Genomic DNA, 72,089 nt, shown 5'->3' on the forward strand with positions numbered 1-72,089 from the left:
TATATTCTCGTAGCCATTGATTATGTATCTAAATGGGCGGAAGCACAAGCTCTCCCAACTAACGATGCACGAGTTGTAGTCAACTTTTTAAAACGTCTTTTTGCAAGGTTTGGAACGCCGAAAGCTTTAATAACTGATCGGAGTACTCATTTCTGTAATAATCAACTTGAGAAAGTTCTTAAAAGATATGGAGTAACTCATAAAATCTCCACCGCATATCATCCACAAATAAGTGGACAAGTTGAAAATACCAACCGAGCTTTAAAACGTATTCTAGAGAAAACCGTAGGATCAAATCCAAAGGAATGGTCCATTAAATTGGAGGATGCACTCTGGGCTTTTAGAACAGCCTACAAAACTCCAATTGGAACCACACCTTTTAAACTCGTCTACGAAAAAGCATGTCATCTTCCCGTAGAAATTGAACACAAAGCATTTTGGGCTTTGAAGACATGTAATCTTGATTTACATGAAGCTGGACGTCTACGATTAAGTCAACTAAACGAATTAGAAGAATTAAGACATGAAGCATACGAAAATTCGTTAATCTATAAAGAAAGAACGAAGAAATGGCATGATAAAAGAATCAGAAGTTCAAAAGAATTTAAAGAAGGAGACAGAGTTCTTCTTTTCAATTCACGATTCAAGCTATTTCCTGGAAAATTGAAATCAAGATGGTCTGGACCATTCATAGTCAAAAGAGTTTTCCCATACGGAACGATAGAATTAATAAATTCAAATGGGATTGAATTTAAGGTTAATGGTCACAGAGTTAAACAGTACATAGATAGTCCAATGGAAGTTGAAAATGAAGTTAATCACAATTTCGATACCACAGCTAACTAAGTGTGAGGAGAATCAAGTCTTTAAAGGATAATATGTATTTCTGTTAGAGTTAGATTGTCTGTTTTTATGTAGTTCTCAAAAATGGAACCCGAATGGTCTTTCCCTAGCAGACCCTAAAGAACTAGTCTTCTCCCCCCATTCTGAATTTTTATTTTTTTTAGGAAATGAAGACTGCCTGTGAACTAAACCATGGTCTAATGCTACACGCTTTGATCACTAAACGTAATAATGACACACTTCCGAGTGAAATAGTAGCAGTAATCAGAGAAAGATTGGACGGAGTAAGAAAAGAATCCAAATGCGAAGATAATAAGTTATAATTTGGTAAAGGAAAATCAAAATCCGCAGCTAAAAGAAGAGCACGACACCTTGAAAGATGTCACAAATGTGGAAAATGGTCACATAGAGGTAAATGTTCAAATAATCAAACCTATTCAAATACCGAATTTGTTACTTTATGCAGAGACGGACCGTTCATATGTTTAGAAGAAAAAACACTGAATGCTCGAGGTTACGCCTATGTAGCTATGGAAAACCAATTAAACTGACTATCTTATGAATGGGATAGATCATATAACTAAGAATACGATCTCACAGGTAAGTTTGTACAGTTTTTATTTTTTATTTTTATTTTTAACCTTTTGATAATAAACGCTAATTTGTTCGCTATAAAGTATTAAATTGGTATTGAATAAAATTAGGTTTGGCGACCGAAATTATTGATATCATACAAAAATTTATTACATCACTGCGAAATTTAACGTTTATTCTTAAGGTATAAATATCTTTAATCAATCAACCCAAAATATTTCAAAAAATCGTCATGAGTTAAATTAGGTCATGGAACCGAAATTACTTTACCGAAAAGAGGGGCGCATATTTTTGATAATATTTGATTGATTAAAGTGGGATAAAAGACCAAAAAGATTTTTAATTTTATTTTTACCATGTTTTTAAAATTAATATATAAATCTTAAATTAATATTGTAAACTTTTTAAATTAATATATTAAAAATTATAAATATTTGAAAAATTAATCTTTTTAATATAATTTTGTATGTATAAAAACAAAAATATAATATAAGTTTGGTGTGAATTTATAATATGAATTTTTATTTAAGTTTGGTGTGAATTTTTAATTTTATGCATATTTTAAATTTAAGTTTGGTGTGAATTTAAAAACAAAAATTTACTTTATTTCGCTAAGTTAAAAATATGATTTTTAAAATTCGTCGTGAGTTGAAGACTAGGTCGTTGAACCGAAATTGCTTTACCCGAGGGAGGGACGAGAACTTTTATTATCATTATTTTTAATCTTATTGAATTAAAGTATGCCAAAAACATTAAAAAATCCAAAAATCTTTACTTTTAAAACCGCGCTTTGATTTGACAAATTTTAAAAATTTTGTCGAGGGACAGACTAGGACATCGATCCGAAAAGCCCTCATCCTAAAAAGAAACAAATTTTTAAAATTTTATTAATTATATGTTTTATTTAGTTTAAGGTTTTATATATAAAAAAAATAGCTGAAACACTGTTCCCGGATACCCATGCGATCGCATGGGTATTGCACTCCAACTCCATGCGATCGCATGGAGCTGGAAAACAGACCTGATACAAAACTCTCAGCAGTTCTGTCTCAACACAAACACACACATACATTCACGAAACTCTCTCAAATCTTCACCAAATTTCGCCAATTTTCCACCGTAATTCGTCATTTTTCTTGCTCTAATCATGCCTAGATTCTCATTCTTCAGCAAAATGGTAAAAAATTACACCCCTAAACTCTATAAATTCCTAGTTTTTGTGATTATTACCAATTTTTTACCTAATGCAATTTTGTTAATTTCTAGTGTAATTAGTGTTAAATTGTTAGTATTTTATGTATGTATAACCTAGATTGATGCTATTTAACATGATTTGAAGCCAAAAACTTCAAAAATTTTAGAAATCTAGGGTTTGTGTTCTTGAGCAATTTGGGGCTTTTTGATATAAATAGGTTATGGCCAATTTTTGTCATGAATTATTGCTAAATTGAGTAGTGTAACATGTTTAGATAGTTAAATGATCCAAACATTGATCCTAAACATGATTTTTATAGATTAAAGTGGACTTTTTAAGTCCAAAATTCATGAACTTGATTAATTTGATATATTTGCCATTTGAGACTTGTTTAATTATTAGTAATGACTATTTTGACATGTTATTTGAGTTAAATGCTTATGAATTTTGTATACATTTTCATATGTGCTTATTTGAAAAGTGTAGAATTGTGAAAAATTGTGAAAATGTGTATAAGTTTAATTTTAATTTAACATGTTATAGTGATTGTTTTAAGTTGTTATTTTACTAACACTAATGCATATTTGGATGCACAAATTTTGTGTTTAATGTGTTTTGCAGAAAGCCGATACTGGGGGTTCAGGAGCATCATCATCTAGACGACCAGCACCAGAACCAGAACCAGAAATGCAACACGAACAAGAACCACAACAGGAACAACAACAACAGCCTGATCAGCACGTACCTTATTATGATCCGATACAGTTTGTTGATGAATTCATAGTATTCCCAATGAGGCCGCCAGTAGAATTCCCAACGATTCCTGAGCACACACTGCATCCTAATCTGAGATTTGATAGGAGATGGAGAGATTACGAGACATATCAAAGGAACAAATTGAAATTGGTAACAAAAAATGTAGAGGTGCCAAGGGTAATCGATTGGGCCCCTTTGGAAACGGTCCATCTAGCTGACCGTGTTAGACAGCTTTTAGTTCAAAGGTATGGCAGTTCTTCTTTTACAGATTGGGAATGTCTTTTCACCATTCGTAGACCTGTATATAAGGAATGGTGTGTTGAGTTGATGAGTACTGTATCACTTGATACAAATATAGTTAGAATAGATGATAGAAGATTTCTTAGGTTTATCCTTGGCGGTAGGATGTACAGAATGTCCATGCTGGACATGGCCAGGGCCTTACAGATATATACTCCTGGTGAGTTGCTATTACCCGATGGTACAAATTTGATTCATTATGGTGAAAGGGTAGATAGTAACTTTGACGCTGACGCCATTTGGAGGCGTATGTCACATTTTGATGTTTTTACACGAGCAGGAGGACACTCCTATACACATATTGACAGAGCCGAGCTTCGTATTATTCATAGATTTTTGGCTAACTCGATTACACAGAGAGGTCATAATAAAGAAAAAATTACCTTACATGATTTATTCTACCTAAAGTGTATTCGGGATCCTAGAAGCTTTGTCAATATCCCTTACTGTGTTGCTTTTTATTTATCTAAAATGGTAGAGGGAATGCAGGACGGGAGTATAATAGGAGGAGGTATTTTTGTTACTCTCATTGGAGAGTATTTAGGTGTTGATAGGAACCAAGGGGGTCCATTACAGCTTTGTAGAGAACAGGTTGAGCCCTTAGGATTGAAAGTTTATGTGGGTGCTAAGGTATTGAAAAGTAGACGTAACCAGGCAGTACCCTATGAGGGATCTCATCCTCAGGTAGAGAGAGGCTCAGACGAGGAAATAGAGGAGGCGGAAGACATTAGGGATGTCTTTCGAGATGCTATTCTTGACGTCCACGTTCGTATAGATGAGGAAGCAATGACGAACGCGGCCAGACATAGTATGTATGAGCAGTGGAACTCCGAGCGAGTATACGAGGATTATAGGCGACGCCAACACGATAGCTGGTTAGTTCATCAGCACCAAATCATGAGCCAACTATCATATCAGGTACCAAATAACTATGTACCTACTCGACCTGCTCATTTTCCGCCACACAACCCCGATATCCGACCACCCTTTAACCGGTATGACTATAACCAAGCCTATCAGAACACCTATAACCAACAATGGAACCCACCTGATGAGATGAACTGGAATCCCTATCCAGACTGATTTGGTTCCATTTAGTTATTTATATGATTTTTATGTTTTTATCTTTTTACTTATTCATGTTTAAACTTATGTTATTGAATATACTTATGTAATCTTTATCATTTTTATTATTATTGTGTACTAATATTTCACATTTAGGATTTGAAAGTGGGATATTAAGTCCCATTTCAAATTGCCATGCATGTTTATATTTGTATGTATGTATATTGTAAATTGTACAAAACAGGGTAAAACAGCGCATTTTCAAAGATTGGCATTAAGTTCAGCAAAAGCTACTAATTTTGACGACAAGATGACAAATAAATGTGATGTAACAACAGACGAAATGAACAAATGATATGCACCATTTATCATTCAGCAACCAAACGCCAATATGTTTGGAAACTTTGGTAAAATTTAATCATTTTTACGCTAATCACCCTCAATAATTTAAATTGTTACTGATTTCTTGCAAATGAGGGCATTGCAAGATCTTAAGTGTGGGAGGGGTTAAATTCTTTCGGATTTTTAAAATTTTTATCTTAAACACTTGGTTACCATTAAAAATACTAGTAACGTAGTAGTTGTATTAGAATCTAGTGCTCTCTGATGATAAAGAACAGCCCTAGTCTTATATACTGACTACCCAATTCTAGTAAAATTTTTCAAAATTTTCAATTAAATGAACTCAAAATCATGTTTATACATATTTATGAACGATAAAACTAGGTGTTAACACCGAAATTATTGTTACCTCAGAAAGGACATAAATTGAGAAACAAACCAAAATGTTAAAATTCATTTAAAATGGAATAGATGACAATAAAAAGGAAAATAAAAGCCAAGTGTGGGAAAAATTACCAAGTTATCTTAAACATATGTCACATATTTCTGTAACAAATAATTGAAGATACTTTTGCTTTGGACTAAACTAAACTGTTTTACCCGATGAAAGAAAATAAGAGATGGATCTACACGATGAATCAATTCCATCGTTAAATGGAAGTAAAGTCTTTCGAAAAAGACACGCGCTTCTTGATTTAGGTCATGAAGTTGTCGTCCAGACCAGCTGTAGGTTGACGAAAAATCTAGAAAAGTCATCACTAAAATCAGCAGGAAATCCACGGACCTCAGCATCAAACAGGGTCGCCAAGTGGTCAGACTTATCCTAACCATGAGAGGATCTGTCTCGTAAAATGGGGAGGGCGCCGTGCAAATTAGCTTGATAAGACTAATAAATCAGATCCCCAGAAAGGATAATCTCCTTAAAAGATTAAAAATCAGCTTTTAAGCCTGATATTACTCAATCCTTGAGATTGACCTTAAAGATTGAGAATTCAAACTCATGAAATTCAATGATATCTAAACTCGAGCTTGAACGAGAAAATATTTTGATCAAATTACAAACCGATTTGTTTTCTGAAAACCCATTTTCAATGCGTTCATTACCATTGAACGTAAAATCCTAGGAATTCACCTGGAATTCATTAGGTCACCTGAACCAAATCGGGTGTCAACCGTAAGAACGGTGGTTGCATAGTATGGTCGAAGACAGGACCTTGTGCCAGACCGAAAAATCATAAGGGTAAGCTTTACTATTGCTCCTACAAAGGATAGTAATTGCGTCCGACACGTTATAGACCATAATTAAAAGCATGTCAGGGGACATTGCCTTAACAGTTGCTTGTTCAACGCTTTCCTTTATAACCGGACGGTAGTTTACCGAAAGGTAATATACGGAGCAAGTATACTGGATGTGTTGCTTTCCTAATACAAGATTAGCAAGTGGGTGACACAAAACCACAAGTTTTGAGCTAAAATTTTCAAATCTGAAACCCACCAAGCCCACAAAAATATTTTGCAAACACCGGTGAAGGGTTATTTCGGAAAACTTATCTAGGGTAAAAACTAGATTTAATTTTCAAAAGATCAAATGTTTTCATAAAGATCCAATTTCCTTAATGGATCTAAATTTTATAGTCATGTGGGACTGTAAACCACATCGTTACTACCATTGTTTATACCGCCGTAAAGAAATCACTGATGTACAAAGTGTGAAGAATAAAGAAGTGATTCTAGTATTTCAAGACTATATTGCTTGAGGACAAGCAACGCTCAAGTGTGAGAATATTTGATAATGCTAAAAACGAACATATATTTCATAGCATTATTCCTCAAGAAAGATAAGCTTTTAGTTGCAATTGTTCTATTTACAAGTGATATTCGTTTAAATAATAAAAGGTGAAGACAAAAGACAGATTCGACGAATTGAAGACGCAAACGACCAAAAAGCTCAAAAGAACAAAATACAATCAAAGAGGTTCCAATTATTGATAAGAAACGTCTCGAAATTACAAGAGTACAAGATTCAAAACGCAAAGTACAAGATATTAAATTGTACGCAAGGACGTTCGAAAATCTGGAACCGGGACCAGAGTCAACTCTCAACGCTCGACGCAACGGACTAAAAATTACAAGTCAACTATGCACATGAATATAATATAATATATAATTAATTCTTAAAATTAATATATATATTATATTATATTATAAAACCGTCGGCAGAAGAAAACAACCAAATGTGAGCCTCCCCAGCTGGCCATGCGATCGCATGGCCTTGAAGAGCAAAGCTCATGCGATCGCATGAGCCCCTTTTCCAGATCACAGGCCTATAAAAATCTAGCTTTGGTGCACCATTTTTCAAAATATATCAATCTCTCTATCTATATACGTAGTATATATTTATATTTATATTTTAATTTTAATTTTAATTCTAATAATAAGGGTATGTTAGCGAATGTTGTAAGGGTGTAAGTCGAAATTCTGTCCGTGTAACACTACGCTATTTTTAATCATTGTAAGTTATGTTCAACCTTTTTAATTTAATGTCTCGTAGCTAAGTTATTATTATGCTTATTTAATCCGAAGTAATCATGATGTTGGGCTAAAAATATTAAAATTAGGTAATTGGGCTTTGTACCATAATTGGGGTTTGGACAAAAGAACGACACTTGTGGAAATTAGACTATGGGCTATTAATGGGCTTTATATTTGTTTAACTAAATGATAGTTTGTTAATGTTAATATAAAGATTTACAATTGGGCGTCCCTATAAATAACCATTTACACTCGATCAGACACGATGGGCGGGGTATTTATATGTACGAATAATCGTTCATTTAACCAGACACGGGAATGGATTAATAGCCACTAGAATTATTAAAACAGGGGTGAAATTATGTACAAGGACACTTGGCATAATTGTTAACAAAGTATTAAAACCTTGGGTTACACTCAGTCGACATCCTGGTGTAATTATTAAACAAAGTATTAAAATCTTGTTACAGTTTAAGTCCCCAATTAGTTGGAATATTTAACTTCGGGTATAAGGATAATTTGACGAGGACACTCGCACTTTATATTTATGACTGATGGACTGTTATGGACAAAAACCAGACGGACATATTAAATAATCCAGGACAAAGGACAATTAACCCATGGGCATAAAACTAAAATCAACACGTCAAACATCATGATTACGGAAGTTTAAATAAGCATAATTCTTTTATTTCATATTTAATTTCCTTTATTTTATATTTAATTGCACTTCTAATTATCGCACTTTTATTTATTGTTATTATATTTAATTACAATTTTAATTATCGTACTTTTTAATTATCAAGTTTATTTTATCGCACTTTTATTTATCGCAATTTCATTATCGTTATTTACTTTACGCTTTAAATTAAGTCTTTTATTTATTTAATATTTTACATTTTGTTTTAACTGCGACTAAAATTTTAAAATCGACAAACCGGTCATTAAACGGTAAAAACCCCCCTTTAAAATAATAATATTACTTATATATAGTTGTATTTTTATAAATTTAAACTAATATAGCGTTAAGCTTTGTGAAAAAGATTCCCTGTGGAACGAATCGGACTTACTAAAAACTACACTACTGTACGATTAGGTACACTGCCTATAAGTGTTGTAGCAAGGTTTAAGTATATCCATTCTATAAATAAATAAATATCTTGTGTAAAATTGTATCGTATTTAATAGTATTTCCTGCTAAAATTTAATAGTATTTTATACCCCTTAGCTCTCACACATCAAACCCTATCCAAAGTTCCGGATGCTTTAGTACTTCGAAATTTATATCATATCCGAAGGGTGTCCCGGAATGATGGGGATATTCTTATATATGCATCTTGTTAATGTCGGTTACCAGGTGTTCACCATATGAATGATTTTTATCTCTATGTATGGGATGTATATTGAAATATGAAATCTTGTGGTCTATTGTTACGATTTGATATATATATGTTAAACCTATAACTCACCAACATTTTTGTTGATGTTTTAAGCATGTTTATTCTCAGGTGATTATTAAGAGCTTCCGCTGTTGCATACTTAAATAAGGATAAGATTTGGAGTCCATGCTTGTATGATATTGTGTAAAAACTGTATTCAAGAAACTTATTTCGTTGTAACATATTTGTATTGTAAACATTTATGTAATAGTCATGTGTAAACAGGATATTTTAGATTATCATTATTTGATAATCTACGTAAAGCTTTTTAAACCTTTATTGATGAAATAAAGGTTATGGTTTGTTTTAAAATGAATGCAGTCTTTGAAAAACGTCTCATATAGAGGTCAAAACCTCGCAACGAAATTAATTAATATGGAACGTTTTTAATCAATAAGAACGGGACATTTCACATAACAGCTAGAAAAAGGCACTTTGGTAAATATTCTGCCTTGGACACTCAGTCGGTCGACTGACACTGACAGTAGGTCGACTGTCGACACAACCGGTCGACTGACCTTTCCATTCGGTCAATTCATTTGGTATTACATCAATCGGCTGAAGGTAAATCTTAGTCAGTCGGCTCACTAAACAATCGGTCGGTTGAACCCTCAGTCGGTCGATTGTCGACCGACAGTCGGCCGACTGTGTTCATCTTCCTCAGAAACTGAACAAAGGCTACAGACTTCATGATGAAATCCTCAAATCTCGATCTAGAGCTCGTTTTAAACACCAAAATCGACCACAACTTGTTCACTACTTGTTATATACTTAAAACCCACAACAATCTGACCATAACAACACTTAAATCACTTGTTTTGACACAAATTCAAACTTTTTACAAAACCCACACAAAACCATGAATTTAACAACGAATTGAACACAAAAACACATGTTACTTACCTTGATAGACTCAGTAAACGATAACAAGCACGATTCTAACACCAATTTGAGCTCAAGATCAATGTTTAAGGATTAGGGTTTGGTAAATGGGAGGGATGAAGGTACGGTGTTTTGGTGAAGATTCTAGAGAGATGGAGAAATTTGTAACAAAATGCAACTCACTACACTTATTTGAGGTTAAAATCCCATACCCCATCACACACGGGTATTTACCAGTTATCTGATATCTTTCGTACCTCGCTAGGAGGCCCTAACGGAGTCCAAATTAAACAAACGAACCAGTTCTGTGACCCTTATCACAAACTGGTCTCAACTAAACAACCAAATAATTATAAACAAATAATTATTATAATAACATACAAACACGCCCAAGGTAAAAAGGGTCATTTCAGCTAGACCCAAAACGCAGGTGTTACAGTATTGAATGCCTTTGTTCCCGGTACAGCGATTACTTAGTTATCAAGTAAATATCTTTTCCATAATTACATCCGTGATTTGGGGGAGTTTGTTATGGAAAGGATTACCATTATCTCAGATGGTTCTAGAATTAGGGTTCGCCTATATATACAAACCCTAATTATCATTCAAGACACATCACGTTACGTAACCATTACCTACAACACGTCTTACGTAACCAGCATCATCTAGCATCTTCTTAAGGTTAACAGGTTAGTTTCTCGTTAACTGGCACCTACGACCTTACTTGGGGCCTTCTAATCGACGACCGTCATCGAAGGTGGACTTAAACACTTGGCCACCCCGCCGACATCATCATGTCGGCCAGGGTTATTCACGGTAGCCGGACCAGAGAGCCTTGTTCTAAGATCCTTAAACCCCCCTTTTACGCATTGAACAGGCATATTAACCCTATGGTAAAAATATGCATGATCACCCACATACCCACAAGCACACCTACCCACAAACACACCTACAACCAAAACCTACTCATCTATTATAGTTCTTGCCCTCCACGCATTCCTATCAGAAGTCATGTCCTCGGTCAATAAAAGCTCCTTCAAGTCGAGCTTTATTCTATCCTCCCACCTACGTGTAGGTCTACCCCTTCTCCATACACAGTCAAATGTAAGTGCCTCGACTCTCCTAACAGGTGCAGTAAGAGGTCGCCTCCTCACATGCCCAAACCATCGAAGCCGTTCTTCTCTTAACTTGTTGATGATGTTATTAACTTTCAGGTCCTCCCTAAAAACACTATTTGTAATCATATCCAGCATCGTTTTACCGCATGTCCACCTTAGCATTCTCATCTCTGCCGCCTCCATTCTTCTCTCTTGCGCCTTCGTCATTGGCCAACACTCCGATCCGTATAGTATGACAGGTCTAATTTCTACCTTGAAGAATTTCTCTTTCAGCTTTAGGGGGATCTTCCTGTCGCATAAGACTCCAGTCGCTGCTCTCCACTTCATCCACCCTACTTTAATACGGTGTGACACATCTTCATCTATCCTCCCAGATTTGGGGATCTTCCTGTCGCATACGGTGTGACAGGTCAAACTTTTATATATGTTGATAATAACACATAAACAATATAGTTATTCCTGTATTATAACAACCCTCATTTTTCCACTCTGTAATGACTATAATGCCCCTAGAGTTTCATTGTTGATTCGTACATTACATTAGGGTTGTTATCCGGACATAATAAATGAAGTAATTAATATTCATAAACCAAACCCTAACCCTAATACTCGTCATTAATGAACTAAACCTAATCAATTAGTGTAAACCCTAATTATTTAATGTAACCCTAACCCTAATAATAATAATAATAATAATAATAATAATAATAATAATAATAATAATAATAATAATAATAATAATATTATTATTATTATTATTATTATTATCATTATTATTAAGTGTATATTACGTATTAAAAAGTATATACTAAATATTAGTGTAAATAAAATGTAAATAAAATATAAATATGAGTTTATATAAAATGATTAAGTAATGGGTGACAAATGTAAATTTATAAATTTAAAATAAAAATATATGTATATATATACCAAAAATCAATAAATATATAATAAATATGTTAATTAAATAAAAGAAGATAAAATAAAAATAATTCTAGAATTTTCAAATTAATAAAAAAATTAAAAAAAGGAAAAAGGCCTAAAAGTTGGCCAAGTTAAAAAAGAAAAAAAAAATTATTTAATTTAATTAAATTGATTTTCGTGCTCTCCAAGTAATTAAAAACTTTAAATAGGGCCCTAACCCCTCATAATTTTTTATCAAATTTTTAGGAGCTTCTTCAAAACCCTAAAATATATGTAAGATTTTTCTTTTCTTTTCTTTCTTTTTTTCTTTTTCATTTTTTTTTCTTTTTCTTGTTCTTTTTTTTCGGCCGAAACCCCAAACAAAGAAAACAAATACTTTTGCACTTTGTAAAATTTTTCTAAACTCATGATAATTAGCTACATGATTAATAAGTTTTATAAAAATTAATTTCTTAGTTTTATGAGTTAATTTAACAATTGTTATTAATTTGATAATTTCTTTGTGTTTGCATTCGGCCGAAAATACATATATATATAATAATTATGTGTTGAATTAATTAAATTATAAATTATGTATGTTAATTATTAATAAGTAATAAGAGATCTAGGAAAAATAATTTTTCTAATTTTTCATACGTTTTTATATTTTATTTAATTAAAACAGTTTATTAATATATATATATATATATATATATATATATATATATATATATATATATATATATATATATATATATATATATATATATATATATATATATGCGGTATACATATATATTTATAAAAAATAGGAAAATGACTAACTAAGCTATATAAATATTTTTCCAGTAAAGTATGATATTTAATTTAAGTAATTAGGTTAGTGGATATTTTATAAAAATTAAATTCGAATTTTGTATTATTTAATGATAAAAACAAGGTGAAATTACTAATAATTATATATACAGTAAATAAACAATAATAAATAATTTTTTCGAGTTCATAAACTTTGTCTAGATCTGAGAAAAATATAAAAATTAATTTATGGGTCGAATTAATAATTATTACATAATTAAACATTATTATTATGTAAATAGGAGGTAAATAAGGAAATAATTATAAAAATAAAGAAAACTTTTATTTAATATTTTTATACAGATTAATTAACAGTAATAAACATATTAAATTTTTAAAAATAATTATTTATGTTTATTTAGTATTTTATGTAGAATTAAACTTGTTTTATGGTTAAATTAAGAATGGAAAAAAATATAAATACAAAATTTTAATAAAAATACTTTCTTAAATTTTTCTACTGATTTTTATAATTAACTAAGACTATAAAATTTATGTATATGATTATTAGGTATTTAATTAATTATTTAGGTATTTAAGGATAATATTGGATTAATAAAGTACTATATTAATAAGTATCTTGTAAATTAAGTAATAAATAATATAACACATTTATGTTATATATTGTATGGGATAATGGTTAGTATATTATAAATATTAATTAATCTATGTCATAAGATAGTAATATTAGTCTGAATAATAATTATTAAACTATTAATAGTTATATAATACAAATAGTAATTATATATATATATATATATATATATATATATATATATATATATATATATATATATATATATATATATATATATATATATATATATATATATATATATATATATATATATATATATATATATATAATTAACTTAGCTATATAATAAAAGTCTATACATAATATGTGAAGGTTATAATTAAGATAACGTGCACTATATACAAACCTCACCGCTACATATGGCCTAGGGTGGTCCTTGTTGCCTTATGGGAACCGCTTGTGGATTTCGAATGCCATAACATAGATTGTGGTCAAGAATCCTGGGCGCTCGGTAACAACTGATCATTCAAGTGACTTGTATGATAGCAACAAGATTTGGGTGAAGGTGTACAAAGTCTTGTTATAGATTATAACCCGAACTTTCTATAATTAGAAAGTTACTATAAGTGAAAACTTTCCATAAATGGTAACTTTTCGAAAATGGAAATTATTTTAGAGAACCATCATTATTAGTGTAATTATTATACTTAAGTGATTTACATGATTTACAATTTAGACACAAGTGCCTAAACTTTAAATGATTTACAATTTAGACACAAGTGCCTAAACTTTTTGATATGCAACTTCGTGAGACTTTTGTTAACTTGTATTCTTACATGCAAAATACCCGCCATAATATCGTTAATTGCTGGAATTAAAATGTTGCAAGTTTAATTATTGTGAGTAGGCCTATTGAGAGCGACGTCTCTACCCATTGACCGATCGTCAAGGGAGTACATAATAATGATTACCGACACCCGTATAGTGTCAGGGGTTAATGTTTAGCTCGATATTATAACTCATGGCATTTTGAATATTTTGATATTTTTATATTTTGAAATAAATCTTGTGGTCTAAAACTTATTAATTATTAAACCTATGATGTTCACTCAACCATTGTGTTGGCATTTTAAGCATGTTTGTCTCAGGTGAAGAATAGCCTATGTGCTGCCCTATGTTGCTTGCTTGCTATTGCATTGGAGTCCACATTATTTACATTTTATCATTTGTTAAACATTGATTACATTTTGGTTTACCATGTAAAACAATTCGTATTCCGCTGCAATTGAATTATTGAATTTATTAAACGTCTTATTTAGAGTCGTTCTCGTTTATATAACTGTGTAATGATATTGAAAAAGTCATATTTACCCCCGACCCTATTTGGGGGTATGACAGAGTGGTATCAGAGCATAGGTTGTTATAGAGAACTAGGATTGCATTCTATGTGTGCCTTATGTGCTAGTTAGGGTGCCTTAGCAATCTTTAGGACTATAACCTTTCCTGGCTTAGTTTAAGTGCCTTTCTTACTTGTTTATATTCTTTCCTTAGTTTTAAGTGACTTTGCCTATTCATATTCTTGCCTTAGTTCAAGTGCTATCCTCATTTGTATACTTGCCTTACTATACTCTCCTTATATCTTGCCGTCACACCGTACCTTAGAATCTACTTAGTACTCCTTCTCATTTTTCTGGGATGTATAGTCATCACCCAGACATTGTTTCGTACATCGAAGAATCTGACACTGAAGGATCTGTCCGCACACCCAATTACTCACTTGCTTCACCATCATTTCTAACCCATACTACCTTTTCTTATCCATTGGTGTTGTTACTATGTGCACCATAACTCTTCAGCTAATACTTTATTTATGCAATGAAGGAAATGGCTCGTGGTGCACAACCAAACAACGACAACATTACTTCTAACATCACTCTCTCTATCGAGCAATTTCAGATGCTCTTAATGGTCGCTTAAAGCAACTATGGCCATGGTAATCAAAACAACAACGGTCAACAGAATCTCCCCAACCCTTATTCATACAGGGATTTCTCAAACTGCAAGCCTCCAAGCTACAAGGGTACTGAAAGACCTGAGTTTGAGAACATGGAGATGATGGATGCAGATCTCATAAGCTACACCAACCGATTCCAAGTGTTTGCTTCCATAAATCCTCACATGATTACTCCCGAGTACCTAGGGATCTAATGCTACATCAATTGGTTGCCTGATGGCCTTCGAAGGGGCGTCGCTTTTTTAAACCCAAGGACCATGCTAGAATCCATTTGCATGGCAAACCAACTTTCTGCCAAAAATGAGAAGAAAGGAGATACCAAAAGAAAGTGGGAGGAAGAAGAGCAAGAGCCTTTAAGGGGAGAATCCAGCAAACGCTATAAGGGAACACATCCTTATTGCCAAAGGTGTGAGAAACATCATAATGGATGGTGTAAGGCTAAGTGCACCAAGTGTAAGAAAGTGAGTCACTTAGCCAAAAATTGCAGAGTTACAATTCTCCCAGTTCTTACTTCTGTAACCAAAGCTAATGCAACCATTCCTACTTACCCTATATGTGGAGGAGTAGGCCACCACAAGCACTAATACCCGAATGGGAAAATGATGAAGAGAGACGAGGAAGAGCTTTTGGCAACTAAAGAGCCATTTAAAACTTTCATTCTCATAGTGTTCTTTATGCTACCGTTGAGTACTTATATACTTTGGGGATTTCGTTAAGTTCTTGTAATACTCTGGTTATTTTTCTTTAAATTAATGAATGCTGTTATTTTCTTTCATTTTCCATTGAACCACCTGTCTCGAAGAAGATAAATATTGACTAGATGACATTAGAAATAACTATATGGAGTGATAGAAGTATGATTTAATATGATATAATGACGCCTGATCAAAGTGATTATATTATAATAAGTCATGCAAAAATCCTAATGGATCATGATGGAAATAAGGTCTGATTAACCCTATGACCATCGTGTACCGTTACCTGACTCCTTATCCTTATATTGTCAACTAAAAAAAATCAACTTTGGATGTCATATTATCTGAGGTCTCAAAATTTCTTTCGTTTCCAAAATCCACTCCTGCATTGAAGATGTACCAGTGGTTAGAGACTTTTCCGAAGTATTTTATGAAGAACTCCCTGGTCTTCCTCCCCAACGAAGGGTTGAGTTTTAGATTGATTTGACCCCCGGTGCTGCACCTATTGCAAAAGCACCATACCGCTTAGCTTCACCAGAGATGAAGGAATTATCTAACCAACTCCAAGAACTTTTCGAGAAAGGTTTCATTCGTCCTAGCTGGTCTCCGTGGGGAGCACCCGTTCTATTTATTAAGAAGAAAGATGGCACGTTGAGAATGTGTATTGATTACCGTGAGCTCAACAAGTTAACCATCAAGAATCGTTACCCACTCCCGCATATTGATGACCTGTTTGACCAACTGCAAGGATCAAGCATCTATTCGAAGATTGATCTTAGGTCTGGTTACCATCAGCTGAGAGTCAAGGAAACCGATATTTCTAAGACTGCTTTCCGAACACGATACAGACATTATGAGTTTCTTGTCATGCCTTTTGTTTTAACCAATGCTCATGTCGTATTCATGGATCTTATGAACCGTGTATGCAAGCCTTATCTTGACAAGTTCGTGATCGTCTTTATCGATGACATTCTAATCTACTCCAAGAGGGAGGAAGAGCATGAGCAACATTTACGATTGATTATAGAGCTCTTAAAGAAGGAACAACTGTATGATAACTTCTTCAAGTGTGAATTTTGGCTGCGAACAGTACAATTCCTCAGACATGTAGTTGATAGTGAAGGAATACATGTTGATCCAGCGAAGATCACAGCTATTCAAAATTGGGAAGTGCCTAAGAATGCGAAGCATATTCGCCAATTTTTGGGACTTGCTGGTTATTACCGAAGATTTATCAAGGATTTTTCTATTCTAGCCAAACCTCTTACCAAGTTAACTCATAAGGGGAAGAAGTTTGAGTGGTCCGAAGAACAGGAATTTGCTTTCAAGATTCTGAAGGATAAATTGACCACAGCCCCGATTCTGTCATTACCTGAAGGTACCGATGATTTTGTAGTCTATTGCGATGCCTTGAATCAAGGTTTCGGATGTGTTTTGATGCAACGTGAAAAGGTTATTGCCTATGCATCTAGACAATTGAAGAAACATGAGAAGAACTATACTACACATGACCTGGAATTAGGATCCATGGTATTTGCACTAAAGATGTGGAGACATTACCTCTATGGGGTTAGAATCACGGTGTATACCGATCATAAAAGTCTTCAGCATATCCTTGACCAGAAGCAATTAAACATGACGCAAAGGCGTTGGATCGAGTTATTAAATGACTACGATTGTGAACTTCGATATCATCCCGGAAAGGCGAATTTAGTAGCTGATGCCTTTAGTAGAAAGGTTCGTGTCAAACCAATTCGAGTCCGAGCTTTAAATACATGTATTCGTACGAATCTTACATCTCAAATTCGTGAAGCACAACTTGAGGCGTTAAAGGAAGAGAATGCCCAGCTTGAGGGACTGAAGAGTCTCGAAAAGCAACTTGAACTCAAGGGAAACGGAACAAGGTATTTCAATAACCGAATCTGGGTCCCAATTTTCAGAAATCTTCGAGAACTAGTCTTGGATGAAGCGCATAAGACTAGATATTCTATTCACCCAGGCTCCAGTAAAATGTATCATGATGTGAAAGAATTCTATTGGTGGCCTAATCTAAATTCTGAAATTGCTGATTATGTGAGCAAGTGCCTTACTTGCCTGAAGGTTAAGGTCGAGCATCAAAAGTCGTCTGGTTTACTTCAACAGCCGGATATTCCGCAGTGAAAGTGGAAATGTATCACTATGGATTTCGTCACTAAGTTGCCTAAGACTTCAAACGGCAACGATACCATTTGGGTCATAGTGGATCGTCTCATTAAATCTGCACATTTCTTACCGATCAAGGAAACCGATAAGATGGAGAAATTATCACAACTCTATATCAAAGAGATTGTCTCACGTCATGGAGTTCCAATCTCAATCATTTCTGATCGCGACAGTCGATTTGTCTCTAGATTCTGGAAAACTTTACAATCTGCTCTTGGAACTCAACTCGACATGAGTACAGCTTATCATCCGCAAACTGATGGTCAAAGTGAGAGAACTATTTAGACGTTGGAAGATATGCTACGTGCTTGTGCTATCGATTTCGGCAAAGGTTGGGATAGACACTTGCCTTTAGCTGAATTTTCATATAACAACAGCTATCACTCGAGTATTAAGGCTGCACCTTTTAAAACCTTATACGGATGAAAATTTAGATCCCCATTGTGTTGGGATGAATTAGAGGACATACAGTTAACTGGTCCTGAAATCATTCATGAAACTACCGAAAAGATCGTTCAGATTAAGAAACGATTAGAAACTGCCCGTAGCCGACAAAAGAACTATGCAGATAAACGTCGGAAAGATTTAGAATTCCAAGTTGGTGATAAAGTCATGTTGAAAGTATCCCATTGGAAGGGCGTCGTTCTTTTTGGTAAGCGAAGCAAATTAAGTCCACGTTATGTAGGACCTTTCAAGATTATTGAAAGATTTGGTCCTGTGGCATATCAATTAGAATTACCCGCTGAGCTTAGTAATGTGCATGATGTATTTCATGTCTCGAATAAAAAGTGTCTTGCTGATGACACGCTCATTATTCCATTGGATGATATTAGCATTGATGATAAAAATGCATTTTGATGAAGAACCGATAGAGGTTATGGATCGTGAGGTTAAAAGCTTGAAACATAGCTCTATTCCTATTGTTAAGGTCTGTTGGAATTCACGAAGAGGCCCCGAGTATACCTGAGAACCTGAAGACCAGATGAAGCGAAAATATCCTCATCTTTTTCCAATTGCTGATACATCAGAGAAGTCTTCCTGAAACTTCGGGACGAAGTTTAAATTAACGGGGAGGTACTATAACAACCCTCATTTTTCCACTCTATAATGACTATAATGCCCCTAGGGTTTCATTGTTGATTCGTACATTACATTAGGGTTGTTATCCGGACATAATAAATGAAGTAATTAATATTCATAAACCAAACCCTAACCCGTCATTAATGAACTAAACCTAATCATTTAGTGTAAACCCTAATTATTTAATGTAACCCTAACCCTAATATTATTATTATTATTATTATTATTATTATTATTATTATTATTATTATTATTATTATTATTATTATTATTATTATTATTATCATTATTATTAAGTGTATATTACGTATTAAAAAGTATATACTAAATATTAGTGTAAATAAAATGTAAATAAAATATAAATATGGGTATATATAAAATGATTAAGAAATGGGTGACAAATGTAAATTTTTAAATTTAAAATAAAAATATATGTATATGTATATGTATATGTATGTATATATATATATATATATACATCGAAAATATTTAAATATATAATAAATATGTTAATTAAATAAAAGAAGATAAAATACAAATAATTCTAAAGTGTTCCAAATAATAAAAAAAATAAAAAAAGGAAAAAGGCCTAAAAGTCGGCCAAGTTAAAAAAGGGAAAAAAATAATTTAATTAAATTAAATTGATTTTCTTGCTCTCCAAGTAATTAAAAACTATAAATAGGGCCCTAACCCCTCATAATTTTTGTATCAAATTTTTGGAAGTTTCTTCAAAACCCTAAAATATTTGTAAGATTTTTCTTTTCTTTTCTTTCTTTTTTCTTTTTCATTTTTTTTTTCTTGTTCTTTTTTTCGGCCGAAACCCCCAATAAAGAAAAAAACAAATACTTTTGCACTTTGTAAAATTTTTCTAAATCATGATAATTAGCTACATGATTAATAATTTTTATAAAAATTAATTTCTCAGATTTATGAGTTGATTTAACAATTTTTATTAATTTCTTTGTGTTTGCATTCGATCGAAAATACATATATATATATATATATATATATAATAATTATGTATTGAATTAATTAAATTATAATATATGCATGTTAATTATTAATAAGTAATAAGAGATCTAGGAAAAATAATTTTTCTGATTTTTCATACGTTTTTATATTTTATTTAATTAAAATAATTTATTAATATATAAATATGCGATATACATATATATTTATAAAAAAATAGGAAAAAGGCTAATTAAGATATACAAATATTTTCCAAGTATATTATGATATTTAATCTAAATAATTAGGTCAGTGGATATTTTATAAAAAATTAAATTCTAATTTTGTATTATTTAATGATAAAAACAAGGTGAAATTCGTAATAAAATTATATACAGTAAATAAAAAATAATAAATAATTTTTCTGAGTTCATAACTTTGTCTAGATCTGATAAAAATATAAAAATTAATTTATGGGTTGAATTCATAATTATTACATAATTAAACATTATTATTATGTAAATAGGAGGTAAATAAGGAAATAATTATAAAAATAAAGAAAACTTTTATTTAATATTTTTATACAGGTTAATTAACCGTAAGAAACTTATAAAAATTTTAAAAATAATTATTTATGTTTATTTAGTATTTTATGTAGAATTAAACTTGTTTTATGGTTAAATTAAGAATGGAAACAAATATAAATACAAAATTTTAATAAAAATACTTTATTAAATTTTTCTACTGATTTTTATAATTAACTAAGACTATAAAAATTATGTATATGATTATTAGGTATTTAATTAATTATTTAGGTATTTAAGGATAATATTGGGTTAATAAAGTACTATATTAATAAGTATCTTGTAAATTAAGTAATAAATAATATAACACATTTATATTATATATTGTATGGGATAATGGTTAGTATATTATAAATATTAATTAATCTATGTCATAAGATAGTAATATTAGCTTGAATAATAATTATTAAACTATTAATAGTTATATAATACAAATAGTAATTATATATATATATATATATATATATATATAATTAACTTAGCTATATAATAAAAGTCTATACATAATAATATGTGAAGGTTATAATTAAGATAACGTACACTATATACAAACCTCACCGCTACATATGGCCTAGGGTGGTCCTTGTTGCCTTATGGGAACCGCTTGTGGATTTCGAATGCCATGACACAAATTCTGGTCAAGAATCCTGGGCGCCCGGTAACAACTGATCATTCAAGTGACTTGTATGATAGCAACGAGATTTGGGTAAAGGTGTACAAAGTCTTGTTATAGATTATAACCCGAACTTTCTATAATTAGAAAGTTACTATAAGTGGAAACTTCCCATAAATGGTAACTTTCCGAAAATGGAAATTATTTTAGAGAACCATCATCATTAGTATAATTATTATACTTAAGTCTTTTAGGCAATATCTGATCGTACATTCTATCTCTAGGTTGAGATCTCGATCACATTCTTCCGTTCAATTCATTTCTCTTGTGGAATAACTCTTCAGTGCTACTAAGGTGAACTCATAGCCCCGCTTTAACATGTTTTAATGTATTTTATAATTCTTGAGGTGAGACACATGCTTTCTTTAAATGATTTACAATTTAGACACAAGTGCCTAAAATTTTTGATATGCAACTTCGTGAGACTTTTGTTAACTTGTATTCTTACATGCAAAATCCCCGCCATAATATCGTTAATTGCAGGAATTAAAATGTTGCAAGCTTAATTATTGTGAGTACGCCTATTGAGAGCGACGTCTCTACCCATTGACCGATCGTCAAGGGGGTACATAATAATGATTACCGACACCCGTACAGTGTCAGAGGTTAATGTTTAGCTCGATATTATAACTCATGGCATATTTAATATTTTGATATTTTGAAATAAATCTTGTGGTCTAAAACTTATTAATTATTAAACCTATTATGTTCACTCAACCATTGTGTTGACATTTTAAGCAAGTTTGTCTCAGGTGAAGAATATAGCTTATGTGCTGCCATATGTTGCTTGCTTGATGTTGCATTGGAGTCCACATTATTTACATTTTATCATTTGTTAAACATTGATTACATTTGGGTTTACCATGTAAAACAATTCGTATTCCGCTGCAATTGAATTATTAAATTTATTAAACGTCTCATTTAGAGTCGGTCTCTTTTATATAACTGTGTGATGATATTGGAAAAGTCATATTTACCCCCGACCCTATTTGGGGGGTATGACATGTATGCTAGTATTTTTGAGACTATCAAAATAAAAATAAAAGTCAATTTATGTAAGATCCTGTTTCCAGTGGTATGGGACGCCGTCCAAAAATGGTGGGACGCCGTCCAATTGTAAAGGACTGGACGCCGTCCAGATGAACTGATGGGCCAGCTGTCTCCTTTAAGATATTTTAAGGGGCAAATTGGTAATTCCACATGGAGGACGACTTTAAGGCCCAAGATAAGTTTTGGTGGGTGACTTTACTCCATTTTCACCAACCTTATCTCATCCACTTAAATTCTAGTGAGAGAAGCACTTTTAGAGTGAGAGAGCTCAACAAGGAAGGAAGAAGCTCGTTTCGGGTTAAGGTGCAAGTGTTAAAGTCGTACATCTCGTTACTAGCTACGTTTTGATTGTAGTGGTATGTCTTAACCTTGATTTCCTTAATTTAACTTGTTTAAGGGTTAGGGTTTGGGTTAGTCTTAAACATAAAACCCATATTTGGTGATTTTGGGTGTTCTTAGGTAAGATTGAGTCATGAGGACTCAAAAATGACTAACCTAGGGTTTTAAAGTGTTAATTGGTGTTTATGAGTCTTAAATGGTAGTTAATCACTAGCACACTTTGAGGTTATAGTAAGTGGGTGTTATTTGGGCATGTTGGCGACCCAAATGGGTGTGTTAACCTTGAAATGGGTCAAACGAGTCTTGGGTGACCTATGTTGTTATATATGTATGAAAATGCGATAACCTTGTGTTAAAAAGTGTGTTAAGATCATATTTGGCTAGTGTTAAGGTTTTGGGCGAAGTTGACCTAATAATATGATCAAGAGTGTAAATGGGGCGAAATTTGCACTATGGGCCAAAATGATACTAGGATGGTGAGTGAGTTGGTTGACCAACTTGATTGTGTGATTGATTATATGCGTAATGTAATAGGTATGTTACATTGAAGGTTGCAAGCTTGATTTCTCATTCACCAAAGGCGTTATGGTGAGTGAAATAATTATATATATATATATATATATATATATATATATATATATATATATATATATATATATATATATATATGCGTATATAGTGTATTTGCTTGTGGTTAGTGTTATCCGGGCATGTGGATTCACTATAGTGTTATCCGGGTGTGTGGATTCACTACTCTTTTGTGCGATGGAGACCACATGTACGTGAAGGGTGGTTCGGTAAGTGCGGACGTCCACCTAGGGGGTTAGTATACACTAACGGTCACTGTGCGAGTACCAACGGTCATTGTGTGAGTGTCGTTCCCTTATGTGTGTTATGGTTAACCATGGTTATGTGTGATAGTTTTAGCATATCGAATTGTAAACTATATACTATTGGTAATGCTAGCTTATTGAGATTGCGGATATCTAGTTTTGCATTGTGATTACATAGTTGCTAAATTGCTAGCTCGTATACGGTATTGTGTAAGTGTTTGAAAGTAAGTAGATTATATATGTATATGTATAATTATTGCATTCACTAAGGGTTAGCTTACCCTCTCGTTGTTTACCTATTTAGGCTCCGGCGTGGACAAGGGCAAAGGTATCCGTTTGGATTAGTAGTGGCTCTCGGGGGTTTAGCTTTTGGAAGTTCGACCAAGATGTGGGTGGTTTAACCCCAAACACCATGCTCTAGGTGTCGTTTGGAAATTAAAATCTTATGGTCGAAACTTGTATTTTTGAACGAAATTCGTGAAATGGGTCGTTGTGGGCTCGGTGATGTAAAACTCGATTTTATTATGGAAAATTCTTAGTTTTACTTATTATAAGGTATTATGATAATTCATTTCGTATAAAACTGTCGGGAAGCGAGTTTTCCATTCGCGTAAGTTGGACTCTGGGGACAGCCCCTGGTAGTTCATTTGGACGCCGTCTAGATTGCTTGGACGCCGTCCAGCTCTTCACAACTGGACGTCGTCCCAGATGTTGGACGCCTTCCAGATACACTGTCCCATAATTTTTTTTTGGGGTCGTGTTTTCAGTTGGATAATGGGTTGGGTCGTTACAAGTGGTATCAGAGCATGGTCTAAGGGATTTAGGCGACTTGAGATAGGTGCCTAGACTTAGACTTTATTGTGTATGCGTTTTATGCCAGACTTGTAGGAGACGGGTCGGACCGGGATTGGTTAGTGCTTAGGTTTATGTGAACTAACCTTGCGCTAATTGTGTTATGTTGTGTTTGCAATCATCAAGCGAGATAGACGTTGTACTAGCAAGTTAACGCGACGTGCTCGCGTAACAATGACTAGCTACCTTTGTTACGGGTTCAAATCGTGTCAAGCGAGCGATGTACGACGATTGTTGAACAAGATGGGACAGTGAGGTGTATGTATATATATGTCATGTCTTTTCGTTCATAGTTTAACCTATTTCGTTTTGTAGAATGAAGATGAGAAACGGACATGATACCGAAAATGAAGGCCCGAGCGAGGACTCCGAATTCACGGCCAAGGTTGAGGCCATCTTTAAAAAGCAAAAAGATGAATTTCTCGACGATGTCCGAAAGGTTTTCCAAGAATCGGTTGATGGGCAAGTAACCGAGTTAATCAATGAGCGAATGAATGCCGCGATCGAAGAGGCATTAGAAGCTAGAAACATTTATCCTCGGGGCAAAGGGGGTGATGGTAATGGTGGATATGGAAGGCGAGACTTCCATTACAAAAATTTCAAGGATGCTCAACCTCCTATGTTTAATGGGGTAAGGGATCCGTTGAAGAGTACATGTTGGATTTCCGACATCGAGGGGGCTTTCCGTACCACGAAGTGTCCTCCCGAGAAGAAGACGAGCTACGGTTTTAGCATGTTACATGAAGAGGCTAAGTTGTGGTGAGATGATACAATTCAATTGTATGGGGAAGAACAATGCATGAGCTTATCGTGGGAAGAGTTTAAAAAGGAATTCTTTGTTAAATATCGAACTCAAGCCGACCTAAACATAATCCGGGATGAGTTGCACGATTTGCGACAAGGTTCGATGGACTTGGTTACTCTCAAGTCTACTTTCTTGTCAAAGACTCATTTTTGTCCGGAGTACGTTGGTGATGACCGAATGTTGATGTTAGATTTCTATCGTACTTTAAACGATGAGTTGAAACGTAAGATTAGTCGGGGAATGGCTAAGTCTTTTGAAGAGTTGTATGAGTTAGCTCGGGGTTTCGAACCGGAAGTCCCAAAAAGAAGTGATTTCTCTTTCTCTAAGAGAAAATTCGAAGGTTCGAGTCCTTCGAGTTTTTCAAGCAAGAAGAACAAGAAGGGTTCCGAGAGTGTTAATAGTGTGAAGAAGGGTGGTTTTAAAGAATTCAACCCTCGAAGTTATAATTGCGGGCAATACGGGCATCTATCCCGTGATTACACGAACCCGGCGACAACCAAATTCACTTGTTTTAATTGTAATAAAAAAGGACACCGGAAGTCGGAGTGTCCCGATTTGCGCACCGATCAGGTTAAAAGGCTAGAGAAGGTGGCGGGAACGGCGAGGGGACGAAACTATTTGATGACCAATGATGAAGCCAAGAAATCCAATGAAGTTGTCTCAGGTACTTTCATGGTGAACTCTAATCCGGCAAGGATACTATTTGATAGCGGTACTAATTTGTCGTTTGTGTCTCCAAGATTTGTGCCTAAACTTAATAAACTGCTAGCTAAGTTAAGTCATCCTGTAGAAGTCGAAATAGCGGATGGTAAGACGGTGCTAGGGGTTGATGTGTGCAATGATTGTAATGTTGTGTTTGGTTCAGAAACTTTTAAAATCGATCTCATCCCGATGACTTTGGGTGAATTTGATATTGTTGTTGGTATGGATTTGCTCGATCGTTATAGAGCTGATATCACATGTCATGAAAAGTCTATTCGTGTGAAGACCCCAAGTGGGGGAGAGTTAATTATTCATGGCGAGAAATGAAGAAGACTTGTGCCATTATGCACTTATGCACGGGCACGTCGTTTTCTTAGTAGCAGTGGCATGGCTTTTCTTGCCTATGTAGTCGATACTCGTGAAGAACCACCATCCATTCGTGAAATTCCGGTGGTTAATGAATTTGAAAACGTTTTTCCGGACGAATTACCGGGTGTTCCGGCGGAAAGACAAGTTGAATTTCGCATTGAGTTGGTTCCGGGTGCTACTCCCATTGCTAAAACTCCTTATCGTTTAGCACCAACGGAGATGCAAGAGTTATTGAACCAAACCCAAGAGTTGCTTGAAAAGGGTTTCATTCAACCGAGTGCCTCGCCATGAGGTGCTCCGGTTTTATTCGTGAAGAAGAATGATGGTAGTATGTGGATGTGCATTGATTATCGGGAGTTGAACAAAGTGACGATCAAGAATCGTTATCCATTGCCTCGGATTGACGATTTGTTTGACCAACTCCAAGGTGCGACGTATTCTTCTAAAATTGACTTACGGTCCGGCTATCACCAAACGCGGGTCCGTGAGGAAGATATTGAGAAAACGGTTTTTTGAACGCGCTACGAGCATTTTGAGTTTGTAGTTATGCATTTTGGTCTTACGAATGCACCGGCGGCATTCATGGATCTTATGAACCGAGTGTGCCAACCTATGTTGGACAAGTCGGTGATAGTGTTCATTGACGACATACTTGTCTATTCGAAGAGTATGAAAGAACATGAACACCATTTGCGTGGGATGTTGAAGACGTTGCGGAAGGAAAAGTTGTATGCTAAATTCTCCAAATGTGAATTTTGGCTAAGGGAAGTTCAATTCCTTGGCCATATTGTGACAAAGATGGTATCCATGTAGATCCGGGGAAGATAGAGACGGTAAAGAGTTGGGGACAACCGACTACACCTACAGAAATTCAAATTTTTCTCTGATTGGCCAGTTATTATCGTCGGTTTATTCAAGACTTTTCTAAGATCGCTTCTCCATTGACGAAGTTGACGAGAAAGAACGCGAGATTTAATTGGGAAAATGAGCAAGAAATCACCTTCCAATTATTGAAAGAGAAATTGTGTCAAGCTCCGGTGTTAGTGTTGTCGTAAGGGGTAGATGTAAGGACCCTGGATTTTCCAACGTTTAATTATTAACAATTTATTATTAATGCTTGTGTTTTAATAAACGTGTTCCTATAAGTGTTACTTGTTACCGTATTTAACTTTTCATGGCCCGAATTGTCTTTGTGACACACGTACTTTTCACGAATAATATTTTCGAATATTATTTACATTCATGATTAATTATTATTAGTCATTTTAATTAACTAAGGTTACTAGTTAATTACTTGGGCTTTATTTGATTAATTGCATACTTACTTGGACTTGGGCTTTTATTATTAGAAATGGACTTGGAAGCCCACCCTACTCTCTTAATGGACTTGTAAGCCCATGTTTTATGCAAGTATTACATTAAGATACAACTAGATTAATTAGCTTAGTTAGAAAGACTTGTTACTTGCATACTTACACCATATTCCCATACCATTTAACATTATTACCATTCCAAGCTAACACCTTCTCCCACATTTGAAAGTTTCTTTTGACCTTGCCCCATTTGGCCACCAAAACCGTCCACCATTTAGTGTGTGGGGGAGTTCCATTTTCAAAATTTTGTTACTTATTTACTAGCCTTTCACTTCACTTTTCACACACACACACAAAATACTTACACTTTTTTCTCATTTTTCTCTCTAACTTGTAAGTAACAAAGCTTTAATTTCTCTTCTTTTTCCTTTAACAAAACCGCCACCATCATCATTAATTTACTTGTTCTTGTTTGTTGTTTACTTACTTATAGTTGTTTGTTGTTGTTAAGGATCAAGTTCTCTAACTTGTATCTTCATGTAATCTTGGTTACTTCCATCTTTTCTTTGATGAAGAACCAAGAACAAGAATCTAAACTTTCTAGTTTATGGTTCTACTTTTAAATGTTTTCAAGATTTAAAGTTCATAAGTTTCATTATAATACTTGTGTTCATGTTTTGTAGACTTAAATCCTAAGATCCAAACTTTGATTTGAATCTTCCTAAGTATGAAACAAACATGAACATAATACTTGTACTTTAGTTTATTTCTTTCTTTTATAAGTACTTTAAAGTTGTGATGTTGTTAATTTGGTCAAGTATTACTAGTTAATCTTGATCTCATATTTCTTGAAACTAAAAGTTAACTTTATAAGTTCAAGAACATGGAAGTATAACTTTCTAGTTATAACTTCATATACTTATGTTGGATCTAAGTTTATATAACTTATGGTCTTCTAATTTTGTTGTAAATTAGAGCTTACAAGCTTACATACATTTTACAAGTTGAAAATCTAAGTTTCATAACTTATGGTTTCATTAAAGTGTAGATCCAAGTTTTGTAACATAGGATCTAACTTAAGAACACTAGATCTAGACTTTCTAGTCTAGGATCTTTAAGATCTAGATAAGATCTAAGTTCTACAACTTATGATCTTGATTATTTAGTTTACTTTCAAGTTTGTAGCCTAATATTACTAGTAGAACTCATGTAAGTGTCGGATCTAAGATCTTGATGTAACTTCGGTTCATCAAACTACATACGACTCTTAAGTGAGTTGTGCTACATATCTTAGACTTACACTAATGTTATGATGGTCAAACCTTAGTTAAGATGATGCAAACCCATCAACGAGTTGTACACTTGAAGCTGTACGCATCAAGGATGAGAACCGTGATGAGCATCAAGCACCAAGAACCCACCAGAACACCTTTACTTACTGTTTCTGGAACTGATCAGACTACCTGGGCTACTGGAAAGTTAATTTTCAGTTAGTTCGGTTCGATTAGATTATTTTCCATTTAGACCTCGTCTTAATCCGAGTTACGATTTAGGATCTATGGCCTCCCGAAAGTCACTACACCCTATTAACGTTGTGCTGAAATTTCTGACCTACTCGCACTTAAACCGTCACCACGGTCAAACGAAGAAGAGTTCGGTTCTGGAAATTGGTTAGCCTCTAGGGGAATCATATAGAGAGCCATGGACACTGGTCTCACCTCATTTCAGTTTGTATAGAGGTCGTGACGACTGAACGAAGTCAGCCTTTGTTTCAAACCCTAGTTACTTTACACTTTTTGTTTAATGATGAATGATGATGATACTTAAGACCTAAATTACATACATTTAAACCTTTGGGAACGATTTACCGACTTAGTAACTTTTGACTTAGGTTGAGGACCTTCCGGACCAAACTACTTGCTTACTATTCCCGCGTATTGACTTTTACTACTTTCCACTGTGAGTTATAGCATCCCTTTTTACTTTAACTATTTTGGAAACTGAGAATACATGCGCATTTTACATTTTACATACTAGGCATGAGTACTTAAACTTTATATATGTGTGGGTTATACAACGGCATAAAATTTCCCCTTAGCTAGGTAACGTTTAGTCATTGGTCTTTGAACCGGTGAACGCGAATCTTAGATATGGATCCATAGGGTTTGACATCCCCACTCGGGCTAGTAGCGCTAGCATTTAATGGGTGTTTAATACTTCGTAAACTTACGCACTCGCCAAGTGTACTTTTAGGGGGTGATATTACGTTAAGTTAGTTACCAAGTGCCCACGGTTATACATATACTTTTCATACTGTTTTGAAACGCTGTTGAAGCACTGAAATCTCGTGGCCTACCTTACATTACTGTTATACTTAAATTATAGCTCACCTGATGTTTTTAAGCATGTTTTTCTCAGGTGCTTTAGGTTTGCTTGCTTCCGCTGTACTAGTCATGCTTTGTAGACACCCGCTGCGCTTATTAGATATGTCACCGCATGAAACGTTTATTTTTTCATTCAAACTATATTACTTTTGGAACGATGTATTTGTAACGACCTATGGGTCACGTACTATTATTGCTTGCTATTCGTAGAAGCATACTTTTGGTTGTTAAACAATTGACGTTGGTTAAGACATCACCTTTATTCATGAATGCAAACTTATTTTGAAATAGCATATAGTATTTGACCTTGTAATGAACCTGTTGTTGATGATTCGTACATGATGGTTTTGTACGGGGCATCACAGTAGAAGACATGACGGTTTATTGTGATGCCTCTTTAAATGGGCTCGGGTGTGTTCTAATGCAAAGGAATAAAGTCATCTCTTACACCTCTCGACAATTAAAGGAACACGAAAGGAGATATCCGACTCATGATCTTGAATTGGCGGCGGTGGTGCGTGCGTTGAAAATTTGGCGTCACTACTTGTATGGTGTCAAGTGTACTATTTATTCGGATCATAAAAGTTTGAAACATCTCTTTAACCAACGAGATTTGAATTATCGTCAACGTAGGTGGATATATGTGGTAAAGGATTACGATTGTGAAATACTTTATCATCCGGGTAAGGCGAATGTTGTTGCGGATGCGTTAAGTCGAAAGAGCCAACATCCAACGATACGAGTAGGATCGTTACGCATGACTATTACTAATGATTTTCTTGTAAAGTTTGGTGAGATACCAATTGAAGCTTTCGTTAACAACAAACATGAAGAACGAATCATGGGGTAAACGGAGTTTATTACCTTAGGCCCGCATGGTTTGTTGTCCTTTCAAGGAAGAGTGTGGGTGCCTAGAATGGGAGATTACCTACAAGTGCTACTTGATGAAGCGCATAAGTCAAAGTATTCCATTCATCCGGGCGCGACGAAGATGTATCTTGATTTGAAGAAAGAGTATTGGTGGCCGGGCATGAAACGTGATGTTGTTAAGTATGTTGAACAATGCGTCACGTGTTTGCAAGTTAAAGCCGAACACCAAAAGCCGTATGGTAAGTTACAACCGTTAGAGATTCCAAAATGGAAATGGGAGCACATTACCATGGATTTCATTACAAAGTTACCAAATACGGCGAGAACCCAATTTGATACGATTTGGGTGATAGTTGATCGATTGACGAAAAGTGCTTTGTTTCTTTCCATTCGGGAAACGATATCGTCGGAGGCTTTGTCAAAGTTGTTTATCAAAGAGGTGATATCGAGACATGGGGTTCCTATATCCATTGTTTCTGATCAAGACACTCGTTTCAAGTCTCGGTTTTGAAACAAATTTCAAGAAGATATGGGTACACAATTGAGAATGAGCACGGCGTACCATCCTCAAACAGATGGTCAAACCGAACGTACGAATCAAACATTGGAGGATATGTTACGGGCGTGTATTATTGATTTCGGTGGTAGTTGGGATGAGCACTTTCCTTTGGTGAAATTCTCATACAATAATAGTTATCATACTAGTATCGGGATGCCACCTTATGAGATGCTTTACGGGCGAAGGTGTCGAACCCCGATTTGTTGGGGTGAAGTGGGACAAAAGGAAATTTGGAGTACCGATTTGGTTTTAGAAATGAATATCAAGATTGAGACGATTTGGGCTCATTTGAAAGCAGCTCAAGATAGACAAAAGTCGTATGCCGATAAACGTAGGCGACCGATCGAGTTCCAAGAAGGTGACAGGGTGATGCTTAAGGTTTCGCCATGGAAGGGTATTATTCGATTTCAAAAATGGGGAAAGCTAGCTCCTTGGTTTATTGGACCATTTAAAATTTTAGCTCGGGTCGGTGAAGTTGCGTATCATTTGGAATTACCCGAAGAGCTTGCGGGGATCCATAATACATTTCATGTTTCCCATCTCCGTAAGTGTCTTGCGGATGATTCATCATGGTGTCATTAGAAGAGATTGAGCTAAACAACAAGTTATAGTATGTCGAGGAACCGATTGCCATACTTGATGAGAAAGTGAAAAGGTTGAGAAATAAGGAGGTGAGAACTTTTAATGTTCAATGGCGTCGTAGTATAGGTTCCGAGTTTACGTGGGAATCCGAAGAGTTTGTTTTAGTATATCTACCAGTTTGTCATGCGGCTTGGATTGCGAGGGCGCAATCCGATTCAAGTGGGGGAGAGTTGTAAGATCCTGTTTCCAGTAGTATGGGACGCCGTCCAAAATGGTGGGACGCCGTCCAATTGTAAAGGACTGGACGCCGTCCAGATGGCTGGACGCCGTCCAGATGAACTGACGGGCCAGCTGTCTCCTATAAGATATTTTAAGAAGCAAATTAGTGTTTCCACATGGAGGACGACTTTAGATGGCTGGACGCCGTCCAGATGAACTGACGGGCCAGCTGTCTCCTATAAGATATTTTAAGAAGCAAATTAGTGTTTCCACATGGAGGACGACTTTAAGGCCCAAGATCAGTTTTGGTGGGTGACTTTACTCCATTTTCACCAACCTTATCTCATCCACTTAAATTCTAGTGAGAAAAGCACTTTTAGAGTGAGAGAGCTCAACAAGGAAGGAAGAAGCTCGTTTCGGGTTAAGGTGCAAGTGTTAAAGTCGTGCATCTCGTTACTAGCTACGTTTTGATTGTAGTGGTATGTCTTAACCTTGATTTCCTTAATTTAACTTGTTTAAGGGTTAGGGTTTGGGTTAGTGTTAAACATAAAACCCATATTTGGTGATTTTGGGTGTTCTTGGGTAAGATTGAGTCATGAGGACTCAAAAATGACTAACCTAGGGTTTTAAAGTGTTAATTGGTGTTTATGAGTCTTAAATGGTAGTTAATCACTAGCACACTTTAGGTTTAAAGTAAGTGGGTGTTATTTGGGCATGTTGGCGACCCAAATGGGTGTGTTAACCTTGAAATGGGTCAAACGAGTCTTGGGTGACCTAGGTTGTTAAATATGTATGAAAATGCGATAACCTTGTGTTAAAAAGTGTGTTAAGATCATATTTGACTAGTGTTAAGGTTTTGGGTGAAGTTGACCTAATATTATGATCAAGAGTGAAAATGGGTCAAAATTTGCACTATGGGTCAAAATGATACTAGGATGGTGAGTGAGTTGGTTGACCAACTTGATTGTGTGATTGATTATATGCGTAATGTAATAGGTACGTTACATTGAAGGTTGTAAGCTTGATCTCTCATTCACCGAAGGCGTTAAGGTGAGTGGAATAATTATATATATATATATATGCGTATATAGTGTATTTGCATGCGGGCTTGTGGTTAGTGTTATCCGGGCGTGTGGATTCACTACTCTTTTGTGCGATGGAGACCACATGTACATGAAGGGTGGTTCGGTAAGTACGGACGTCCACCTAGGGGGTTAGTATACACTAACGGTCACTGTGCGAGTACCAATGGTCATTGTGCGAGTGTCGTTCCCTTATGAGTGTTATGGTTAACCATGGTTATGTGTGATAGTTTTAGCATATCGAATTGTGAACTATATGCTATTGGTAATGCTAGCTTATTGAGATTGCGGATATCATGTTTTGCATTGTGATTGCATAGTTGCTAAATTGCTAGCTCGTATACGGTATTGTGTAAGTGTTTGCAAGTAAGTAGATTATATATGTATATGTATAATTATTGCATTCACTAAGCGTTAGCTTACCCTCTCGTTGTTTACCTTTTTAGACACTGGCGTGGACAAGGGCAAAGGTATCCGTTTAGATTAGTAGTGGCTCTCGGGGGTTTAGCTTTTAGAAGTTCGACCAAGATGTGGGTAGTTTAACCCCAAACACCATGCTCTAGGTGTCGTTTGGAAATTAAACTCTTATGGTCGAAACTTGTATTTTTGAACGAAATTCGTGAAATGGGTCGTTGTGGGCCCGGTGATGTAAAACTCGATTTTATTATGGAAAATTCTTAGTTTTACTTATTATAAGGTATTGTGATAATTCGTTTCGTTTAAAAGTGTCGGGAAGCGAGTTTTCCGTTCGCGTAAGTTGGACTCCGGGGACAGCCCCTGGTAGTTCATTTGGACGCCGTCCAGATTGCTTGGACGCCGTCCAGCCCTTCACAATTGGACGCCGTCCCTGATGTTGGACGCCGTCCAGATACACTATCCCATAAAAAAAAAAAAAAAAATGAGTCGTGTTTTCGGTTGGATAATGGGTTGGGTCGTTACAATTTATAACTTTTAACCTTATATTTTATAACCGGGATTTGCTACTTTAAACTCCTCATCACTACAAGTCTACAATCGTTTCTTCGCATAAGATGTGCTTAATTGCTTCTTTTAACTCCTCATCACTTATTTTAATGTATATTTTTCCCTTCCATTTTCTGGTCAGATAGGCACCATTCATTTTGTACGCTACTAAAAGTATTTTGTATAATGGGCAAATTCTATGAACCAGTTCACGTGGACTTTTTTAATGACACGGCAAGTCAACTTGTCACTTAACGACGTCTTAACTGAAAAGTTAACGAAAGTTTTCTTTTTACTTAAGGCAAAATTACGTGGTTGATCCCTGTATTTTGTTTCAAATTGCAAATCAAGGACTTAAGTTCTCTTTTAGCTTGGATGACCTTAAACTTTTCACATATTACGCGGTTGATTCCTGAATTTAATGGACGTTAATTAGACCATCATTAAGTACTCACATGCGCCCCTTACATGAGGGTATTTTTGTCATATTATTAGGTTATTTCTTCCTACCAAGTTCATTTCCACATCAATTTCACTTACTAACCTCTTCTCCATCTCAAGATTTTTAACAAGCATCATAAATTCATCATAATATTTCGAATAATAGATCCAACTAACTAAACCACAAATGTAATTGAGTAAATTAAATTTAATTATATGTCACAAATCAAAACACAAACAATTGCAAGTAAAACAAGTTTAGTCCACCTACCCTAATCATAAATCTGAGAAAAACCGGAGTGAATTCCGGTCACCAACTCTTCGATGCCGGCGCAGATTTCGATTTTGATGTCGGACATCCCCTGCTCAATAAAAATGGTGGGTTTGAATAGCTTAAGGATGATATATAAAATAAAACTCTAGAAACCATTGATTAAGTGCGGCTACGATTTATTCACGTCTTTAGATCTTCGTTGAACTCCGATTAACTTTTATTTCTGTTTGTGCTTCGGTCAGGGTCGTACGATGAGCTCCAACCTAAAAGGAAGGAGTCGATTTGAGATTTGTAAAAGAAAATGGGTTGGTAACGGTGTTTATTTTGACCGGATCTATTCATTCTGGCAGTGGTGGTAGTAGACTTTGTAATACTAGATTTTCAAAAGAAAGAAAACAAAAGCGAGGGTAAATCTTCATATATTGAATTATGTTCTTAAATATGTTTAAATATATAGAAAAGGAATCAAGAATGTTATGTTAAGATATTGACTTTTATGTAGTTAATTATGCTTGCGTATATGCGAGGATCACGGAGAGAAGGTGATTCACGGTGAAGTATTAATGGGAGACCAATTCAGGGTCCTTTTGCTGAGATGACTCTCTTTTTGGTTTTGTTTGTTCACCGCAACACGAAATCACGAAAAAGAAATATATATACCCTGCAAATTTAAAACGTAAGAGTAGACATTGCTTTTAGCAGTTTTGAAATATTAAGTACGAGACCATTAGCGAAATTTAAAATAATGGTAGTTTTGAATAATTAAATGTGTGAGAGATGATAAAAGGGGATGTGATTTACCTTGGGACGAAGGTAGGTGAAGCATGGTGAATGTGATTATTAAAAGAACGAACATACCCTCATGTGAGGAGCACATGTGATCATTTAACAGTATCTGACTAACATCCGTCAGACTCATGGACCAACCACGTAATAAGTGCAAAGTTCAGGGTCATAAAGTCAAAATAGAACTTAAGTCCATGATGTGCTATTTTCAACTTAAGTTTAGGGACCAATCACGTAATTTTGTCTTTAATTAATATTTGGTAAAGGAAAATTTTAATGTAATTTAGAAGATCGTGGTGTTAAAGTTGGGGACGGTTCTTCAAGTGTTTTGACTTATAAGATTGTCAATCGGAACGGAGAAAGTATTGATCGGGAAACCTGAAGGTAAGATGATGAAAGTGGTAATATAGTGTGTTTGGTTGTTTATTTTGTTGTACTTTCCTACTTTTGGTTCCTAGGCTTTGTTTGGATGTTTTGATAGCTTATCCGCGGTTTATTTCGTTTTGTTCATTGTTAGAGGGTCGGTGATAGATAGTATAAGTTTTTGTCGTTTTTATTTTCTAGGTTCGAGCCTCTAAGCTATCGTTTTGTATCTTTCGGTTAAGAGTGTTTTCTGTTGTAAAATGTTTTCGTTTCTATACGAGTTAATGTTATTTTTGCCAAAAAAAATAATAGTTTGTCCTTTATAATCATAAACATGTATAAATCGGTAACATAAATCTGACGTGTCCCTCACTTAATCCTCCTTAAGCTTCAGATTTATCTAATTAAAAGTAGATTAAAAATATATAATTACTTAAAAATGACATGTGTCTAACAACCTAAACACCCGTTTAACATCATTCAATTGGGGTTGTTCTAAAATAGGGCTCATAAAATTAGTTTTTCACTTTTTTCATTATCTCATTTCATCACCGATTTTCAATCATGTTTTCATCTCCTCTCATCTATTCATTCTATCACTGATTATCAATCATCTTTTCATCACCTCACAATTACTTCAATTGCTTGATAATAATAAAAATCTAAACACACACCATCTTCAACTATGCCGACTTGTGAAAATTGCGCAGATAATTCATCCACGTCAAACAATCCGATCAATCAAAGCAGAGAAGGTACTGCTGTGAACTTTAGTTTAGGGTTCGAATTAATCACCGATATGGATTGCAGGTAGTTTCAGTTTTTTTATTGTTTCAATTGCTTAACATTGATCCGTAAGCGTTAATTCATGAACCAAATTACAGTGTTGTCTGTATATGTTTGTGTCTTGTTTGCTATCATCTGTGTTGTTGCTTTGCGATTGTGGTAGGTTTGTGGAAATCGATGTTTGTTTTTTGTATTGTTTGGTCGTGGTTGAGTTTTAATTTCGAATAATCATGTGCTAATTATGGTATTGTAGGTTTTTGGTGGTTGCCAGGTTCGTTATCTACCTACTTGGTGCTTTTTGAATTTGTGAAAGTATTGGATTGTTTTTGTCCATGTAATTTTTTTTTTTTTTTTTTTTTTGCATTTTGTTATATTTTTTTCTAATATGTTATGCATTTTTGTTTTCTTCTGTTGCTGCTGCTAAATGGTTGTTTGCTTATAACATGTGCTTGATTTTTGTAACATCCCGCCTTTTTCCGTTTACTTTCCGTTTAATTATTTAAAGTCCGTTATATGATTATAACATCTTCCGTTAAAACGCGTTTTAAATTATCTCATTTAGGTAATTCACGCACCCGCTTTGAAACTTGAGGGACTAAACTTGCCAAAGGACAAAAGGTTTGACTAGGTCAACTAGTCAAACCCTTCTCCTCCACTCATCCATTCACCTCCCTTTTCTAACTTTTGATACTTCTATTTTCTCTCAACTCACTCAACAAGATTCATCATCTATTCAAGATCTAGCAAGCATCAATTCAAAGAAATTACATATTTGGAATCCTTGCATCTTCCTCTTCAAATCCATACCAACTTTATTGCATTTGGGTAATTTTCTAAAAACACTAGATTTTGTGTTCTTGATGTTTTTAACTTATAAAAGTGTTAATTAGTGTCTATGGCTCAAGTCTAACACGAATATGTGAATTATATGCTCGATCTTGTTATTTAAGTAACTAGCATGAACTTGAAACTTGGTGTGTTTGATCTTGATATTTGGTTGCTTAAATGTTGTTAAATGTTAAAAGTTCATGTATTAAATGTGTTACTAGCATCACTAGCTTCAATTTGATGTGTAGGTTGACTTAGAAAGACTCCATAAACATAATTGCTAAATTTATGATTTTGAGTTAGGGTTTTGATAGAAGTAAAATGAACTTTGGATGCATTAAATGACTTGCAATGTTGTTTGTAAGTATTTAGTTGTATTGTATGCGTAATTACCTACGAAACGGCGTATTATATGTGTACATTTAATTCCCGAATCACCAAATGTATTTATGAACTTGAAAGCATTTATGATGAGCATTAATTGAACATTCAATTTGGTTTTGATTATTGTAAATGACGTTTTTGGTCAATGAAATATGTTTAGTTGTGTTCTTCGTTAAATTACCTTTCAAACGATATAGGATGTGTGTTTTAAATGTTTATGGGTCATTAATTATGTTTGTTTGAAGTTTGGCTCGTTATGACACTTGAAAAATTGCCAGAATTTCGATCAGGTGCTAACCGCGGCGCGGGCCTCCAAGCCGCGGCGCGGCTTAACACTAACCCAGATGGTCTGGGACCATCAAAAGCCTCGACCCCCAAAACAAGTTTTAACCCGCGGCGCGGCTTAAAGCTTTGAAAAATGGTTGTCCAAATTTGCAACTTACATTTAATTCCAACTATGCTACGCACCTCCGATTAACATGTAACTTGTTCTAACATGCTCATATATGATTTTAAAACTCAGAAAAATTGTCTGAGACCCGACCCGAACGTGTTGATTTTTTCGTTGACTTTGACTTGACCAAAGTTGACTTTTATCCAAACTTAACCGAATACTTTTGCAATCATTCTAACATGCTTTTATACTTGTACCTTGCATGAGACTTGACAATTTGATTCACATGCTATAATAATCGAGTCGTAACGAGCCATATGACTAATTGAACACTTTGACCAATCGTGTTTACCGTTATTGATACGACTTACTTGTTTAGGTCAAGACTAGCATTCATTCTTGCACACGTTTACTTGCGAAGTACTTTTATACGCTTGCACTCAAGGTGAGATCATAGTCCCACCTTTTTCAACAACTTTTACTTTTAAACTATGGGATGAGAAACATATACGTACCATACTTTTATGCTTTGAACACAAGTACGAAAACAAACATTCCACAGCGAGTTAGAACAGAAAGCCTCAATTCAATTATCATTAGTTACATTTGCAGGGTGTAAACGTGAACTTGTGTTATGTGATCACATTGGGCTTGACGAGCCCTCATTCGGACGGTTCGCTACCGTTAGCGGATGAAATATATTTTCGAGTATAGTGTATGTTCTAACACTACGTAACGGGGTACAAAACAGTTAAGTCTTGATAATTGGGTGATCGCGAACATACTTTTGGAATACAAACGATTTGGATAATCAACTATATTAAATCTTGTGGTTCAAAAACAACTTTACTATTACACCTATGATTTCTCCAACGTTTTTCGTTGACAGTTTTCTATATGTTTTCTCAGGTCCTTGAACGCTAGGTGATACATGCTTCCGCACATTATTTTTGATACTTGCTTGGATGTCGAGTATACATGCATACGTGGAGCGTCTTTTGACTTAACTTAATTTGTGTCGCATGTGTTTCAATTGTACTTAAAACGTTGTAACATGTTTAGACTTGAACTACTTTGTAAACTTTGAAACATCTTTATAATTGAAATGAATGCGACATATTTTGGTCAAACGTTGTTTTAAAGACTCATGACCACGTAACGGGACCTAAGTAGACGGCGCCGTCAATGATGATTTTGTCGGGTCGCTACAATTTTGTTATTAAATTATGTAATGGGGTTGATTTTGATGTTAAATGTGCTTCGTTATCATTTCAGATATTTCATATTTTAGTAGGGATGTAATGGTCATGTATGAATGTATGTGTTTCTGATTTCCTTATTATTGTTTAGGGTTTGTTAAAATTAAGTTGTTACATTAGGGTCTTGCAAAAATAAACATGAACCTCTGTTATTTATGATTGACAAATACTTTTTGAGAGTACCGTTCCCTGCATCAAATATCAAACAAATCATATGCTATCACAGTTCATTGTGTAATGTTTATTAGTTTCATGTATAATTTTTTGTTATTGTGTAATGTTTATTAGTTTTGAAATCATTTGACTAAAGACTTTGGTTTTATTACTTATATGATATAGTTCGGCGACTTGAAGAAATAATCAGAAGATGCAAGCCATACATTGGTCTTGACCATGGTGGAAGATACATTTCTTAACCTAAAAATATATTGGCAATAAACTGAATTTGTCTTTCTCATTGATCATGTTATTAACATTTTAGTACTTGGTTTGGATGCTGATAGTTTGGCTATGTTTCTTATTGTAATAAAGATGTATTTGATTTTGCAGCCTTATGAATATGATGGAGGGCTAATCAAAATGTTTACTTGGGTCATGGTTTATGGACAAATTAGACGATATACTATACATCACCTATCAAATTGATAGGTGACAGGCTTATAAGACAGTATGCATACCAAATAAAAATAGTTTTAGGGGCTTCCATACATTCTTGATTAAGGTTTCACAAATCAGAGATCAAATCCATAAAAAGATATATTCTGCATATACTTTCAAGGGGCTATCTACATCTTCAACTGGTATTATTCTGCTGTAGCTTTAGTTGATATTCCAATGCTTAAGTTTTGTATGTTTTCAACATTACTACTTTTGGGGCATGTATTGTAATAGTCATAGAGTAAGAGCTTATGTTATTTTTTTAACAATGCGACAATCATTTTAAATTAGGGAGCCATGTGGTATTACTGGCCATGGTGCGAATCCAATTATAATAACTTCACGCGACAGCTTCAGGTCATTTTTTTCGGGTTCTATGGCAGTTGATACCGAAGGTGCATATTTCTTATTATGTTTTGGTTGTTGGTGATGTTTTATGTTCTTTTTTGCTATGCTATTTGTACAAACTATAGATGTTTATTATTTTCATTATGCATTATATGTTTTTACATTGGTTTGATTGTTTAGTTTTTTCATTCGCTAATTCTAGATGTAGTCGGTTTGGCTCATGTATAAAGTGAGTCATTAGAGTGATTGTTAGTACTATTGTAGCAATTAGCATAAATATTACCTCTGCACATATTCTTAAGTATGTTATATCTATTGTTGTTGTATACATTTGTAAATTCCTTTTTATAATTTTGTTTCTAAGTTGCATTTGCTATTGTTATATTACATACTATTTGATCATTTTTCTACGTTGAACAATTAAGCACATGGGTAATTTCAATTATCTGTTGAGTATCCTATTATCTTATTATGTCTGATGCTTTGTAAAGTTGTGCAATTTTTGTATACAACGAAAGACCTAGAGCTTTAAAGGTGGTTCAATACTTTAAGTTTAAACTATATTCATTTTTTTAATGACATGAAGCAAGTACATGGTGACCTTTTACCTATAAATAATTGATTGTTGAATTGTATTTGTATTCATTAATAGCATTTACTGTTGGATTAATGTGCACGTCATAACACAAATCTATACTACCGCTTATATACAAACCTATGGGGTCACACACTTTAGCATTTAGACACCAATTATTATATGTTGATATATAATTATAACCTATAGTTCGAAAAGTATAATTTAATTAAATACGATTTAATTAAATATATAAGTCTCAATGAGTAATGACTCTTAAACCACTAAATATTATATGGGCTATTCTTACGGAGGTAATAAAATAAAATAAAAGAGGTCACAGACACAATATAAAAAATGGGTCACGAACATAGATTATAAATAAAGGGTTGTTCTCCTTTTGACTTTCTCATAAGAAAACAAAACAATTTTTTGGTGCCCGTGTTTTGGTTTTCAAGAATGACAGCTGAAAAACAAATATATATATATATATATATATATATATATATATATATATATATATATATATATATATATATATATATATATATATATATATATATATATATATGCTACATGTATTTTGAATTGAGAGAGCACAATAAAAAGAAAAGGGGGTTTGATGGTTTTGGTGTACGGGCCACAAAGACAAAAGCAAAATTGTTTTTTGTTCTTCTCTTTTACTTACTCAAGGTAAACTTATGAACGAAAGGGTTTTGTTTTAATTTTATGTTGAACTCATTGAACAGTAGCAAGAACAAATAAACAAAATAGTTTTGATTTTATTTGTTTCATTGTCAAATAATACAAAGGTATTATTTTTGGGTTATATTGGGACTAGCATCTGGTTGGTGTTTCTCGACGTGTTTTGTGGATCAACCATAGAGATATTCATACTCTTTGAATATATGTTTCTACCTAGACAAGGAGAGAGTTCTTTCTACCGTTCTTGCATCGCTCGTTAAAGGTATATCTAAACTCCTCTTTGTGAATTTATTAGTTGACAATTATTAGTAGTGTAATTGGATATTGTTGGGATCGTTAATCGTGTGGATGTTTTTACTTGAAAGTTTATAATAAAATAAATGATGTTTATTTTAAAGTTAATAAAAGATGTTTATTTTTATCGTTCCGCTGCGTTTATAAAATTTAAAAGTACACACGATTTTCCATCAGTGGTATCCGAGCCGCTTTTACACCGTTTTAATTGCCGTGTGACTATTCTTTAGATTTAGTTTTGTGGTGTATTGGTGAAAGTCGAAACCTTTTTGATTTTTATAGTCAACGCGGTTGATTTAGACTTAACCCCATGACGCACAAATATGATTGAAAGAATATCACTATTTTAAATTGTAGATTTAATTGTTATGGCTTGAATATTTATTATAATTGTTGATTGTTGTATTCCATGGTTATACACATGCATTGTAACCATGGACAAGCCATATATATGTTTTAATAATGTAGTTATTAAAATTGTGATTGCATACGTAGCCGGTAATGCCCCGACCTATGTGTTTGATTATATGTGAATGTTATGATTGTTGGTCATGACAATATTATGTCATATTGATTATTTGTTCTAATAGAAAGACCATTTTGAAGCCAAAGTTGTATTATATTTATTTTTCATTTTTTATAGTATTGTATTTAAGTTTATTTCAATTTGTAAAAAGTACTAGTTTAGTTGTATTTTCAAATTAAAATAAATGTAACAAAATAAAGATTGAAGATAAAATACAACATGCTTTTGGCTTAGAAGATGGCGAACATGTCAAGTTGACAACGATGGCGTTTGTCAAGTTTTCACTTGATTCTTGAATTAAGTGGGAGCTATGATATTACCCTTAGTTTGACCTCTTGATCCCATGTCGGCTCATGGGATCAAGCATATGATTTTTGGGCTAGACTATGTATGTGTGTATGCATGGTTGTGTTTTATTTTACGCATTTATATTTAATTGTTGATTATAATATATGCTAAATGTTTTTGATGAAAACATCAAATAAAACTAGTAACGAGTTTCAAAGATTAAAATTGATGTTTAAAAAAAAATTAAACTCTAACGAGTTTAAAGTTAAATGTTTTTTGAAACTCAAATAATATATATGGACGATATCTTTTAAAACTGTTTTAAAACGATACACAATGTGTATTTGTTATTTTTAAAATAACAAACTAGACGCATAAACACGATTGACATATATATAATTGGTTAAAATATTTTTTTAACAAAAGGTGTAACGAATCTTGTGTGCATGCATTATTCGTTAACACAAACATTTTCAAAATACCCGTCAAATTTAAGTCATGCCATCCAATGAGCTTGCAAACACTCCTCGTTATTTTTTGATTACGGTGAGACCTAATCGAATTATAGCCACGAGGTAGATTTTCAGTTACGAGTGAGACTAGGCTGAATTTCTATTGTTTCCAAATTTGACGACTTAATCGTATTCACGGTGAGACCTGAATTCGAGGCAAGGATGGGACAAACATGCCAATAGATAATAGTGGTTTGTTAGACTACACATATCTCAAAGTCCTATAAAGATCTAAGAGTTGCGCTTGTGATGCAGTTGGTACCCACTACCTACCAATAAACTCCATAACTGCTAGCTGATCAACAGATGTGGCTATGGAACCTCTATGTGGATCTTAGGCTTTCATAAATTAATTATTTTTAAAAATATTACAAAAACTTGGGTAGTTAATTTATTAAAGCTGAATATCGAAAATACTAAATTGAATCTTATATCTGTTGTAGATGTCAAATAATCAAAACGTAAACCAAAACACACTTCCTTCTTTGTTGGAGAAGGATAAACTCAATGTTCAAACTTCCTAGACTGGCAATGCAACCTGAGAACTGTTTCTCAAGCCTGAATGGAAGTTGAACAAAATTAGAACCCTTATCCGATCCACCTGTTTGCGTAGCTCCTGCTGTTCAGCAAAATGCTTATAGGAAGTTGTTCGATGAGTAGGAGAAGTAGGATAAAAGGGTGAAAAAGAATAAGCCGAATACTTTGTGGAAGGAATGGCAAACCATTTGCCATGAAAAATATTCCACCTTCCAAGAAGAAAATCCCAACAAAAGAAGCCGAATGTTTTCATTGTGGAAAGGTTGACAATTGGAGAAGGAAGTTGTCCTATCTACCAATCTGAGCTGAGAAAATGCAATGCTAGTAAGACTAGAAATCTCAAGTATATTTCATATACAGTTATATACTTCTTCTAGTGATTCCTAGATTATTGTTAACCGGTTGTGGCCTTCACACCTGTAACAATATAAATGGAATGAGAAGAAATAATAGACTGAAGAAAGGCACACTGGATTTGCGAGTGGGCATTGGGAATCAAGCTTCGATTGAAGCCATTGGTCACTATGAGCTTACTCCTCCAAGTGGTCTTATTGTTTTGTTGGAACAATGTAATTATGCTCCTAGTATTAGGAGTAGTATGATTTGAAAGATGCTGATTTTGAACTTGCATTTACGCACTTTGGTATTTTAGTTTCTAAGGATAATATTTTTTATTTATCTTAATGTCTATCCAAGTGATGGTATTTTTGAAATTGATATGCATGGTGTGATTTCAAATGAGAATTCTATGTATACTTGTACTGCTAAACGATTCAAGGAATAGATGAATAAGACCAATCTATGACATCGTCATCTTGGTCATATAAACAAACAATGCATTTCAAAATCCATTCTAATGGACTTTTGGGATCAAATGTCTTTGAGTCATTTGATGTATGTGAGTAATGTTTATGTGAAAGGATGATAAAAGCTCATTTCTCTGACTTAGGTGAAAGAGCTACATATCTTTTAGGACTAATACATATTGATGTATGTGGCCCTTTAGAACAATGTCTAGAAATGGTAAGTCTTACTTCGTTACAATAACCGATGGTTATAGTAGATATGGTTATGTTTTAGTTGCTGAAACATAAACATGAAGTTTTTAAAATGTTCAAAAGTCTTTCAAAATGAAGTAAAGAGTCAGCTTGGAAATATCATTAAATCACTTCACTCTGATGGATGAAGTGAGTATGAGTCAAGAGTTTTTGGACCACCTGTAGAATTGTGGGATTGTCTTACAATTCACTCCACCTCACACGCCATTACTCAATGGTGAGTCTGAATGGAGGAATCGAACTTTACTTGATATGGTTTGATCTATGATGAGTCTGACTACTCTACCACCGTCTTTTTGGGGTTATGCATTAGAGTCTGTTGTAGGCATACTCAATATGGTTCCAACCAAGAAGGTAGAAAAGACACCATATGAAGTATGGCATGGGAAGATTCCCAAGTTGTCTTATTTGAAATTCTGGGGTTGTGAAGTGTATGTGAAGCATGATACTTCAAACAAATTAAAACCCCGAAGTATTAAATTTCACTTTATAGGATACCCAAAGGAAACAATGGGTTACTACTTATACTATGAAGCTGAAAATAAAGTGTTTTCTGCTCGGTCTACTGAATTCTTAAAAAGGAGAACTTCTCTTATAAGAATTTAGTAGGAGTAAAGTAGATCTTAAAGAAATTCAAGAACCACAAAGTAACATACCTTCTATAAGCACTAGTAATCCACACGTTGAAGCTGAACACACTGTTGGTGAGTCAGAACATGTTGCACCTGAACTTCATAGGTCTGGTAGAACTCCTCATCGGCATAAGAGGTTTGATTATCTGATTAATTCAGATGAACCTTACCTAGAGGATTATGAACCCTCTAGCTACCGTGAGGCCATATAAGATCACGGATCTTAAAAATGGCGAGATACTATGAATGCAAATATGCAGTCCATGAAAGATAATAAAGTATGTGACTTGATTGATCTTCCAACCAATTGTAAGACAATGAGGTGTAAATGAGTCTTCAAAGAGAAGACTAGCATGGACGGTAATGTAAACACTTTTAAAGCTCGATTCGTGGCAAAAGGTTATGATGAAACTTTTTCACTGATCGCGAGCTTTATAAATTAAGATACTTATTGCCATACCTACTTTTCATGATTATGAAGTATGGTAAATGGATATCATAATCGCTTTTCTAAATGGCGACCTAAGCGAGGACGTATATATGGTTCAGCCGAAAGGATCTATATATCCTAAGCATCCTACTAAAGTATGCAAGCTTCTAAAATCCATTTATGGATTAAAGCAAGCATTCAGGAGCTAGAATCTTAAGTTTGATGAGATTATCAAAGAGTTTGGTTTTTCTCAAAACCAAGATGAGCTATGTGTTTACATTAAATCTAGTGGGAGCAAAGTAGTCTTCTTGATCTTGTATGTTGATGACATACTACTTATTGGAAATAACATTCCAACTTGCAAGATGTCAAGTTTTGGCTTGTGAATGTTTTTCCATAAAGGATCTTGGAGAAGCTACTTATATACTTGGAATCATAATCTATAGAAATAGATTTGAATGGCTTATTGGTTTGAATTAATGTACATATCTAATCTTGCAGATATTTAGCTGCATTACTCCAACCTTGGAGCATTGCCTGTGCAAAAGGGCATAACATTGAGCAAGTCTCAAAGTCTTATCACACATGATGAGATAAGACGAACGAAATGTATCCCATATGTTTCGGCTATTGGATCCATTATGTATGTCATGTTACGTACCAAAATGATGTCTCGTTATTTTTGAGTTTGACGAGTCGTTATCAACAAAATCTAGGTTAAGAACATTGGATTGTTGTTAAGAACATTCTTAAGTATTTATAGAGTACTAAAGATATGTTCTTGGTTTACGATGGTTTGGAAAAGGAGTTAAGTATTAACTGTAATACATATACTAGTTTCCAAACTGATCGAGATGATTCTCGATCCCATTCAGGTTGTGTCTTTGTCATGATGGACAAGACAGTTAATTGGAAGAGCTCAAAGTAGAGCATTGTTGCACATTTTACAACTAAAGCAGAATACATTGTTACCTGAGATGTTGCTCAGAAAGTTTTCTGGATAAGGAATTTTGTTGTTGAACTCAGAGTAGTACACAACAATAAATCTTCTATAAATATGTATTGTGATAGTTTGGTTCTTATAACACTTCCGAAAGAATCACATTTACATAAAAGTATCTGACACAATCTTCGAAAGTTTGACTACATTCGTGAAGTCATTATGGGGAATGAAATTAGTATTCTTAAGGTTCATACAGATGATATCGTGGCTGACCCGTTCACGAAGCCCTTGATGCACAACAAGCATGATGATCATGCTAGTAAATATTGGACTTCGTTAAACTACTAATTTTTTTTATAATTTAGTATTTGGATATTTCTGGAACATTAAGCAGTTTTATCTTGATGAATTGAAATACTTGGTATGGTCGTTTTCATTTATATTACTGTGTTCTATATTAGCATGTTTAATCCATGAATAATTATTGATTATTCTAAATCTTCATAATCAGTCATGTTATGGGAATAACATGAATTAAGATTATTATGAATGTTTGGTTTAATTCACTGATGATGAATAGTAAACTAGTTGAGGCCAAAATTCATATGTATTCATTGATGATGAATATTGGAATGACCCAATCATGAGATGTCACTACATGGATCGTCATCAATAGTGAATCTCATAATGGTTATGTCTTTGTGTCCTTATACCTGAGATGTATATGTTGGTTTTTGAATTGTATGACATATTATACTTTGATATGGTTAAACGCTATCCTGAACAAGGTAGTTATAAAGGTCATCATTGAGTATGATGTGAAGTACATGACGAACACATATAGTCAAAATGGGATTTATTCCTCTATGTGAGAGTATGATACCAATGGGCCCTTCGATGAAAGTGAATGGATATTTACACGGCCGTGTCCAAGCTATATTGATTAATGATCAAATTTAACTTGGTGATCACATTCGAATTTTCTAGATCGAGAAACATAATTGGTTGACAAATGAGAATGACTAGATCCATGTCTCATGTTAACTAGTTATCGGTAATAAAGGGACGATAGACACTCAATCATTAAATCATTTTCTAATAATAATGATAGTTCGTTTAGCTGAAACAAAAACTTGTATATTTTCGGGGGCATTGACGTGTTGCTAGACACCAATATATGTTTGTATAGTTTTCTAGATGTTATGACATGCACAAGTGGGAGTTTGTTGGATTAATGTGCACGTCATAACACAAATCTATACTACCGCTTATATACAAGCCTATGGGGTCACACACTTTAGCATTTAGACACCAATTATTATATGTTGTTGATATATAATTATAACATATAGTTCGAAAAGTATAATTTATTTAAATACGATTTAATTAAATATATAAGTCTCAATGAGTAATGACTCTTAAACCACTAAATATTATATGGGCTATTCTTACGGAGGTAAAATAAAATAAAAGAGGTCACGGACACAATATAAAAAATGGGTCACGGACATAGATTATAAATAAAGGGTTGTTCTCCTCTTGACTTTCTCATAAGAAAACAAAACAATTTTTAGTGCCCGTGTTTTAGTTTTCAAGAATGACAGCTGCAAAACAAATATATATATATATATATATATATATATATATATATATATATATATATATATATATATATATATACACGCTACATGTATTTTGAATTGAGAGAGCACAATAAAAAGAAAAGGGGGTTTGATGGTTTTGGTGTACGGGCCACAAAGACAAAAGCAAAATTATTTTTTGTTCTTCTCTTTTACTTACTCAACGTAAACTTATGAACGAAAGGGTTTTGTTTTAATTTTATGTTGAACTCATTGAACAGTAGCAAGAACAAATAAACAAAATAGTTTTGATTTTATTTGTTTCATTGTCAAATAATACAAAGGTATTATTTTTAGGTTATATTGGGACTAGCATCTGGTTGGTGTTGCTCGACGTGTTGTGTGGATCAACCATAGAGATATTCATACTCTTTGAATATATGTTTCTACCTAGACAAAGAGAGAGTTCTTTCTACCGTTCTTGCATCGCTCGTTAAAGGTATATATAAACTTCTCTTTGTGAATTTATTAGTTGACAATTATTAGTGGTGTAATTGGATATTGTTGGGATCGTTAATCGTGTGAATGTTTTTACTTGAAAGTTTATAATAAAATAAATGATGTTTATTTTAAAGTTAATAAAAGATGTTTATTTTTATCGTTCCGCTGCGTTTATAAAATTTAAAAGTACACACGATTTTCCATCATTTACGTCATTAATCAGTATCAATACTACGTTTTTTGCATACTATTTTTAGAGCCGTCATGCAACGCACGGACTCTTTAATCTAGAGATATGTACGAGTTTGTAGTTTTATCATACCGTTAATTGATGTTATATTTTACGTTTTCAGTTTGTTTGATTAAGAGTCCTCATGCAACGCATGTGATCTTAAATCTAATTTTATATAAATAGGTTGGGGTTTTATATTCGGATAGCCAAGTAATTGTATTCTTATGTGTTCATTTTGTTTCTATGTATTTATAATTAAGATGTAGAAAGTTTCATTTGTACATTAGAACACCGAACACATTTGAAAAATTTCATGCTAAAATTAAGGTACTCTTCGACTGCATGTTTCAAAATGTTGCAAAACATTCCCACATGATCACATGGTGTTTTGCTTATATTTTGATTTACATTTATTAAAAAAATCATATGGTAACAAAGTTATAATAAATAATGACTAAACGTGTTAACTGATCAAAATCTTATTTACCACACGATCACTTATTTTTCAATTGCTGATTTTCGAAGCAAGTTTGGAATCGGGTTACACGCCTTATGGATTTCCCCATATTCAGCGACTCATGGAGAGATTTTACTCTATTAGTCGCCCCTTTTGCTAAAAGGAATGTTTGTCGAATTGCTGTGGTCAAGCTCTTGTTTGCAGTTAGCGTCTATACATTGTGGCAAGAAAGGAACAAGAGGAGGTTTAAAGATAAATGGAGAAGTGTTGATCAAGTCTATGATAGCATCTACTATACAGTAAGATTAAAGCTAGTGTCCATCAAGTGGAAGAATACGCCTCAAACATTGCGACTGAAATTAGATTGGAAGATCTCTTAAGTCGTTTATATGTTTTTTTGTTGTTTTGAGCATGTTTGCTCATGTTGCTGATACAATTTGTGTTAGCTTGGTCGTTTTGAGAGGCCATAGGATCCTCCTATATCCGTTTTGTGCTAAACATTGTAATCATTCTTTATTCCTTTTTAATAAAGATTCGCCGGGTTGCTTTCTTTACCAAAAAAGAAAGTAACAAAAATAATACTCCGAAACAACTTGCAACTCTATATACGTATAAAATATTCGACCTACATTAAATTATAAATGTTTAATGATTTGTAAATTAAAGTAACATAAACTTTTTATACACCACTAAATTATGTATATGTATATGTATATGTATATGTATATGTATATGTATATGTATATGTACAACACTACTAAATCAGTAGACCGAGGATTTTTATTAACGTATAAATCATTGATACCCATTTTTGAAAAAAAAAATACAGACACATGTATAAATGATTTGATAATCAGTTAAGTTGAAGTAAATATGTGTAGCCTGTATGTATCTACATTGTGGTCTACTGACCTCATCAATAGATACAAAAACTCGGCCGAATAACCACGACCCAACAAACCGATGCAAACATACACTTGTCCTCCAGTGAAGAACCTTAAAATACAATAAGAGTCAACCATCATCAAATCTAATAACCTCTAAAAATTAACGAGCCCCGCAACGTGAAACCCCCGCAAAACTTTCTAATGACCTACCCACCCACAAACCAGTTCACGAAGCCACAAGAAGTGCACGTCGAGAAGCCTAAGAACACCCTTAGCGAGACCGCAATCAGAAAACCGAATAGAGCTGATCGGGTCATAAACGTTAATCATGTTCGATATTAAGAGATGAATTTTATGTGTGTATTCGAGGTATTTATAAAGTTTTCATAACGGGTAACGATTTGAGACGAAAACGCGAAAACGGAGTTTAAAACGCGAAAAAGTGAAGAAACAGGGGCCCAACCGCAAATTGTGGCTGGGGGCACAAATTGCGCCTGGCAACAATCCGGAGTCATCATCAGGTGGAAACATGGCGCATTCTTGCGCCCACTTTTTGGGTTGGCAGTAAATTGCAGCCGGGAGGCGCAATTTGCGGTTGGAACCAATTTTGGATAGAATTTGAGTCCGGGTTTGAGGGATTTGCTACTTGGGAAACACCCTACTTCACCCCTGTGGCGACCCGACCAAAATCGTCATTGACGGCGTCGCTAACTGAGGTCCCGAAACGTGGTCGTAGTCCCTATATGAGACTCGTTTGACCAAAATTATGTCGCATTCTTTTGAAACGTATCATCCTTGCAAAGTTTAGTTTACAAAACCGTTCGACAACAATTTTAAGTTTGCAAAAGTATAAATTATAAATGAGGTAACTTGCGACATAATTAGTTTAAAATCGCGGTTGCTATAAATAGCGTAAGTATGTAAACAATATGTTTGAATCCAAAGGTGCTATCACTAGCGTATGTATGTATGTATGCTTGACCCCAAGCAAGAAATCAGAGTGTATGCATGTATGCTCGACTCCAAGCAAGTATGAGTGTACGCGGAAGCATGTATCAAATAGCCAAGTATGAACCTGAGAAACATATAGAAAACTGTCAATGAAAAACGTTGGTGAAATCATAGGTGTTTTAGTAAACGTTGTATTTGAACCACAAGATTTAGTATAAGATGATTATCAAAATCATTTGCATTCCAAAGTTGTTGTTTGTATCCCGGGCACCCAATTATCAAACTTAACTGTTTTGCACCCTTTGCGTAGTGTTAGAACATACACTAGACCCGAAAATATATTTCATCCGCTAACGGTAGCGAACCGTCCGAATGAGGCTCGTCAAGCCCATGTGATCACATAATATAAGTTCACGTTTACACCCTGCAAGTGTAACTAATGATAATTGAATTGAGGCTTTTTGTTCAAACCCGTACGTGGAATGTTCGTTTTCGTACTTGTGTTCAATGTATAAAAGTATGATACGTATATGTTTCTCATCCCATAGTTTAAAGCATAAAAGTTGTTTGAAAGATGGGACTATGATCTCACCTCGAGTGCACGAGTATAAAAGTACTTCACAAAGTAAACGTGTGCATTATAGTTGCTTAGCCTTGACCTAAACAAGTAAGTTGTATTAATTAACCGGTTACGTCACAAGGTCGGGCGAAATGTGTTCAATTAGTCCTATGGCTCGTTACGACTCGATTAAATATAGCATGTGAATCAATTTGTCAAGTTTCATGCAAGATACAAGTATAGAAACAAGTTAGGAAGATTGCACAATCATTTGGTTAAGTTTGACAAACAGTCGAACTTCGGTCGGTCAAAGTCAACAAAAAGTCAACATGTTCGGGTCGGGTCCCGAAATATTTTTCTGAGGTTTTTAATCATATATGAGCATGTTAGAACAAGTTACATGTGAATCGGAGGTGCGTAGCATAGCAAACATTATTCAAAAATCGACAAAGTTGGACAGACCACTTTGGCGCGCCGCGCGGGTATATGGCGCGCCGCGCCATTACCTGTGCAGAGAATTCTGGCAGTTTTTAAGTTTTATGCACGAACCTAACTTCAACCAATCACCATTTATGACCCGCAAACAACCAAAGCATGTATCTTATATCATCGGAAAGGTATTTTGACAAGGAATACAACTAACCACTTTTCATCAAGCAAAAACATCATTTACAATAGCCGAAATCTCGTCAAGTGGTCATTAAATGTTCAAAACCATCGTTTCAAGTTTACAAACGCATTTTAAGATTCGGGAATGCAATTCACACATATGATATGCCGTTTTGAAGGTAATGAAACATACAATACAACTAATCACTAACTAATAACATTTCATGGCATTCAAAGCATCAAAATTTCCTTTTAGAGTTCATCAAACCCTAATCAAGAATCACAAAACCAATAATCATGTTAATGATGTTTTCCAAATCAACCTACACATCAAATTGATGCTAAAGATGCTAGTAACACTTTTAAAACATAAACTCTAACAATTTAACAACATTAACTCATCCAAAATCAAGGATTAAGCACACCCATTTCAAATGTTCAAACTAGTTACTCAAAACAAGGAATCGAGCAAACAAAACATATATTCATGTTATACACGAGCCATAGACACTAACTAACACCATTTCAAGTCAAAAACACGAATTTAGAGAAATCTAGAGTTTTTAGAAACTTTACCCCAAGCTATGAAATTGGTACCAAATCGAAGAGGATGAAGAGAGGATCACGAAAATGTAATTTGTTTTGATGTTTGCTTCTCCAATCGGATTTAGATGATGAGAGAAAGGAGGTAGAAGGAGAAGAGGAAAAATGAATGGATGAGATGGGGAGGTGGTGACTAGTCACCAAACATTTGGCCAAATGCCAAGATTAGTCCCTCAAGTTTGTTGTCGGGTGCGGGAATTAACCAAACGAATATTTTAAAAACGCTCGAGTAAACGAGTGATGTTATAATTAAATAACGGGAAAATTAAGAACGTTGGTCAACGGAAACTACGAATTTAAATAACGAAAGGTATTATTTAAAAAAAAAAGATAGTGTTAAAAATAAATTTAACGGAAAAACGCGGGATGTTACATTACCTACACCTTAAAAGAAATTTCGTCCTGAAATTTAGTTGGAAGTAGTAGTCGTTGTTTCTTCCTCGAGATCTTGCGTTGTCGGTTCTACGAATAAGTGAAGGTACTCCCTCGCGTATTTCAACGAACTTCGACAGTCGCGATTTTACGTTGGTTTAAAGTTTGGTTCCACGATTTATAGTTTCAACCGGTCCTCCTTGGAAGTGAGGTTTATCGTTGATAGTAAGTTCATCGAAGAGGATAACAAGTTCTTGTCTCGCAAGACACGCCTTTAAGTTTGATACACAGAATGTAGGATGAACGGAATTTGTTTGAGTCGGAAGTTCGAAGCGGTAAGCAACGGGCACAACACACCCCAAAATTTCAAAAGGACTAAAAATATCGCGGATTTAGCTTTCTACGTTTCCGAAACGGACTACACCTTTTCAAGGTGCGACTTTTAACGTTACGCGGTTTCCCACTTGGAATTCGAGAGGTTTACGTTTAACCCTTGTATGGCTCTTTTGGCGACTACGGGCCGTCTTGAGCCTTTCCTGGAATTGAAAAATTTTCCGGTTGTTTCATGAATGAGTTCGGGTCCGGTGGTTCGCTTGTCACCTACTTCGGTTCAACAATTAAGAAAATGACATTCACGGCTATATGGGTCCTCGAAAAGTGTGACGTTAATACTAGAATGAAAATTATTGTAGTAAGGGAATTTGACTAAAGGCAAGTACTTTTCTCAAGTAAATTTGAAGTCGATAACACGAACTCGTATTATGGTTTCCAAAGTTTGAATCATATGTTTACTCGGTCCGTCGGGTTGTGGTTGATGTGTTGTACTCATGTTTAAGCGTGGTCCCGAGGCTTTTTGTAAGGCACTCCAAAATCTAGAAGTGAAATGAGAATCTCGATCCAAAACGAGGTACATTTCTTTAAGGTATATTTGAAAAGGTTTGTTAGGACTTGAAAACGTTAGATAGAACAAGTTTCTCAAGAAATTCGCGCCGCGGAAGATTTATCGATTTTCGAAAATGTTCGTTAGGACTATTCACCCTCGTGGCGAATGCTTGTATAGTGTGAAGAGTCTCTCTCTCCATTGAGAATTTAGGTAGAAGGTTTCTTTATACGAAAGTACGAGTGTAATGCGGGAGAAGTTTCCGCCTCGATATGAGCATAACAAGCATATCGTAGTTCGTCGATAAAACTGTGCGAAAACGAGATAGTATACACGTGTAACATATGTTTGAAAATGAAAGAATTTGTCATTCCTTCGGAAGCATGGGTATGGTTCGACAATAATCGAAGATGTGTCCCTGGTATGGTTGTTATCAACATTCTCGGAGTTTTTGGATATTCAAAAAAGAAAAATGAAGTCATGTACATGGCACATGGTGGTGATTAGGTTGATCGAGTCCAATCACCATCACGAGTCATTAGAACTTTGGTATGGCTTACCGTAATATAACCACGTTGATCAAGTGTCGTTATATTACGCTAACTCATATCTCCATTCCCACATCACTCCATAACATCAAGTTCGTGTAACTGTGAAGATCTAGAATGAACAAAGTGTAACGACGTCTCAAACGTGACTCGTATTAAATCGAAAGAATTTCTGCAACTCTAAAGAAGCGTTCCCCGAGGGAAGTGTATAAATGTTTGTTCACGTCAATGCGGTTCGAGTCAGACAATAATGTATTCAGGTATGAAAAGAGTAACGAGTCATGATAACGAGTAGCACGCAACCGTAGTGATAAATGTTGATGACGATACTCACCTAGAGTAGTGATGGTAGTAACACCAAAAAGTAGATAGTAAGAAACACCAGTGGGAAACCGATAGTAAGTTGAAACGGTGGCAAATAACAATCCGGGAGACAGAGTTCCCGAACAAGTGTGACTAATGAAGTCGTCGTCATCCATACATGTATGAATCTTGAATTTACGTGTGTTACCAGAAAGTGGCAGAATACGGATTCGTATGATGAAAGCTTGGTACCATCAAGAAGTTTGCCTAAGAATGATTCAAGTATAATGCACAAGTAGTCAAGTAAGTGCTATCTATAGCAAATGTATGTCAGAATGCAATGGCTAACTATCCGGTTGTAGTCTAGATTCACTAATGCGCCCCAACGACTCTGTCAGACACACTAATGCACATCCTAGTTCCCTACAACCAATGCTCTGATACCATCTGTGGTGACCCGACCAAAATCGTCATTGACGGCGTCGCTAACTGAGGTCCCGAAACGTGGTCGTAGTCCCTATATGAGACTCGTTTGACCAAAATTATGTCGCATTCTTTTGAAACGTATCATGCTTGCAAAGTTTAGTTTACAAAACCGTTCGACAACAATTTTAAGTTTGCAAAAGTATAAATTATAAATGAGGTAACTTGCGACATAATTAGTTTAAAATCGCGGTTGCTATAAATAGCGTAAGTATGTAAACAATATGTTTGAATCCAAAGGTACTATCACTAGCGTATGTATGTATGTATGCTTGACCCCAAGCAAGAAATTAGAGTGTATGCATGTATGCTCGACTCCAAGCAAGTATGAGTGTACGCGGAAGCATGTATCAAATAGCAAAGTATGAACCTGAGAAACATATAGAAAACTGTCAACGAAAAACGTTGGTGAAATCATAGGTGTTTTAGTAAACGTTGTATTTGAACCACAAGATTTAGTATAAGATGATTATCAAAATCATTTGCATTCCAAAGTTGTTGTTTGTATCCCGGGCACCCAATTATCAAACTTAACTATTTTGCACCCTTTGCGTAGTGTTAGAACATACACTAGACCCGAAAATATATTTCATCCGCTAACGGTAGCGAACCGTCCGAATGAGGCTCGTCAAGCCCATGTGATCACATAATATAAGTTCACGTTTACACCCTGCAAGTGTAACTAATGATAATTGAATTGAGGCTTTTTGTTCAAACCCGTATGTGGAATGTTCGTTTTCGTACTTGTGTTCAATGTATAAAAGTATGATACGTATATGTTTCTCATCCCATAGTTTAAAGCATAAAAGTTGTTTGAAAGATGGGACTATGATCTCACCTCGAGTGCACGAGTATAAAAGTACTTCACAAAGTAAACGTGTGCATGATAGTTGCTTAGCCTTGATCTAAACAAGTAAGTTGTATTAATTAACCGGTTACGTCACAAGGTCGGGCGAAATGTGTTCAATTAGTCCTATGGCTCGTTACGACTCGATTAAATATAGCATGTGAATCAATTTGTCAAGTTTCATGCAAGATACAAGTATAGAAACAAGTTAGGAAGATTGCACAATCATTTGGTTAAGTTTGACAAAAAGTCGAACTTCGGTCGGTCAAAGTCAACGAAAAGTCAACACGTTCGGGTCGGGTCCCGAACTATTTTTCTGAGGTTTTTAATCATATATGAGCATGTTAGAACAAGTTACATGTGAATCGGAGGTGCGTAGCATAGCAAACATTATTCAAAAATCGACAAAGTTAGACAGACCACTTTGGCGCGCCGCGCGGGTATATGGCGCGCCGCGCCATTACCTGTGCAGAGAATTCTGGCAGTTTTTAAGTTTTATGCACGAACCTAACTTCAACCAATCACCATTTATGACCCGCAAACAACCAAAGCATGTATCTTATATCATCGGAAAGGTATTTTGACAAGGAATACAACTAACCACTTTTCATCAAGCAAAAACATCATTTAAAATAGCCGAAATCTCGTCAAATGGTCATTAAATGTTCAAAACCATCGTTTCAAGTTTACAAACGCATTTTAAGATTCGGGAATGCAATTCACACATATGATATGCCGTTTTGAAGGTAATGAAACATAAAATACAACTAATCACTAACTAATAACATTTCATGGCATTCAAAGCATCAAAATTTCCTTTTAGAGTTCATCAAACCCTAATCAAGAATCACAAAACCAATAATCATGTTAATGATGTTTTTCAAATCAACCTACACATCAAATTGATGCTAAAGATGCTAGTAACACTTTTAAAACATAAACTCTAACAATTTAACAACATTAACTCATCCAAAATCAAGGATTAAGCACACCCATTTCAAATGTTCAAACTAGTTACTCAAAACAACGAATCGAGCAAACAAAACATATATTCATGTTATACACGAGCCATAGACACTAACTAACACCATTTCAAGTCAAAAACACGAATTTAGAGAAATCTAGAGTTTTTAGAAACTTTACCCCAAGCTATGAAATTGGTACCAAATCGAAGAGGATGAAGAGAGGATCACGAAAATGTAATTTGTTTTGATGTTTGCTTCTTCAATCGGATTTAGATGATGAATTTGTGAGTTGGGTGTTTATGGTTCAAAAATGGAAGAGAGAAAGGAGGTAGAAGGAGAAGAGGAAAAATGAATGGATGAGATGGGGAGGTGGTGACTAGTCACTAAACATTTGGCCAAATGCCAAGATTAGTCCCTCAAGTTTGTTGTCGAGTGCGAGAATTAACCAAACGAATATTTTAAAAACGCTCGAGTAAACGAGTGATATTATAATTAAATAACGGGAAAATTAAGAACGTTGGTCAACGAAAACTACGAATTTAAATAACGAAAGGTATTATTTAAAAAAAAAGATAGTGTTAAAAATAAATTTAACGGAAAAACGCGGGATGTTACAACCCCTATATAAGAAAAACCCTCGGCTACGAATTTAATACTTTTTCCATCAGTTCTTGGAGCCCCAAAACACATCAAATCAAACAACAACACACTATAATCATCATCAATCAAGGATTCAAGTTAGGATTAAAGTGGTGTTCTTCGTGCAACCTCAAGAAACCATCATGATCATCATCACCAACATGCTTGACTAGTTTTCTTATCTTTATTCCTTCCATGAACAATTGATACATGTGTTCTTTTCATTCAAGTTTATGTGGTTTGTAATGTTATAATACTTGTCTTTTGAATTATGATATTATAAACCAATTATTTATTGATCAATGCAAGTATTATTGATTGTGATTATTGCAAGTTGAATTATAGTGATTTAACATTGTGTTCTTGATCAACTTAGTGTTAATTAGATTAAGGATAAAGACATAGTGTTTAGGTTGCATGATTCAATCTCAAGATAGTTAGAATTGATAAACCTAAGAAATCTTGTCTATGAGATTTGATCAATACTTGATAAGCATAATACTTGTTTGAATGAATGCATGTTAGATTGGGATTGTGAAGGGATAAAGGCTTTTAATCTTATTGTTTACATTTCAACATTTCAATCGTGCTCTTAGTTTAAGTGTTTAAGTCTCAAACTAGTTGGTTAATCTTAGTTCCTTAGTAGTTAAACAAACAACCAAATCCTGAAAATTGCTTTCTTTGAACCATTACTTCCCGAGGAACGAATCCTATTTACCCTAGCTAAGTTAGAGTAATTAGATCATTTTTTGTTAGCCCTTCGACACCGATCAAGAGCCCTCGATAGCCAAAACAAAAAGCAACCACCAAACAAACCGCCTACCAAGCTGTTTCGGCCAAACGAATCAACGCCTACGGACGGTCGAGAAACTATCAGAATACCTGCCCCGAAAACCTAGCCCTATCAGCTATGTCAGCAAACACCAGCAAACACCAAACATACCACCAACCGAAATTCAAAAATACTCGGCAAAAGTCCTGCATCGAACACAACAAAGCAGAAAGAAGAACGGGCATAGAAAAGTAGAGGAAAGAAAAAAATCGTGAAGCAGGAACCAAACCAGTCTCGTTGGTCCCTCATCGGAGCTCGTTGGAGTTCACTTGAGTACAACAAAACTCGCTAGAATCCCAAAAAAGCCCACACCGGACCACCAACCAATGAGAAAGGACTCGAAAGCCAGCAACCAACAACAATTACCATTTTGAAAAAAAAAAATATAGAAACAAAGAAGAAACTCGATCCGGCGACACTCCGGCCAAACACAATCCAATGAAAGAAAGAAAACTGAGTTGAGATCCATACCTCACATTCACAGACCTCCTTAAAGAGGTCACCGCTGAAGAAGAACGGAAAATGGCACTAAACGTCGGTGGATTACAACGTCCAATCCAGATACGAAAGATGACGAAGGTCGAACACCATCCAACACCACTCTAGGATTTAGACCAAAAGGCGGGGACAATTTATTAGTCTTCTACAGACTGTTTCTAACTTGGTGCCTGGGTCAGCAGGCATTGAGCCATCTTTGTTCGTGCAAGTATAATTCTATCAGATGTTGGTGTACAATTCTCCTCATTTTTTGCAAGACAACAACGATGGTGCAAATACTTTATTTTGGAAAGAGCCTTGGCTTTGTGACGAACGCCTGGAGACCAAATACGGAAGATTATTTCGCTTGGACTTGAACAAGGATGCAAGAGTTATGGATCTTGTAAACTGAGATGCTAGATTGTGCGAAGCAACGTGGCAATGGACCAGGGATGTGACTGGACATACAAGAAAAAAACTTACAACTCTTCTGGAATAAAAGATGTTCATTGATGGAAGAGGTCAACCAAAAATGTTACGAAACAATCTTGTTCCAAAGAAAGTTGAAATATTCATTTGGAGAGCATTTAAGAGAAGGTTGGTGGTGTTGACTGAGTTGGAGAAACGGAGAACCGACCTCCATTCGATTCGGTGTCCCGTTTGTGACGACGATGTGGAATCTAGTGATTGTGCATTAGTCCTTTGCAAGATGACTATGGATATTTGGGAGTGTATCTATAAATGGTGGGGCCTTGGTAACTTTTCAAAACTTAGCGCAAGTGAATCCTTTGTTGGAAATACTAATTGTGCAACTTAGGAACTTGGAGCAAAGATTTGGCCAGCTGTTGAATGATTATGTGGTTATCTCATTTGAAAGAATCGTATTGCAAAGTCTTTAAAACCAAGTGTTGGAACGGGCCCATAGCCTCAACGATATTCAAGTTACAAGTTTTGATTAGATAGAAAAAAGACAAGGAAAAGAAAATCGAGTGGCACGGATGACTTTCAAATCCCCAAATATATATATATATATATATATATATATATATATATATATATATATATATATATATATATATATATATATATATATATATATATCTTCATAATGGGAGGGTAATCTTAGATGCAGCACCTATATCACTTCCATTATGTGCGGATTATGTATCGACATAACCTTGACTTACTGTTCCAATATTTCATTTAATTCGTAGTGATCTCTTGTAAAACGCAGACTCCCCTGCATAATTCACTCTTCGTGTAAGGATCATTGTACCATTTTTTTAGTAATTATAATATTATTATGTCCTCTAAAGAAAATTGGCTATTGAATGTGATACAACAACAACAACAACAAAACTCAATCCTACAAAAGTAGAGTAGGTAGGAGGTAAGATGTAGACAATCTTTCCCCTATCCTAGAATAAAGACAAGTCATTTCTCCATCCAGATTGAAACACCCAAAAGTAAAGAAAGTACTTATAGTAGAGATAAAATTAAAAGATCCAAATAAAGAAATTAATATTCCAAACAATATCCCTTATTCTGAAAGAGATGTAAAAGAATTTCAAGAAGAATGTAAAAAATTATTAGATATAGGAGTAATTGAACCTAGTAAATCACCACATTTAGCACCAGCTTTTTACGTTGAAAATCATAATGAACTAAAAAGAGGAAAACGAAGAATGGTAATAAATTATAAAAAGATGAGTGATGCTACAGAAGGAAATGAATATAAATTACGAAGGAAAGATTACATTTTATCAAAATTAAAAAATAATAAATGGTTTAGTACTCTAGACGCAAATTCGGGATATTGGCAAATTAAATTAACAGAAGAAACAAAAAAATTAACAGCCTTTAGTTGTCCACCCCAAAAACATTATCAGTTTACAGTATTACCCTTTGGATTAAAACAAGCACCAGGAATATACCAACGATTTATGGATACAAATCTTCAAGGATTTGAAGATTATAGTCTTGCATATATTGATGATATAATTATTTTTACGAACAAAGATGAATAAGACCATTACGAAAAATTAAAAACAATTTTACAAAGATGTAAGGAGATAGGAATAATTATTTCAAAAGAAAAGGCCGTATAGGAAAGCAAGAAATAAATTTTCTTGGCTTGCAAATCGGAAAGAAAGGAGAGTTAAAACTCCAACCACATATTTTAGAAAAACTACAAAGCTTTCCTGATAAAATGGAAAATAAAAAACAATTACAAAGATTTTTAGGAAACTTAAATTATATATCAGAACAATGATTTCTAAAAAATCTAGCGCGATATTGCAAAAAACTTCAAAATAAACTTTCAGAAAAAATACCTTGGCAATGGAAGGAAGATGACACAATTGAAATACAAAAATTGAAAGACATATGTAAGGATCTAGCCGTTTTACATAACCCATCAAAAGACGAATTACTCATTATATATACTGATGCATCTATTGAAGCATGGGGAGCAGTTATGACTACAGTACCCTCACAGTACTATAAGATCTCTGATCTAAATACAAAACGATTGAAGGACGAAAAAATATGTAAATATATCAGTGGAACCTTTTCCACCACAGAACAAAAATATCCAATACATGAACTTGAAACTCTTGCAGTTTTAAGAACAGTCTAAAAGTGGCGAATTGATTTATTACCAAAAGAATTTGTGTTAAGAACAGATTCAAAATATGTTATTGGATTTATAAATTATAATTTCAAGGCATTTATAATCAAGGAAGACTAATTCATTGGCAAATGGAGTTGATTCAGTATCCATTCAGGTGTCAATACATAAAGTCAGAAGACAATTCACTAACAGATTCATTAACAAGAGAATGGAAGCAGTAAAAATTATTGAAGCTCAAATTCAAGAGGAAGAAAAGAAAGTTGAAGGAACAAACAAGGAAATTCAAGGACTAAGAGCAGCATTAGCAGCAATCAAAGGAGAACAACCATAAAGAATCGAAAGAAATGAATCATTCAAGAAAAAATATTATGTCATTTTTACCGGACCAATGAAAGGAATCTACGACGATTGGTCGAAAGCAGCAATACATGTACAAAACCATTCAGGGATCATCCATTAGTCATATGCAACAATTGAAGAAGTAAAGAAATCCTTTCAAGAATCAACCACATATTCAACTATTACCCAAAAACCAATTAACCCAGATTACAAACCATCATCGTCAAGAAACAAGTTAGTTATGACAAAATTACAACCAACAATATCCACCATACCCTCGGCACAAGAAATAGAAAAAATCAAATCCATCACAAAAGAAAAATTTATTCACTGCTACAATACCCTTGTCAACTATGAAGAAAAATACAAAAGTCTATCATTCTACCCAAAAGAAAACATAACTTATGGACCAAAAGCTATAATACTACCAGAAGCCTCATCACTCACAGTATATGAATACTTTAGCCTAGGACTTACAGATTGCATCTATACAAAGAAAGAAAATATAAACTCAATGTTCGGTCCTTTTCCCGAATATTTCAAACAAGCACTTTACCAATATGCAGAAAAAATCGCCAAAGAAAGATCCATTTTCTTGAAAACATATAATATCTATCCACTTTTTGAGGGGGAGAAGCTACAACAAGTAAGCTTCGCAACCGTCAATTTAGGAATTAGCAACGAAAACTATTCACCGATTCCACAAATTAAAGACAAGGAAATAAGCCCAGAAAAAATAATGGCCAACTACATAATGAATTACAAAGGACTTTGTGAACATTCGCAAAAAATCCAACCCAGTTCAAGAATTAATTACAAGAACCCAACAATATTGGTATACAACAATAGCCCGAGAAAAATGATGACTGAAGCCCAAGACAAAGCAATAGCAGCATTCGAAAGGCCCATTATCGATTTACACGAAAGCATGAAGACTCCAGAACCTGCAAGAAAAAGAATTTGTGAATTAATACAAGGCGTAGGACATCACAAATGTAATTACTGTATGAATGACAGCTCATCAGCGAAGGAATCAGAAAAAGGACGACAGCTCATTTGAAGATTTCCTAGAAGATAAGGAAAGCAGTAATGTAAAGTAATTGAATAGTGCTTACGCTCAATTATAGTAATGTAAATAGTATGTAGGTTACTGTGTAATAGGTTCCTGTGTAATAGAGTAATAATGTAGTGATACTCTGTAAAATAGTAATAATGTAGCCCAAGCATGTAAAACTCCTCTATAAAAGGAGTATGTATCCATGTTTGTAATCAAGCTTTGAAAAATAATAAATAAAATATTTGTTTTATTTGACTTTTGCTTTTAAGCATAAGCTCAAGAATTGTTGAACTTTTAAAGTTCTGAATAGTAATTCGTATTATCCATATACTCAAAATAATCCTAACAAAAAAGGAAGATCATTCAACAAAAAGCAACATCAATTCCAGAAGACAAATTCAGGTATAAAAACTCAATACTTTGATCTTACTGATTACTATAATTTGCAATATCATATTATAGGACTAATTAATAATCGTATAGCAATAATATTAATAGATACGGGATCATGTCAATCATTCATTAACGAGAAATTTTTAGAAAATGAAAAATGATATAAGTTAACAACACCAGAGGAAGCAACTTTCTTAGGATCAACATATGTAATAAAAGAATACGCTATTATAAATATAATATTATCTGAAACTTTAGTACTGAAAACAAAAATAAAAATATTAGAGAAAGAAAACCCGGTTCAAGTATTATTTGGAATAGACCTTATAGATCAATTTGATCATTTTGAAATAGCTAAGGAAAAAATATTAATTAAAATAGGAAATACTAGACATATAATTCCTAGAATAAGATTAATGGAATCTAATATTGCATTTTTTTTCTATAAAAGGAGAAAAATAAAGATATATTTACTTATATAAATACACAAGAAACGGAAGAAGGATATAGTTCAAAAATATTAATAGAAGCGGCAAAAATAAAAGAAACAGAGAAAAATAGTAAAGTAAATATAAAAGAAGGTCAAGGAATAAAACATACACTATTTAAGAACCTATGGAGAAAAAATATAATATATTTAGGAAAAATGGTATCTGAAACGCCTATAGACATATCTGAAGTTAAAGGAACGCTAAATTTACCCATAATAGAAAGAAATAGTATAAATAATAAGGTAAGAGAAATACCTCGAGAAAAAAGAGCAAAAATTTTATATATACACATAGGAAGAATACAAATAGTGCTAAAATCAACCTATCTAAGAGGAATAGATTCTCCAATAGAGTTAATAATTATGGATAATAGAATAAAAAATCAAGAAGAATCAATAATAGGTATTATTCAAGGAAATTTAGGATATACTACAATAAAATTTGACGTAGCCTTACAATATGAAATACCCATAGATACAAAAAATTTAGATAACTCGGTAGGAATAGCTTTTAATTTTAAAAGACAAGATTTAATGGAACAAGAAGATTACCCCTTTAGTATTTCGTATGCAGTAGGATACGCACCTAGTAACTCAAATCATTCAATAGAATTTAAAGATAGAGAAAGAATTTCGATAGATGAAATATTTGAAAAAACCAGTACTCAAAAGAGAATGCTTAAAAAGAAACCTCTAGCTACACTAGAAAGAAATAATCAATCAAGACGAATGAGTTATTCCAGAGAAATTCACATAGAAAAACCATTAGTTATAGGAGCAAACAATAAAGAAGGAAATAATATAGAAGAAAGTATAAACCTACTTAAAAGTCAAGTATCCACTCTACAAAATTTAGCAGAAGGGATAAATGAAAAACTATGAGTTCTAAAATACAAATAAATTGTTCAATATCTAATAAAATTAGAGAAGAATGTTTAAAATATAGATGGTCTAGAATAAAAACCCTACAAAACGAAATAACCGGATTAGAAAAAGAATTAGAAATATTAAAAGAAGAATCGATAAAAAAAACCCTAAAAATATCATAGGAAAAGTTAGTATTGCAATAATAGCCAAACAAATTAAATATAATCAAATAATAATAGATAAACATCATAAATATATCCAAAAATAATCCATGGAGCTTACTCAATTTACGAGTTAAAATAATGGGTTCAAAAAGACAAGTTAGTTGTTTAGAAAATAATATATACTTTTTGAAAAGAATTAATAGATAAAAAATGGCAAAGTATTTCTAGAATATATAAAATAATAAATATATTAAATGAAAGTTTAGAAAGAGAAAGAATACATCTACATCAAATAGACTAAGATTACTATGACTATATGGAAACAAGTAGAAGAATTAGATTTTTTACGATAAATAAAACACATCATCAAAATTTTATTAAATTACATCTTGATGGAATTAAAAATATTTCTACTAATCTAACTAAATCTACGTGTTAAAGTAAGAATTATCTTGAATAGTCGTAAGATTGAAAGTCGCAAAATAGACACGTTTATTACGTACAATTATTAATAAAGATCATTAATGCCATTAACACTAGTAAAGATAAACACGATTGTAACTCTTAACTACATAAAGAAAAAATTAACCGAAGCATTGAAAAGCTATCCATATTAAATATAAATTTACATGCAAAGTACGTATTAAATTACATAAATGAATTTACATTCAAGGTAGTAAATGTAATATTACACATATCATCCTTTAACTATTGATTAATTATAAACATATACGTAAATAATCTAACCATTCCTAATACGATTTCAAACACGATAAACAAACAACTTATGAGATGAATAAATTAGCAGAATTGTATAATCTCACAGAAAATATTAACATAACACCAATTAATTTAAGAGAAATGAACAACTTAAATAAAATCTAATATGAAATAAAAGAAAAAGCTTTTATAGAAATAATTGAAAAAATTAAACAATTTGAACAAATCCTAAAGATAGAAACAAACAAAGATAAAAGATTTTCAACTAAAGATAATATCTATAAAGATTATTATGAAATTAACAAAGAAGAAGCACTTAATTTAGAAAGTATAAAGTATTCCGCAAATAAATTAAGACATCTTAATCATTTTCCGCTAGCAATCACGAAAGATTTAGTTAAAACAAAGGGACGGACCAGCGGCGGAGGTAAGATGTAGACAATCCTTCCCCTATCTTAGAATAAAGACAAGTCATTTCTCCATCCAGAGTGAAACACCCAAAAGTAAAGAAAGTCTTCGCTCTCTCTCAATGTTCTATGGATAGATAAATTGCTTTCGAATGGACCTTCGGCCAATAAGTAGTTTAAAAAAGTGTGAGAAGCCATGAAAATAGTAGAATCAAGTTTCCATAGGTTTTAAACATGTCTGAAGTTTAATTTAGGCTCTAAATGACAGTTAAGTCGTCAATAAATGGGCGTTTGCAATATAAATATTTTATACATAATTATAAATTTTAGTTGATTTGTCAAATTGAATAGTAGAAACTAGAATTGTAAACTGATTTTCACATTTATCAATTTTCTTAATAGTTGACATTTAACAATTGTATGGCTTTGGCTTCTTTTAAACTCTTACATTTCCTAACATTTACACTAACTTTTTCCCACATTTTCTTATTCATCTCATTATACTTTTCACACACAACACATACATCTATAAACCATAATTATGGCCATCTTCTCAAACTCTAATATTTCTTCTTCAAACTACTTGATTCCGTCATGGGATCTTCTTACAAAATTTCTTATTTTGTTGTTGTCTTGATCCTCCTTGTTAGACCAATCTCGTCAACTAGACACATAAACGTCATACCAAACAATTCTAAACACAAATCGGATTCAATGAATGATGGTTTCGTGTTCAACATGCTATCCAAAAGGAAACGCATACCTCCTTCGGCTCCTTCAAAGAGACATAATTTTGTCGTCAATTTTACACCTCCAAACTGATATATATGAAGATTAAATTTTAATGATCACATATATATTTGTTTCTGGCTTATTGTCTATTATTGTTTATGTATAAATGTAACTATTTTGATGCATCAAACGTTAACATATAGTAATTTGTAAACAAGTTTGTATGCAGTTTTTATCGATTTTTGACTTATAATTTCAAAAGATCGATGTTCAAATAATGAACGTGCTATTTGTTTATGTATAACATATTCTCAATTATTTTTAGATATCGTATTACATATATGTCGGTATCGATTTATTATTAATGGACAACTCTTAATTATGATGTTGAAACGTTCTAATTTAATTATTTAAATAGATAGACAAAGATATTTTTTACGAGAAATAATGGTTATATATAAGGTTACTTTGTCTACTTTCAAAGTCTAGCAAATGTTGGTTTTTACACTTCGAGTAAATATTGTTTTAGTTTTACTTTAGATTGTCTTCCTTGGTACAATCATACATGATCATAAGAGTAACTTTTACACCGTATTATTTCTTTCTTGTTAAATATTTTGAAATTATCCAAATTTAAATTCGTTTGAGTTGAACCGTTTGGTAGTCTTGCATTAGACCACGGGTAATGGCGACTGTGATGTAGAGTGAAACTATGAGTTTTTTTGTGGGGAATAACTTCGAGGTGGCAAAGTTGGGGGTTATATTGGAGAAGGTTGTTGATGTAACAAAATATAATTGGAAGTTGGGTTAAAAAGTAACGAAAATATAAGAAACAAATTAAAGTAATAATAAGAAAACCATAAACGCTCCCGATTTATTCCGCCTCTCTTTGAAATACACCCAAAAAGAATTTTATCACAAACACTCCATTATAGGCGTTTGTGAACGTTTCTCTTGCCACCTAGGAGTGGTTTTGAACACAAATGTTGCATTATACGTGGTCTCATATGTCAATCATTTTTCTTGCAATTGCCACCGTATAGGTCTTGGACGGTTCAACATTCCAAACCCAGGTTTAAAGTTTATTTAAATGAACTATCGAAAGAGTTTAATGTTGACATCATTCATAGTGTGTTCGGGAATGAGATGATTTTAATAATGTTTGTTTGTTGTTACAATATATATGATGAATAACGAATAACCGACCAAGCACGTTTAATCGACCAACTGACCAAGATATATTGATAATTAGATTTGAACTTGAACCTTTTTCGAGGATATCAAACTTTTAGTTGAAGAAACTAAACACATGTATCCAAGTAATGTTTAATACTAGCAAAGTTACAACATGAGAGAGTCCAACCTAAAGATTTGTATTGATTGGTAAACCAAGCACGCCATGCAAAAATGTTTTCCTTGTTTGAGACGAGTCTATTCAAATTCGTTTGAGATACATCGTGTGCCACCATATAGGTCTCGGATAGTTCAACATTCCAAACAAATTTATCAAGTTGCGAGTTTATTTAATTGAAAGTTCAAAAGAGTATTGTAAAGACCCGTTAACTGTTGATGTTATTCGTAGTGTTTTCATGAATGAGATGATTTTGATAATGTTTGTTGTTACAATATGATGAAAAACTAATAACCGACCAAGCACATTTAATCGACTACGATATGTTGCTAATGAGGTTTGAACTTGATACATCTTTTATCTTACGGGGATCCTGGTTGAAAAAGCTTTGCATTTAAATGAAAGCTTTTCGATTCAAGTTACAACACCTTGCAAATTTGTAGTCAACAAAATTAAGGAGAACAAGAAAACACAAATTAAACAACACTGGTACCCAAGTGATGTTTAATACAGTACTAGCAAAGTCTCAACATGAGAGAGTCCAACCTAAATTTAACCACATAATAGATAAATCAATTTTTTTAAAGATTAAATAGATAAGTTTTTGATTGTGACGAGAATTGTGTAGATCAATTGTGTACATGGAAGGGATTTAGGCCACCTTGCAACATTGCTCTTAACGGTCCAAAAGTTGGTTCGGGCAAGTTGTTCAGGTCATACCAATTCCAACCCTCACACTTATCCGGTTCAACGTTTTGAGGTGTTTGATGTGGATCTGATAAAAGCGCACGCATGTAGATAATAATGACATGTGCTGTATCGGAAAGAACATTGTTAGTAGTTGTTAACATTTCTATGTTCTTGATTTCTAGTCCTGTTTCCTCCATCACTTCTCTTGCTGCACATTCCTCAAAGCTTTCACCTATAGGAACCAATTCAAAACAAGTTATATACAGACTTATGTTAGTGATACTTGAAACTATATTGTAACAATACTGACACCTTTCATACTTCAACAATGCAAATTAAGTATAGTACCATCGAAGCTTGGCTTGAGTGGTATGGGGGTGAGATCTAACTTGGGGTACTGTCAACCCAGGTTCGATTCTCACTTTAGGCAGGGAGTTTTCAACATCTGATGGTACTTTCAACATCAATGCGATTTGTGAAGGTCTCTGTGGGGTTATCCCAACCTTCGATGGTACTACCAACATCGTCGCGAATTGAGTTTCCTCCTAACGCATGTGTAGGTGACAAATGAGAGCATTCGATGACGATATCGTCGTTCAAAAAAAATTAAGTATAGTAACTAAACAGGATGTCAGAAAGTATTCAATTAGATGGTTGTGAAAGTGCCTCCCACTAGTCTGGATTTTGAAGTAGTTCTACTAGTCCCAAACATTCTCTCCGATTGGTCAAAGTTGTAAAAAGTCCATTGTTAGTTGGTTAAAGTGGAATTTATCAGTTCAAAGTAGATCATTCGTGTTGGAAATTTGTTCTCGGGTTGGCTACGGTTCGACCGTGGTTTGACCGTGGTACATATATTCCGAAGATATGCCCATGGCATTAAATAATAAAAGTCCATTTATCCTATTCGGTCACACACAAAAGCCAATCGTAAATTGTTTGATATACCTTCTAATCGGAAATTAATTTATTAATCATTAATTAATGGTTTAATAAATTAAGTAAGTTTTTTTTATGTGTATACATATACTTACAAATCTAAATATGTAAAGATTTAATTAGATTTTGCAAATCATATTTTATATAAGATATAAGATTTGATTTGATTTATAAAATATGATTTGATTTTGTAAATCTTATTTTATATAAAGATTTGATTTTGCAAATCTTTCCAAATCTTTATTTATTATATTTGTACTAGATGTATTATTGTATCAATTATGTAATATATAATACCAAGTCTTGGTATTGGAAATATAATGTTAAAAAAGATACAAAACACACATACAAAAATGCTATTTTTCTCTTTCTCATTTTCAAGTAACCAAAATACTTGAAATATATAATTGGGTTCGGTTTTGGTGGAAATAAGAAAGAAGAAAAGATCCGTTAAGTAGAAGGTATAGATCGAAGCAAGGTTGGAACTTTGGGTGTCTACCGTTTAGAGGAACTCTTCTTTGGGTTTTCAAATTCGATCTTCAGAAGGCTACAAAGGTTGTAATCTAACCTCTTCTTGTTCGGTTTCATTAATTTGTTTTTGTTTACTAAAGTTTTATACAATGATCCGTGGAAGAGTATGATTTTGTAAAGTTTTAAAAATGTTTCCGCTCGCTTTGTATTTGTATCATACTCCAACAGTGGTATCCGAGCCATCTTGTACAAGTTTTAGCAAACTTTTCTTATGATATTTAGTTTTGATGGATGCGTTGTGCATGATTCTTTGAGATGATCATGCATAACAAACATGCAAAACAAGTATCGTGATTTATGTTTTATGTTTCCTAAATACTAATTTGAATCTTGGATTTTGGCAAAATGTAAAATGGGTTAAACTCATTTTTTTTTTTTCATTTAAGAATTTTTTTTCAGCTTGGACAGTCCGTCTTTGATGGACTGTTACGGGGCTTTAAACTCAATATTATTGTATGAGACCAATTGCATTTGAAAGCTAACTGAAAAAACTTAAATTTGAAAAAAAAAAAAAATCATCGAAAACGGACTAGAATTGAGTAAGATATGACCATCT

At 33.9% G+C, this 72,089-nt stretch overlaps 2 protein-coding genes and 1 long non-coding RNA gene across 4 annotated transcripts in view; 2 read left to right on the top strand and 1 right to left on the bottom strand.

Moving 5' to 3' along the window:
- The first annotated feature begins 36,845 nt into the window (after nt 1-36,845).
- LOC139896939 (uncharacterized) lies at nt 36,846-41,345 on the top strand. 2 transcript variants are annotated; one of them, XR_011776392.1, is made up of 4 exons: nt 36,846-37,154; nt 40,335-40,426; nt 40,545-40,795; nt 40,944-41,345. It is a non-coding gene; the product is annotated as an uncharacterized lncRNA (long non-coding RNA). The 2 variants fall into 2 exon arrangements; XR_011776393.1 differs by having other exon boundaries at nt 36,846-37,099.
- Nucleotides 41,346-63,709: 22,364 nt separating this feature from the next.
- Nucleotides 63,710-64,255, top strand: LOC139900541 (uncharacterized). Its single transcript, XM_071883307.1, has one exon. It carries the CDS (start codon nt 63,710-63,712, stop codon nt 64,253-64,255), a length of 546 nt encoding a protein of 181 aa, XP_071739408.1.
- A 5,613-nt stretch (nt 64,256-69,868) lies between these two features.
- The window catches only part of LOC139896940 (nudix hydrolase 1-like), a 10,690-nt gene continuing 8,469 nt past the window's right edge, over nt 69,869-72,089 (bottom strand). Inside the window, exon 2 of the mRNA XM_071879570.1 lies at nt 69,869-70,298. Within this exon, the coding sequence (XP_071735671.1) occupies nt 70,006-70,298 (293 nt within the window). The 3' untranslated portion in view covers nt 69,869-70,005. The remainder of the gene's footprint in view (nt 70,299-72,089) is intronic.

Source organism: Rutidosis leptorrhynchoides, chromosome 3 (genome assembly GCF_046630445.1).
Source record: "Rutidosis leptorrhynchoides isolate AG116_Rl617_1_P2 chromosome 3, CSIRO_AGI_Rlap_v1, whole genome shotgun sequence".
In the NCBI taxonomy this organism is placed as follows: domain Eukaryota; kingdom Viridiplantae; phylum Streptophyta; class Magnoliopsida; order Asterales; family Asteraceae; genus Rutidosis; species Rutidosis leptorrhynchoides.

Bases quoted from the DNA above. Each gene is read 5' to 3' on its own strand.
- LOC139900541 (XM_071883307.1), top strand. From the start codon at position 63,710: ATGTTCGGTCCTTTTCCCGAATATTTCAAACAAGCACTTTACCAATAT.